At 35.4% G+C, this 54,348-nt stretch overlaps 9 protein-coding genes and 1 long non-coding RNA gene across 12 annotated transcripts; 4 read left to right on the top strand and 6 right to left on the bottom strand.

The window, feature by feature from the left end:
- Window positions 1-1,689: 1,689 nt before the first annotated feature.
- Window positions 1,690-6,109, bottom strand: LOC119079950 (lysosomal Pro-X carboxypeptidase-like). Its single transcript, XM_037188060.1, has 8 exons — window positions 5,959-6,109; window positions 3,235-3,641; window positions 2,981-3,168; window positions 2,652-2,922; window positions 2,375-2,591; window positions 2,210-2,310; window positions 1,979-2,148; window positions 1,690-1,891 (listed from the first exon to the last, which is right to left on the bottom strand). The coding sequence occupies exons 2-8, from the start codon at window positions 3,630-3,632 to the stop codon at window positions 1,773-1,775; spliced, it is 1,464 nt and encodes a 487-aa protein (XP_037043955.1). The 5' UTR covers window positions 3,633-3,641; window positions 5,959-6,109; the 3' UTR covers window positions 1,690-1,772.
- A 366-nt stretch (window positions 6,110-6,475) lies between these two features.
- Window positions 6,476-8,385, bottom strand: LOC119079949. Its single transcript, XM_037188059.1, has 4 exons — window positions 8,010-8,385; window positions 7,423-7,563; window positions 7,189-7,319; window positions 6,476-6,697 (listed from the first exon to the last, which is right to left on the bottom strand). Exons 1-4 carry the CDS (start codon window positions 8,144-8,146, stop codon window positions 6,630-6,632), a joined length of 477 nt encoding a protein of 158 aa, XP_037043954.1. The 5' UTR covers window positions 8,147-8,385; the 3' UTR covers window positions 6,476-6,629.
- Window positions 8,386-9,932: 1,547 nt separating this feature from the next.
- LOC119079948 (cholinesterase 2-like) lies at window positions 9,933-12,150 on the top strand. The gene is made up of 5 exons (XM_037188058.1): window positions 9,933-10,179; window positions 10,235-10,504; window positions 10,563-10,743; window positions 10,821-11,604; window positions 11,693-12,150. The coding sequence occupies exons 1-5, from the start codon at window positions 9,979-9,981 to the stop codon at window positions 11,922-11,924; spliced, it is 1,668 nt and encodes a 555-aa protein (XP_037043953.1). The 5' UTR covers window positions 9,933-9,978; the 3' UTR covers window positions 11,925-12,150.
- A 792-nt stretch (window positions 12,151-12,942) lies between these two features.
- On the bottom strand, window positions 12,943-19,259 carry LOC119079945 (suppressor of cytokine signaling 2). Of its 2 annotated transcripts, XM_037188055.1 has the most exons (4): window positions 18,701-19,259; window positions 18,539-18,643; window positions 17,075-17,251; window positions 12,943-17,002 (listed from the first exon to the last, which is right to left on the bottom strand). In XM_037188055.1, exons 1-4 carry the CDS (start codon window positions 19,066-19,068, stop codon window positions 16,690-16,692), a joined length of 963 nt encoding a protein of 320 aa, XP_037043950.1. In that variant the 5' UTR covers window positions 19,069-19,259; the 3' UTR covers window positions 12,943-16,689. The 2 variants fall into 2 exon arrangements, with proteins under 2 accessions (XP_037043950.1, XP_037043949.1); XM_037188054.1 differs by having other exon boundaries at window positions 18,539-19,259.
- A 22-nt stretch (window positions 19,260-19,281) lies between these two features.
- LOC119079943 (ATP-dependent RNA helicase DDX24) lies at window positions 19,282-21,996 on the top strand. Its single transcript, XM_037188051.1, has 5 exons — window positions 19,282-19,686; window positions 19,752-19,958; window positions 20,022-20,659; window positions 20,725-21,467; window positions 21,536-21,996. The coding sequence occupies exons 1-5, from the start codon at window positions 19,507-19,509 to the stop codon at window positions 21,988-21,990; spliced, it is 2,223 nt and encodes a 740-aa protein (XP_037043946.1). The 5' UTR covers window positions 19,282-19,506; the 3' UTR covers window positions 21,991-21,996.
- A 138-nt stretch (window positions 21,997-22,134) lies between these two features.
- On the bottom strand, window positions 22,135-24,583 carry LOC119079944 (sister chromatid cohesion protein DCC1). Its single transcript, XM_037188052.1, has 5 exons — window positions 24,378-24,583; window positions 23,649-24,317; window positions 23,287-23,590; window positions 23,066-23,229; window positions 22,135-22,259 (listed from the first exon to the last, which is right to left on the bottom strand). Exons 1-5 carry the CDS (start codon window positions 24,395-24,397, stop codon window positions 22,157-22,159), a joined length of 1,260 nt encoding a protein of 419 aa, XP_037043947.1. The 5' UTR covers window positions 24,398-24,583; the 3' UTR covers window positions 22,135-22,156.
- Window positions 24,584-24,591: 8 nt separating this feature from the next.
- Window positions 24,592-25,048, top strand: LOC119079947 (immediate early response 3-interacting protein 1). The gene is made up of 3 exons (XM_037188057.1): window positions 24,592-24,717; window positions 24,777-24,878; window positions 24,941-25,048. Exons 1-3 carry the CDS (start codon window positions 24,630-24,632, stop codon window positions 24,994-24,996), a joined length of 246 nt encoding a protein of 81 aa, XP_037043952.1. The 5' UTR covers window positions 24,592-24,629; the 3' UTR covers window positions 24,997-25,048.
- LOC119079946 (biogenesis of lysosome-related organelles complex 1 subunit 2) lies at window positions 24,989-25,740 on the bottom strand. The gene is made up of 2 exons (XM_037188056.1): window positions 25,255-25,740; window positions 24,989-25,192 (listed from the first exon to the last, which is right to left on the bottom strand). Exons 1-2 carry the CDS (start codon window positions 25,561-25,563, stop codon window positions 25,064-25,066), a joined length of 438 nt encoding a protein of 145 aa, XP_037043951.1. The 5' UTR covers window positions 25,564-25,740; the 3' UTR covers window positions 24,989-25,063.
- Window positions 25,741-30,299: 4,559 nt separating this feature from the next.
- On the bottom strand, window positions 30,300-35,076 carry LOC119079942. 2 transcript variants are annotated; one of them, XR_005088259.1, is made up of 4 exons: window positions 35,051-35,076; window positions 30,914-30,967; window positions 30,758-30,858; window positions 30,300-30,697 (listed from the first exon to the last, which is right to left on the bottom strand). It is a non-coding gene; the product is annotated as an uncharacterized LOC119079942 (long non-coding RNA). The 2 variants fall into 2 exon arrangements; XR_005088260.1 differs by having other exon boundaries at window positions 30,300-30,683.
- A 1,044-nt stretch (window positions 35,077-36,120) lies between these two features.
- Window positions 36,121-49,600, top strand: LOC119081076 (zinc finger protein 26). The gene is made up of 12 exons (XM_037189819.1): window positions 36,121-36,436; window positions 40,233-40,926; window positions 41,105-41,275; window positions 41,330-41,927; window positions 46,297-46,548; window positions 46,609-46,843; window positions 46,901-47,190; window positions 48,355-48,487; window positions 48,712-48,825; window positions 48,895-49,058; window positions 49,137-49,298; window positions 49,364-49,600. The coding sequence occupies exons 2-12, from the start codon at window positions 40,247-40,249 to the stop codon at window positions 49,508-49,510; spliced, it is 2,946 nt and encodes a 981-aa protein (XP_037045714.1). The 5' UTR covers window positions 36,121-36,436; window positions 40,233-40,246; the 3' UTR covers window positions 49,511-49,600.
- The last annotated feature ends 4,748 nt before the right edge of the window (window positions 49,601-54,348 follow it).

The raw sequence follows: 54,348 nt of genomic DNA, 5'->3' as shown, positions 1-54,348 counted from the left end.
GTCTTAATGGCAGATCCTTTTTTAGTTCAACAATTCTGAGTCATTTCTATCATTGATGCTATTAATATTTAATTGCTTCCTCATCGTACTTAACGAAAATATTAAGAGGCATCGATGCTTAAAATTGTAGCACAAATTTGGGCGTTTCGCATTTTAATTTCTATGAGACTTTTTTACCGGAATCCTTTTTAAACAATGTAAATCAAAAATAACTACCACAAATGTGATTACGACAAAGAATGAGAAAAGTCAACAGTTTATGCAAATTTAGGTAAACTGCTGACCGTTCTCAGGACTGGACTGGTCAAATTGCCACAAAGAAATCTATTTTTATGGAAAGCTAACACATTGGTGGTCGTTATTGATGTTTTACATTTTTCAAAAAGGATTCTGATGAAACGATATCAGCGAAATACGAAATGCACAAATAGAGGTTTAAATTTGAGCTTAGCATCAATGCCTCTTAAGTAAAGTTGAAAGAATTTAATAGGCCATATGCTTTAGAGAAAGTTCTCCATCGCTAAATCAGCTACAAAATAGATTTTTTTTATTCGAGTGTGTGGAGTTCTGAGAAGCGAGAGGATCTCATATATGCAATTTTAAGGACTTTGTAGCACATTGATTTTATTTAATTTTATAATTTTTCGTTAAAAAAAACATTTCATGAAAGAACCTGACCGTTGTTATCTTTTCTCGAGTTTATTGGAAGACACTTTCACAGCGATTTCATTGAAACAGAGCTGAGGTTTGCTTCAAAATCAGTTAGGACTCACAAGTACCTCTGCTCCAAATCTGTGCAACTATTTAAGACCTACTATTAATCCGTAGAAATAATGTTTCTCCTTAACCGAGAAAACAAAATGTCATGGAGGAGAGCACAAGGTTTAAAATCGAGAAATTTCTTTTTTGATGGCCAAGAGAAAATATTCATTTTAGTCTAATTAAGGGAATATTAGGAGACTATTGCAGTAATTTTAAAAACTTTTCAAATTCAATTATTCGTCAATAAATGGAAAAGTGGAGCCAAACTTTATTATATTTTAACTTCGTCCTAAAATAGTTTCTTTAGCACCGCGAAATATTAATTTTTTCGTCAACACTACTTTTCACAATTAAAACACTTCACAAAAGAAACTTTTCTATTTTTTTACCTTGTCCAAATAGTTACTGGCAATGATCTGATCACTTTTCGATGAAATGAGACTATTTATAATAGTGGAACATTTGACCAGATAACAGCGTTTTAGTTGCGTCTTTAGTTTAACGAAAAATAGATAAATTCATAACACACATACATTGGACGAGTCGACGAAATTATGTTTCTATTGTTTTTTCCAAGAAAGGGGGAGGAGTTCACGGCGTTAGATTACACCTTTACATGTAAAATAGTGATGGACTGGACATGTGGAATTTTCTGAGATGATGTTGGAGTGATTTCTTTACTTCTATAGACATGTAGTTTAAAGATATGACAGGAAACAATTGTTTTATACAATTAAATTGTGTGATATCGTTAAACCTTATCGAACAGCTAGAATTTATCAAGTAATCGTGAACAATAATGAACCAATTAGCCAGATTTACAAAACAGATGTCCGAATTGTTAATCAATTTTGAAATCTAGGAAGACTCTCCGCTTCGGACAAATCATTTCCGTATACGATGTCATCAATAAAATTAAATTCCAAATTTCGTTACGTAAAAATTTTCTATTTAAAAACCAAACGTTTCTACTTTCCGTTCCACATCCACTCTAAATGTAACATATAAAATTAGTTTGGAGTGTGACCAAGCCATTGATGGATGAGCGCTTCAACACGATCCTTAGCTTCTACCAACTCTGGAGGATTATCGCGATGACGTGGTCCCAATTCATTGCTCATTGTGGCACCTTAAATAACATTGAGTGTGTTTTATGAGCCAAGGCGCGTTCCTAATTAAATCCACAGAATCGAAAGAAGAAAGAAAACAGACTTACGTGGAATGACAATGGCAACAGCATCGTCACTTAAATCAGTTCGTCGTCCGATTACCGACCATGGATCGTGTTGACCGTAAACGAAAACTGCATTGGTGACTTCTGGTTCCAAACCACCGTACAAAATGTTAAATCGTTCAGAATTACGATGAAGTCGCTCTTCAGTGAATCTGGAAATCGATTTTTCGGAAATTAGACTTTTCAGAATGGATGCGGTTGTTCTACACTTACGATTCACCAAAGACGGCTTGGCAACCGGCATGATAGAGTTCAACTGGGAATCGGTCACCGAATGGCTGGTCAGGTGATCCACTCGTGTGGAACCAACCGATCTGTGGGCCAAATATTGTGGATATAACGAAATTCAATAAACATTAGTTCGATTCGGTGTATTACCTGCGAGCACAATTGGTAGGTCCATTGTCTGTAGCCAACTGCAACAGCAGGTGCGTCCCATTCAACTTGACGTTCCTGGTCAATGATGTAATCATAATCGATTTCGAGACATTGTCCTCCATCAATGTCGATAAAATTGTTCAGCAGATAGGCAATGCTTTCAATTGAGCTTTGGCCATCAATGATGTGATCGCAGGTGGCTTGAATGAATTCTTCGCTGTAATACGAAACAAAGGATGAGTTCAATGTAAACGAATTCATTTTTGAAATGGCTTACAATTCAAATTGAGGCAAAACTGAGTAGAGTTCAGCCATCAAACTGAAGAAATGAGGAGCATCCTCTTCTTCGAGCGGATCGCAAATGAAGAATGCTTCGGTTAATTCTTCAAAGTCACCGTTGTCCCAGAGCTCGTGCATTCTATCGAAACCGAGCTCAAGAGCATCGTAGCATACGTCTCCTCCTACGCTGCGGTAAGCAGCGCCGGTAGCTTCCTTGAATCCATCGAAATCGACAACGGATGGAAGTGGTGGACTCGATGCCCATACACCTAAAATAATGTCGATGTAGTCAGTATTCACATATGAATTCGTCTGACGCTAATTTACCTGTTGATAAATGTGGATACCGTTGACGGAACCAAACAGCTAAACTTGCAGAATAATGGCCACCAACAAGGATTACTTCAGAGTTAGCTGCTCCTGGTAAAAGTGTGCGAATGTGATTGATGAAATGGGCTGTATCAGCAAGAGCTTGCTCTGGAGTCAAGAATCTTAAGTTCTCGTCCGTTACATTTCTGAGGGAATGTGAAGTTGGAATCATGTATCTCTTGTTGTAATCCTATATATTGCACATTACTTACGGTACAGGTCGACTTCCTCCGTAGTAACGATGTTCCAAGTAGAAAATAGCAGCGTTCAATTCATCGGACATGTCGTACATCAAACTGTTAGTCAAACGGTATTCAGTGATAGCCCATTCACCACCCAAAAACACGAAGAATGGTCCTCCTGGTTGATAGAATTCATCGTTCATGAAGAATCGTTGGCCCCAAATGTCTGTGTTCGACGGATCAAAGTTGTCGAGTCGTTGCACAATATCTTGTAGTGTTACGTTGGTTGGAGCTTTGTAGTCGAAGGGTGTGGTTGGGAATGGTTCGCGCGGTTTGAGAAGCTCAAAGTATGGTACCCGGATTTTTGGAACAGGAACAGAGTAACTGATTGCCAATATGGCAGCGGCAATTATTAAGAATTTAACCATTTTGGAATTCTGTTGGTAAGAAAATTTTGTTCGAAAATATATCATTTTGCCATTATAAGTGGAACGAATAATCAAAGTAAATGCTAGGAACAAGACTCATGACTCATTCTTGTATTAGTGGAAAAAAACATAGTTCATCAACCATCATGATATTTTAAGAAACATACGGAAGGCGATGAGATAGAGAAGTGTGATGGTGATGCGGGATGAAAGAGCAAAGACAATATTGGGTTTGGTATAAGTATTGATCTATCACTCTTCCATTCATCAGATATGTATAAAAAGAGTCTCGATAATTTGCGCGATAATATTTTCGTCTCTAACTTGCGTCACATGGTCATTCTCATTGAATTGATAGCTAATCAAACCGAACCTGCCCAGCTATATTATCTTTCTGATAAATTTGTATTTTCATTCATTATAACGTACCTGATGTTATAAGTACATTTACATAATACTTGCAACTGAAAGAGTTAAGTTTGGAAAAAAAAATCATTTTTGATTAAAAATAACGAAAAGATACAATTTAATCTGGACAAATGGGTCAATCTAGATTATTAGTAAATAATAGTTTTAAAAATTGATAAACCTTTTGATTGACTTTTTCAATGGTAGATGAACGGGATTAGCTACACATTTACCGTATCATGAAGACACAGATTGGAAGTGATTCATTTCCATAGATCCGCACTTGAGCTAAATGTTTATGTGATAGCGCATATTTCTATCGCATACTGCACGTAACGTATATCCCAACGAAAAATTAAATTTTTACGATGGGGGCCTAACTTTACCTTTGAGAATTTTAATTGTCACTGGGGTTCATAATGCGGAAGCATCGTGCAAACAGGAAATGCTGCCAAATTTACACGCCTCTCAATATAGCACATTGACAACGCTGTTTTTTCGGAAGCGAAAGTTAAATCCACTTTGTGCACAATGGCAAAATTATTATCCAATCTACTACTTCTTTTGATGAAACAATTGATGCGAAATCGTATAAATGACCCATTTTTTAAAACCTCCGTTTTGCAATATAATCTCAGTTTCGATAGAGCTGCTTGTAATCTGTATCTAGCTCATCCCTTTTTTGTAAACAATGTAAATAAACTCAATTTTAGAATAGCCGTCCGTAAATTACAGTAAATTTATAAATACATTTTCATACCGCGACTTCCATTCTTCTATAATCTCTAAGTGCTTTAAGCTGAGCATATCATCCGTCGCTTTGTTAGATATCATCTGGGTTGGCTATATATCATATGTTATCAGCGACGAGGACAAAAATAAATTACGAGCTCCACCTAATGCCGTTTTTTACAGCAATCAGCGCGTTAAATTAAGTGAAAAATTTGATTTGAATCAGTTAAGGAAAATACTTAGATCAAGTAACAGATTCGATATTACAATATTGCCACCACTGTAAAGAACTGATTATACTAGTCTGATATCAATTGAGTCTTTATCGAGCCTCTAAACATCGAGCTCACAGGCTTCATCATCACGTACGAAGATTGGTGTAATAATCTTATATTTTGTAGGGTGAAAAACGTTTCTTCAGCGATTTTGGTTGTGGAGCCCTAGATGGCATTCTTCATTGTGCGTCAATACTTTCATTTTAACAACAAATTGGGTCTTCTTTGAGATGTGTCATCTAAAATGTGCATAGGGCTTCCCTCCTTGGGCCCTCATTTAGCACTGTACAAAAGTAGTATAACAAATGCTTTTCCTCCTGCAAAAACTAACAATCTTACAGAAAATTTCCCTTCGCGACCCGATGGTGACGATGAATCCTTTGGTTCTGGGCCTATATTGACTTTATTGAATTTTTTAATTTTCATTTGAAAGTGGAAAGCAACAATATTTGAAATTAATAAAAGAAAGAATTTTTTCAGCCACCTCATCAGGAATTGATTTATTTCCTAAATGGAAATTAGTTCACAGAAAAAATTTTCTTCTCAAGTTCTGTTTGGACAAGTGGAACAAATGGAACAATTATATTTTAAATTAGAGATCCAAATTGTGGAAGAATGGTCGCAATGGTCACAATCTAAATATAACGCAACTTTTTACCACGCAAAATATCTTAAAAACTTCAATCACTCATCAATTTATTAAGGCTTCTTAACCATTCGTTTATAATTTAACAGCCTTTTTGAGCTGATTTAAATTAAAGTTCCTATAACCGACTTCTGAATTATTCAACACTTAATTGAATTCTTTCTTTCATTCATCACGTTTTTCGGATACCTCGCGATATTCACATCATCAATGGTTAAAATGGCAAAAACTCTTAAAATAAAATCTTAATTTTAAATTCACTTACCCTTTCCAGTCAGTAACTAGAAACGATCTGGTAATGATTCCGTGAAATGTGTCCATTTTAATAGCCAATTATTCAAATCGATAACACATTCGTTCAAAGAAAGTGTAGATAATTTTTTTTCGCACTGATAGTGCAATGATGGCTGCAGTGATGGCATCGAATGAACGCGATTTAGTACATCGTCCGATTTTTTTGCGACATTTTGTACATTGTCGATAACGGCTTTTTTATTTCTTATCTTTCTTCAACACGTGCCTGAGAAGGAGTCGAATTTGGGTAATATTCGGGGAAATACCTGTGGGCTTTTAACCTTTTATAAACAATAAGTGTACCACAGCAAGATCATTGAATCGGATACTTCATTTGTTTAAAGTAAATGCGCAAAGAATAGTATTTGAATGAAAGAATTTATCATATTTTTATCACTAGAACACTTAACTCACCCTTCAATCTTCTTCTTGGTCTCGTTCTTGGCATTGTTGTTGATGGATGCGACAGACTTGATATGCGGATATGAAAAAAACAGCTCGATGCTTAGTCTTTCCGGTAACATTTATTAGTTTAAATTGACTGTGTTCACATAAACAGTATAAATATTTTATCACTCAAATCAATTTTGTAACGAAAAATCAATAAAACTATTTCAGTAACACGCCAAGCCCATGTATCAACTATGTCTCCGAAGAGCTTTCAAAAACTGTTTGTTCAATGTAAGCTTCAATGTGCCATATCCTTCGACCTGTAATGTTAGAAAAGCTTTGAGCTAAAAATTCACTCAATCGGTCGATAGACCAAACTATAATGCTGCATGACCTAATGTTAGGTAATAATTTTGTACACTAAACAAAATGGGCAGATTAAAAAATGTCGAAGAGCTTTAAAGCTCCTTCTCAGCTGCATGAGATATGAAGTATGTATTTACTGACGACTTGAAATTTTTTCAAAATTTAATACCGAACGTGGAGGAAGTTCAAAAAGCGATTAGTATTTTATGTACAGTTGAGGTCAACCAAATTTAAATCGAAATTTATTTGAGCTGATCCATTCATCCAAACATACTGCTTAAATACATGTTTATACTGACACACACGCACGTCCATTAGTTTATAAAAAATTTTATAAACAGATAAGCTGTATGTTTGAATAAGTGTCGAGTGTGCCAGCTGTTCAACAAATTTCAATACAAATTTGGGTGACTTTTACTGTATAACATTAATTCTCAAAAGTTACCTGACTGTTTCTTCTCCTTTTGCACTTTGTTTTCTTTGCAGTCATCCTTTTCCCATTGCTCAAACAATTTTCTCATATCTTCGACATCATCGCCGGCATTTATTTTAGGCAGCTTTCTGGGAATTATTGTCCTACACAAAATACGAAATGAATTTGCGAAAAATTCGGATGGCAACTAACTGTATATCATGTTGAACTCGTATTTCTTTCAATTTCCTTGTGGAAATTTGTTACCTGTTTGCGTCATCTTCCATAGCATGGCTGATGCTAAATGATGTGAACACTCTCTTTCGCAGCACGGGAGTTTTCTCATGAGGAATAGCATGTGACGGAAGTAATCGATGATTTTTTCCGAAGAAAACTTTGTGAGGTGGTCTGTAAGTTTGGTGATATTTTAAAAATCCATACAGACTGACTGAACTTTGGAATGAGTTTTTGTAGTAAAATAAACTTTAATCTTTCACAGTCGTCAAGCATATTCATAGTAAAAATATTTAAAAATCTATTTCTCATTTTAATTTAATATTCTAATTCCAATGAAGTGGTTGGAGTGTATATAAATGAGTTGAGCATGGTTTGTCACTTCTCCCGGTCCATTAACATTCGCTACTAAAAGTAGAAGATTCTGTATTTGACTGATATTACCCTAAGTCCTCAAATAACTGTTAAAAATACTTATGTTCAAAGATGTGACAGACTGGATTAGATATAATATTTTACCGGTGTGATGATATGCTTACCGTCTGTGAAAGGTTAAAATGAAACGCTTACAAACAACACCAATGCCAAAGTACACTGAATATAGACAACACCGTCCTTACCCTCGCATGGACAAGTGATTGTTGTTTCGTTTCAAGCCGGCTCTATTTTCGCCACTACTCCCAAAAATCCAAATGTTTTGTTTCTGTCCTGGACGAATTCTAGCTTGGTTAGCACTTAAAATAGCTTTAGATTCCATTTTTATGTGGGCGTGTGTGTTCACTTGATCAAATCTTTTATGTAGCAGATTAGGTGATTTTTAATCAATTTGTATAATGCAACAAAATCAATACAGGTACTGTTGTTCTTAAACCGAAACTTTTAAACGTAGGCCACAATAAAATAAATATTTTCGCAACAAGTTGCAACTATGATTGTTTTTCCAATTTTCTATTACGATCACTGACGAGCATTTAATATTTCTTATGCTGAATTTGTAATTCGCTATTTGTAGTGCAGGAAATTCGGTAAGTTTAACAACTGATTCAGGATACATCTATGCAAAATTTGATGAAAAATATCTTTGATACTGACTTAAAGTGCGTTTTCATTCGTCTAAATTTGTGTAGAAATAAAGCCAAAAACAATCAATTTGCTAAGGATTCGCAGCCTTGAGAGTTCAACTTAGATTTTTGATCCTACATTCGATGATGTTATTAGAACTTAAGATTTTCCTGTACTAATTCGATGTTTCTTTGATCGGAAAACGCGACTGCTGCTGCTGCGTAGTAAGTTATACACAAGTGTGTAGTTGGTTTATTTTTAGTAATTTTCTCTTTTTGCATATTTTCACACTGTGAAACACAGAGACTGGCTGTACAATGTGTGTATACATAATGAATTTTTCGTTTCCACCGTATCAAGATTTGTTTGATAATATCAAGAGTAGACAGGCAAGGGTAAGTAGGAAGTTGAGGACCAAAACGTTTACAACTCTAGAATTCGCGTTTTCGTGATTGAATGTTGTAAAGGGCCAAAAAATAAGAGATCCTGGAAGGGGAGTCAAAAATTTCCTACGCTCCCCGCGACCTGGGCGCCCTTTGAAGGTCATTTGCAGAGTCTTTTTGTATGAATTATGGAGGATAGAAAATCCGATCAAAATATGTCGATATGGTACTCAAATGAAAGGTAAAGGACTGAACTTTATTTTAGTGAAAAAAAAAATTAATTTTCCTTCTACCACGAGTTTTTCACAGTTTTCCATAATTTTATATAAGAAAACGTTAAAATTTAAATAACTTTGCCAACTTAATTTTTAGAGAAAAATTTTGTTCGTGGGGTTTGTTGCTTATTCCTTTATACACATTTCCTACCATTTTGTTGATTTTTTTTTGTTGCCAGAGGGTCGGTTTTGGTACAATTTCCCTACACCTGTCAAAATGTCAGAAAAAAATATTCTGACGCATACAGTGCAGATAGAGAGTTGGTTCCAAAGGATAAGTTGTGGTTAACAATATTGCAGTCATATCATGAGAGTGATTTTTTTTTAAAGTGGACGAGGCTCCTTGGGAGTGTTTTTTGAGCGACGCTTTGTTTACATGTCCAACCAGATAGCCGTTTCCCCTAATATTTAAAAAAAGGGTACGTCCATTCAGTTTTAATTTTTTTTTCTTGGTTCTCTTTTGCCCTATCAAAGCAATAGTTATTTACGAATCTCTTGTGGACGGTCTCACTTCGTTTGGGCCACAACTCGTGAAATTGCCTATAATCAACCAAGGCATGAAAACGAGTTTTACATTTTCTTTATAAACAATCCCTATTATTTCAACCGGAAAAAAGACGATTATTATAAATAAAACGAAGATTAAAATGCGGACGTGATTGAACATTTCTCTTTCTTTACATTTAAAGACATTGAATTTTACGTCTTACGACGATAACAATTTATATCGCTTTCAGTTCAATATTATACCTATTTGATACAGCACCGAAAAAACGATCTGTCTCGTTTTTAAATTAATTTTTGAAACTAAGTGACGTCCCTACATAAAAGTCTCAACCAATAAATAATTCCTACAATAAGTTGGAAAAATGATCGAAACATTCGTTTTCATTGCATTCGTTGTAATCGAAATAGTGATTGACTTTCGTATCACTTCAGATTGTCTTGTTATTTTGACCGATGATGTGCTCGCCGAAGGAACGAAACGAGCAACATTGAATGGATACAGATATTGTGCTTACACAGGAATTCCGTATGCTACGCCACCAGTTGGAAGTAATAGATTTGAGGTATGTGTTAGAGCCAAGATTCTGGATCTATGTTAACTATTTCAAATGGATTTAGTTGCCGAAGAAAATCCCATTTTGGAGAGGTAGGAAGCGATTCATCGAAGACGCTAATATCTGTGTTCAGATGTCGTATGAAACGTTTCAAGTGATTGGTAATGAAGACTGCCTTTATCTCAACATTTTCACACTAAAAAGCAGACAAACAGAAAAGAACAATGAAAATACTGACAATCTTATGCCAGTTCTGTTTTTCATCCACGGTGGCAGCTTTAATATAGGATCAAGTAATAGCAATCTGAATATGCCCGATTATATTCTTGAAAAGGTAATCAGTGCAAGAATGTCAGCTCCGAATTTTCTATTTAAAGACAAAACTAACTCAGGAAATTGTGATCGTTACCATCAACTATCGTCTAGGGCCATTCGGATTTTTATCCTTTGACAATGTAACACGGAACGTTGGTTTGCATGACCAAAGAATGGCCCTGGAATGGATCTATGAAAATATTTTGTATTTTGGTGGTAATAAGAACGGCATAACGCTATCAGGATGGAGCTCTGGTGGTATGTTCTTTCAAATGAAACGTCCACAAAACCAATTTTTAATTTGCACGTCTTTATTTTCTGCATTAATTTTTAAGCTGCTTCCGTTTCGTATCATATGTACGCAAACAAATCCAAGGATCTGTTTGATAAAGCTATTTTGATGAGTGGAAATATGTTAAATCCATGGGCATTCGAGAGTGATGTAGATAAATGCAGCTGTGAACTTTTGAGCAAATTGAATATAAAAAATTCCCCATTTGCAATCGACGAATTGAAGGCTTTTGACGCATACGATTTGATACCTCCAATATTTACCGACGAATTAAAAATCGATTTTTTCGGATCCGAACAATTTTGCTTTGTTCCGACATTAGATAATGATTTTGTACCGCAACCGCCTCACGTAAATATTCGTCACCAAAATCCGTCCAACGTGCCACTATTGATTGGCACGACTTCCTTGGAATCTGATTGGGTAATGTCATTTGAATTTACCAACGATAAGTATCCTAACAAGAACCCCAACATATCCAGTGATCTGAACAAAGTTATGGCTCGGTACTTTGATAAGCATTATGATAGTATAGAAATGGATCGTTTTATTCGAAATTTTCAACACGCTAGTGATATGAGTTATGGAATCTATCAATTCATTCAACAGTATGTCGATTCTACTAAACAAGGAAATATTTTCGTCTATCGATTTGCGTTCGATGGACAATTTAGCGATTTAAAGGATTACGCTGGAGCAGTTCATGGCGATGAACTGGAATTTCTGTTTAAAAAGAATTCTGTTGAAGTTAACCGAAACAACATTAATATGGAACAAATATTGGAGCAGAGGATGATTAGCATGTGGTCCAATTTTATTCAATTCGGGTGAGTACAATGTTATGAGTACGGTAGACTATAAAGGTGATACTTGATATGTAGAATGCAATGCAGAAATAAGTCTTATTCTAAATAGAAATCCAACGCCAAACGATCGTGCTGATGATTTCTTGTTTCATATAACCTGGCCTCCATTTAGCATTGACAAACGGCTGTTGTTAAATATTGATTACGATATGACGGTAGAGCGGCTAAGCGATAACGATGGGGCATTCAAATTTTGGGATTGCATTTATCAATGCATGTACTATTTTGAGTGTGATGAACTCAATGAATATTTACTTTACAGTAAAACAATTGAATTTTGAAATTTAAAATTTACTTTTTACGAGAACTGTCGATAAAACATATATCTCTTATAACACGTAGCGATGTTTGATGAAAATATTTATGGAATTTTTGAATTCGTGTAGTGATCAGAGGCGCCGACTTTGAATTCGTTCATGGGGGGCTCATGGGGGGCAAAGAGCACAAAATGATAAAAAAATTGTGAAAAACCCTAGGAATTTAAAGAAGTTTTGCATTGTCATGGGGGCAATCCCCCCCTCGCCCCCTATACTCGGCGCCACTGGTAGTGATGGAAGAGTGATGGACTTAGTTTCAAACGGAAGGAAGATTACTTTACAGAAATGAAGTAACAGATTTTGTACGATTCACAAACAACAATTATGTTGGATCTATTACTACATTTGATCAAAGTATTTTCAAAAGATTAATGTCAAATCTTTTACTTCAATTTTTTTTGAACTGGTTTTTTTGTTGTTAAAGACGAATAGAAACCTTTTTGTACATTTTTCATAAACTAACATTTATTTTCCAATTATAACAATACAAAGACATATGCGCCTTACATTTGATACTTAAATTACAGATAAATTTTACTAAAAATTTATTTTAATTTAATCTAAACCTAGGCTAGAGAAATTATTAACCGTTTAGATAACAATAAATTAAGAATTTTGCTATCATAGGAAAAGAACTTTTTTTCACTGCGTACCAACGTAATACGGGATGAGGACTACTCTTAAGATCTTCTGCGAATTTTGTTGAACTTTTTTTTGAAAAAAATATTTGTGGGGTAAACAGTTTTCCGAAATCTGGATTTTGAAAGAACAGAATAGGAAATAGGATACTCACAAAGACGTCTGGCCACAAAAATTGTTCAGAACTTCGTACCATTGTCTTTGTGAAAACTCACAACTGTCCTAACCTGTTATTTGAGAGCCCAGTTCATAACCAAGTGAAAGTGATTTTCAGACTTTATGAGGAAATAAGTGATTTTGATCTTGCAGTGATTTTCCACTGCGAAACGTTGTGACTGAATAAAAAAAGCTCAATAAAATTGGAGAAACTCAAAGTAGACGTGCCCTCTCTTTATTACGAAAGTCTTTTCCTCTCAACAAAATTTAATTGAATTTAGTCTTTGAATTCTACTAACGGTTTTCTAACTATCGCCCATTCTATTGCATTCGATTTTAAATTGCACGATTTTTAAATTTATAACAATTTTTTCATTTATCCTTAACGCTACAAATAAAAAGGTAAAAACATTGTTGTCCTCATTTACGCAATGGAACTAGCCGAATTGAATCAGTCGTATGCTTGGTCGTATGGTGGTTGATTCTTTAATTCATTTTTGTTTATTATAAATAATTTAATAAAATTATCATAAGTCGATTTGTAAATAAATAATTAAAAGTTAAAAAAAATTGTAATAGATAGGCTGAAAGTTCATTGTTATACCGAGGTGGATCGTAAAATTTAAAATTTGAAAATTAGTCTGATATTTTGACACGATTAAAATCAAAAAACAAGCCGAAATGTCGTCCGGTATAATTTCTTAGCAGCATAGATCTTAAATGAACCGAATACCTGTTGATTACTATTTTTGTTGGAACGTGAATCCAAGTTTGCCATTGTAAAACGAATGAATCGAGTTCTCCAAGAAAAATTGTAAGAGAAGAAACATTCATTCGACAATAAAATACGCAAGTTAAAGGGTGACAAGCCCGAATCAAAGAGTTTAATATCAATCGCCCCAAAGTCCACAAATCGAAAACTAGCTGGTAGCTAGTTAGTGTTGAAGATACAACATTTGGCGCCCCCGGGTGGACGATTTTTGGAGCGTTGGATAATAATGATACGTGGATGTTACAAAGTCGATCATCATGGAAAAGTTGAAGAAGGCACGCACTCCGATTCGTGGTCTAATTACCAAAACGATAAATGAAGTTACAGCGGAATTGGCCAAGGATGAAAAGGATGTCATAATGTTAAAAGCGAAATTCGAAAGATTGAACGACCTTCAAGCACGAATTCAGGAAGTCGATGCGTCAATTTTCAATGAGATGTTGAGCGATCCAGAGGTGGCTGAGGAAGACCTACTGAAGGAATCAATCACTTGTGAGGATATTTTGACCTCGATGGTAACGGCGAAATTGAAACTGGATTGTGCAATAATCAAGAGAGAGAGTGTGTCAAAGGACGTTAAGGAAGATGGATTATCATCAATTGCATCAACGTCGAATCGAAAGCGGCAATTTAAGTTGCCGAAGATTGAATTAAAGAAGTTCAGCGGAAAAATTGTGGATTGGTTAAGCTGGTGGGCACAGTTCAGTAAAATAGACGGAGATGAAGAGCTGCATGTCACCGATAAATTCCAGTATTTGATCCAATCGATGGAACCGAATTCAAAAGGAGCTGATATTGTTAACGGTTTCCCAGCAACGGAAGCCAACTATCCGAAAGTCATTCATGTACTACAAGAACGTTTCGGAAGGAAGAAGTTGCTAATACAAGTTTATATACGAGAACTGTTTAAAATGAGTTTGGAAAGCATGAACAGAAAAGCTAGCCTCGCTTCAATGTACGACAAATTAGTGTGTCATATCCGAGCGTTGGATTCATTGAAGGTCACTGTCGAACAAGCGTCGCTGTTTCTGTATCCAATGGTGGAGGCTAGTCTACCGGAAGATGTGTTGGTAGCGTGGCAGAGATCTGCAAAGTACGAAACGGATGGATCTACCGAGAATCCACCAAAAAGTGAGTTGGATTATTTGTTGGAGTTCTTACAACAAGAGGTGGAGAGAGAAGAACAACGAGCTATAGCAAGTTGTTATGCCAACAACGATAACGACAAAACACGGTTGAAGCAGTACGAATTGTCTATGCCAACGGCGGCAATTTTGCATGTTGGAGGAGCAAGATTCGAATGCATTTTCTGTGGGGAACAACATGCATCACAGGGTTGCGAGTCAGCAAAAGAATGGCCTTTAGAACGAAAGTGGAAGGCAGTCAATGACATGAAAGCTTGCTCCAAATGTCTTCAGCAAGGACATTATGGTAAAAATTGTAAAGCAGAAATAATATGTTCAAAGTGTTCAAGGCCACATTATCATTAGTGTTGAAGATACAACAATTTTAAATATAAAATTTAAATAAAAAACTTTGAGCCACTCGAAAAGGTGTGTATCTGAATAAATCGTTGGGGTCGAAGAAAAGGCCTATTTTCGACAAATAATTTTCCTCAAATTTGTAGAAATTCAATCTAATATTATTTGAGATACAGTCGGCGACTTTGAAATAAATATTTCGTTTCAGCTGTTTTTTAGCTGATCCACTCATACAAACAAATGTGGTTTTACGTTTTTAAACGGTTTTACCATTACCACGCGAATGCGTGTACATTTTTTACCCGTATAAACAAGCACTAGCACATTTTTTCGTACAAGTGGATCAGCTGAAAAACAGCTGAAACAAAATGCATCACTTATTTGAAAGTCGTCGAATGTACTTCAGTACATTCCGAAAAAAACATTTTCCAAAAATAGGCTTTGGTTGAGATCAACACACAAATTGTAAAGGAATTTGTTGTTGACACAAAATGCTTATAAAATATTACAAATTTCTACATAAGTCATAACGATCGTCCTGTTAAATGTTCGGTCTGTTAATTACTGATACAAATTTTTGATATAACGACATCTAATCCGTCCATCGGAAAATTGTTCTAACTGAACTGCAGGGGCTTCATGTTGAGAAAATATTTTTTGTTTTGTTTGGTTCAATTATCGTGACGTTAGTCTAAACATTTTCGTAACTGAATCGTAGGAAAAGTCAAGACAATCAAATAGTTCACGCATATTCAAGGAGCAATAGAACGATAAGATGTGTTCCATCAACTGATCAAGAATGAATTTAAAAAAAAAAGAATGTCGATGGCAGCTCAATGGTAGAGCATGCTGAACAAAGGTTGTGAGTTCATGTCACACTCGCGTCTCATTAAAACCACAAGCTTCATTCAATTTTGTAATTAATTTTCTGTCATACATAGTTATTCAGTTCGTAAAACTAAAACATTCCTTAGTGTAGTCACTGCTACATTAGCATTAAACCTTAGAACTTGAAACGGATTTTTTGCGAACCTAGCCTCTTTATAGACTAGACATAAGCAAGGAATTTTCCCAAACTACGGAAATAGAATTTGCAATCTTATAAAAGCAGAATATTGCAGCTAATAGCCCCTGCTGTGTTATACGTATACAGACTGATAATGGGCAGCAAAGTCTGTGGAATGGAATAAAAAATAATGAAAAGACCTGAAGGCGTAGAAATGGCCAACCTAGTGCTAAGCACTATCCACAAACCGACAAATTATTTAACCTAACGATGAACAATAATAAATAAATCGAAATCATGATTACGAGAGATGATTATGGATGATGTAATACCTCGATGCAACAACACCTGTGTGATGATGACTGAAACAATTCCTAATTGTAAACATACACAGAAATAATCCGATAAAAACTTTAAATATTGCCACTAATCACTTCGATATATCTCTCTCTGTTATTGCCACACACAGATTTCTGTTCATTTGTCACTGTTTATCGTCACTAAAATGTTTCAGCAAATTATCTTCAAGAACGAAAACTGAATGATTTATAGTAAGGCCACAATAACTATCCATCGCACAACAAACACACACGCGGACACTACAAACGCTCATCAACGAATCAAAACTTTTTTTTTCTCTCTCTCTCTCTTTTGTTTACTGTTTCTCCTCCTGTTTTACGAAATATCTTCAAAGAAGCCGTAATGAATGTTCAAATATTTATTCTGTTTCACGTACTCTTGCAGCTTCTTCGGCAGTGTATCCAAACTGAGCGGCACACGACTCGTCCGAATATAGTACCGACAAATGTGCTGCAATTTAGGAACCTCGTCAAATTTGCTGATCGGATTGGTGAGTCGAACGGGAAACGGGGGCTGTAAAATGTTCTGTGTTCCTGGTTTTACGTAGCAAAATATCTGATTTTTCGATTTTCTCATAGCGTCTTCGATCATTTCCACAACGGAAATGTATTTACTGCTCTCAATGGACCTGATAGCAGAATGTTAAACGAATATCAATAATTTTGAACTTGACTTCGAATGAACAGTGAATTCAACTCACCAAAAACCATTCTCGTACTGTATGCGGTAGTGAAGTGTAATGCCAGCACTGCGAAAACTTAATGTGAAATGAGTGCCACTAGTCTGTGAATTTCGCAACAGGAACGAACCGTCGGGCTGCCCTTGCAGCTTCTTTTGAGCATTCGTTCGGGATATACCGCCACGGTACCATCCATGACTGTAAATATTCGGAAGTTTCAATTACATATCGTCGGAGGATTTGAAGTGTTAGTTTAGATGCATGTCCGAACCCCCTTTCTAAATGTTCGGGTCAGGCGACAGCTTGCCGAAAAAGATCATTTCAATTTAGTCATTGTCATGATTCACGAATTCACGGGAAAAGGTGTATTAAGAAGGTTTTAAGAGATTCGGAAGAATGTGGAGACTCAACCCAACAATTCATAAAACAACGAAATCTACCAAAAATGTTGGTAAAGGCTGATTGAATTTGGTAATAAAATGGAATTTTTGGTATTGAGTGGAAATTTACGGAAACTATGGTATTGAGTTGGAATTGCTAGATTTTTTGAAAAAAATGGGATTTTTGGGAGAAATGGAATTTGTGGAATTGATGGAATGATTGGAATTTTTAGTGGAATCTTAGGAAATAAGTGACATTTCTCGAATTGAGTGGAATTGTGGGAATTGTTTATGGATTTGGTATTTGTGGTACACAATTTTAGACAGTGATTAATACCTCGAAGAATTCTCAAACTCGGCTGACTCATTGATTCAAATTGAAACAAGTGATGGTGCACCGTAAGTATTAAAAACAACAGTTAGACCGCACGTTGTGTATGATTATTTACTTGCATTAGTGGGTGAGAGCAATGATCAATTCAGTCAATCCCCAATTTCATGCATTTCTCCATCATTTCCAATTTTTCCACGAAATTTGAAATATTAAGGAGCGTAATCGAAAGACACAGGACGTAATAAACCAGAGATCAATTCTATTAAGCGACTGCAACAGACCAATAATTATTGCCAGTCTGTTCTAGGTCAACAACCTTGACCTTCGTTGTATTCTCGTTTTTATTGTTCTGACCTTACTCTATCGGACAATATCTTTTAATTGAAAAATTCGAAAAAAAAAGATTAAATTCCTGAAGCATAATGTTTAACGATAGAGACGCACAATAAATCGGTTGACTTGTTGTGGTAATAAATTCATTTTATGATACACAAGTGTTGACTTTGGGTGATAACTGTGCACACATATCACTCAAAGACTGAAAAACAATAAGAACATTGCTACGCGATTGAATCATTTTTTTTTTTCTTTCCATCTTTTCTACGAATTGATCTGCGCAGTATCAAATGGGATTAGTAAAGTGGCTAAAAATACAATCGCGTCGATCAATCAATTCGTAGAGGTATACGCTGCTGATATTTTCTCTGCCTTTTGTCAAACAGATGTAACAATAATCGGAAAGGCAATAATGAAATACGAGATTTGACTTACTTATTCATCAGAACTTGTGCGTTGAGCATTATCAAATGTTCCATATTTGGTGATGATTCCTGTATTAGCCACGGCGATTCGATTTGATTAGTCATTGCATTCACCCTGGACATAACAAAATTGTGTTGCTGCTGTGGTGTTAGTATGTGCGAGTATATGTACATCTGATCGGGTGGTATATCCAGATTTGGTAAACCGAGCACATAATCATTGGCCACGGCACGACGTTCTAAATTCATGAGTCGGTTGTCAGATGCTGTAATTAAATCCGCATCGAAATCTCTACGACGTTGCAGTGCTCGTTTGCGAAACATTGTGACCCAGCTCAGAACGTTGGTTGACTTTGTGCTACTTGTTTGACTATTACTATTTGTGGCTGATTGACGATTTAATGCAGATTCCGTTGACTCTGACGGTATTGCCGAAACACTTGTGTCAATGTTTACACTTTGATTATTCTCTTTATTTGACGACTTTTTGCGTCTAGTTAACGATTTGAACCAATTGCTTTTGCGATCGTTTGGATCCATTGCGATAATTGCTTTTTTAACATACAACTAACGATTCGAGTCACTCGCTTACGATTTTTGTCCAATGAATTCAGTTATTGCACAAGCGATGTGATGAAATTTATTTGTTTTTTACGCGTTTAGCTATGGTGTGTAGTGTGGCTAATGAAAGTTGATGAAAATCTTGAATGTTTGGTAATTGTCACTTTTGTCGCACAATTTGGCATTTAAGCCGAAGGAGCTGAAAGACACAAAATGAATTATTTTTTTCGGTTGGGATGTTGGTGTTGCAAGTGGTTCTGCGGCTTCTGCGGCCGGCTCGTTTGACATTACCTTTCATAGGTTATGTACACATTTGACGTACAAAACAAAGTCGCATGGCAATATAATAACACGGACACGGAATTTTTTAGTTAACGTAGACTCTGTGACATTGAAACTGTTCAATCAAAAAACAGAATGAAAAACAAATCGAAGCTAAAATCAAAAGCGACCAACAAGCGTCCGCAAATCGAAGGTTCCTGGTCGAAGGTGAAAATCGCCGGCAATCTTATAACGAATGACGGTGGAGGTTTGGAGGGACTCGTTGGACTGGAAGTGTTAGAGAATTACGACAAGAACATCATTGCGAAAGTGAAGGTGACTATTGATGAATTGTTAATGGTTGAAGTTGTTGTACGACTCGGCATGGTATTATTTTCCAGAAATCTAAGAAACGTCAAAGGGAAGACGATGAAGATGAGCTGCAAGATAAGCCGAAAGTAAAGCAAAATAAGAAGCAAAAAATTAATCACGCGGTACCATCAAAGCCGGGCAGATACGTTTTAATCAATCCTCAACAGGATGATGAGTCCGACGACGAAGCAGAGAAGGAGACCGACACTGATGTAATCGAAGCAACAGATTTACTGGTAAGTCCATTCGATCACGATTGAAGCGGAAAGTGAAGTTTCTGATTGTTTCCCCTGTTTCAGCAATGGAAGACAATCGGAGTCCCTGACGTGATACTTAAAGCTTTGGCCGAAAAGAAATTCACTGAACCCACACAAATCCAGTCGCTCACAATACCAGCGGCAATAATGGGCCGGAAAGATATTCTGGGAGCAGCTGAAACGGGTAGCGGAAAAACATTGGCATTTGGCATTCCAATCTTGAATGGAATCATTGAGCTGAAAAAGAACGGTGACTTCATGCAAAGCCGTACGTTGAAGACTAAAGCCGCTAAAGCACCTGTCGCTGAAAAGGAACCGAAATCGGGCCGGAAAAACCGAGCTGAACGAGAAAATTTGACACCGCCACCGGATGAAATCAACAATTTCCCATCCGACGATGAAAATGGCGATCCAAACGATCATCAACAAAGCGACGCAAAGCCATTGTATGCTTTAGTATTGACACCCACCCGAGAACTGGCTGTACAGGTTAAGGATCATTTGGTTGCTGTTGCCAAATACACGGGAATCAAAGTGGCTGCAGTATTCGGTGGAATGGCGCAAGTGAAGCAGGAACGTGTGTTGAGTAAATGTCCTGAAATTGTTGTGGCCACACCTGGTCGTCTTTGGGAGCTTCTTTCGTTGGGGAATGAACATTTGAACAAAATGGAAAACATAAGGTTCGTTTGAGGGTTCTCAGCTCGCTCCACCGTTCATCACTAATATTCCTCTCTTTCACTTGCAGCTTTTTGGTGATTGACGAAACGGATCGTATGATCGAAAAGGGACATTTCGAAGAGTTGACGCTACTACTCGGTCGCTTGAATGCAGATCCAGTAAAGAAAGCTCGCCGGCAAAATTTCATATTTTCGGCGACATTGACAATGGTCCATGAATTGCCCAGTTACATCAAATCGAAAAATGTTGGCAGGAAATCGAAAGCTCAAAAGCAAACTTCTGAGCAAAAAATACAAATGCTCATTGATCATCTGGGCATTTCGCAGCCAAAGATTGTCGATGTAACTAAGAAGAGCGGCACAGCAGATAAACTGACAGAATGTCGAATAATTTGCGATTTGGAACAGAAGGATTTGTATCTCTATTACTTCCTCCAACGGCATCCAGGCCGGACGATTGTCTTTTGTAATTCCATCGATTGTGTTAAACGATTGGGCCAACTATTCAATTTATTAAACTGTCAACCGCGACCGCTACATGCGCAAATGAACCAACGTCAACGGTTAAAGAATTTGGAAAAATTCACTGCTAGTCCAACTGGATTATTGATCGCGACTGATGTGGCCGCAAGAGGATTGGATATACCGAATGTTCAACATGTCATACACTATCAGGTACCTAGAACAACTGAGAATTACGTTCACAGGTCAGGTAGAACCGCTCGGGCCAATAATGAAGGGATTACTGTGCTGATTATGGAGCCAGGAGAAGTAAAGAACTACGTGAAATTGTGTCGCACATTACAGAGAGGTAAGTCGGTTGTCAGAGTGGGTGTTTCGTTTTGAGCAAAAATTTAATTTCAAAAATTCCTTTAACAGCCGAAGATCTTCCATTGTTCCCCGTATCAGAGCAACATTTGAAAGCAGTCCGAGCTAGAGTAGAACTGGCCCGTGAAGTAGATGTTCTAGATTTGAAAACCCGTCGCACACAAAGCGAGATAGGTTGGTTGAAAAAATCAGCCAAAGAAATGGACATCATTGTGGACGACATGAGCGATTTCAGCGAAAATGAATTGTACGATTCGGATGATGGTGGCGATCGATTCAAAGTGAAGAGAGAATTGAAACAAAAGCGCGACAATCTAAACAAATTGCTGGCAAAGCCACTGTTCACCAAAGGTTTCAGTTACAAATATCCGTTGAGTACTGGTCAACTCAACATTCCGTCAATGGATATTGAAGATGACAAACAGAATGCCGTTAATGTGATGAAAGAGGCCATTGAAGATTATAAAGCCGCAAAGAAACGACACAATAAAAAGAACGTTTACTGAAGCGAACTCAATTTTTTTCGATTTGAAGACAGCCAAATGGGTATGCATATGAGATAATTGCGGCCCTTGTGAGAGTTGTTAACCAGGCCGATAAATTTATGATGATGACTCGGCGTACAATGGTATTAAGTTAAGACACTTAAATTTACAAATCTTTTCCGTTTATTTAGCCATGCTTTCCAACATAGAACCGAATGCCGTTATCTGTAATTGCTCGCGCATATTTAGACATTAATGTCGATACCGACAATTGAGGCGTTGCAAAGTATCTGCAAAGAAGAAGAAAAGTAAGAGAATCATTAGGATGGCGTGAAGTCGATAGAAAATTTGGTGGTGGTGTATCGTCAAGTTCTTAACGGTAGGTACGCTAATGAAACTATTTTATGGACCTGATTTGGACCCATAATTTTAAGAAAAGTCAAAGAACAATGAAAAATCATTTTGCTTTTTGTAGAGCCGAATCTAAACTTCTCAATGTTAGCCTTGAAGGTTCATATGGCGAAAAAATAGCAATGATGATTAGGGTCACTAAAATTAGAAGTTTGAAATGCCTAGCCACTCATAGAAGAGTCTTATCCGCATAGCAAAGTTCGTATTCGAATACTGAGAACCAGCCTTTTGAAGTAGTTGCAAAAGTTGTTGCAAAAAACAATTTCCTTTTACGAATTTTGCGAATTCTTTTGCAACTACTTCAGGTGGCTGCTGAGAACCCCTTAGTGTTCCCAAAATTCCTTAAGAATTTTTTAACTCAGGGCAACGCTACACGTAAAAAAACAGGCTCTGATCGTCCTTAAAAAGTCTGTAGAATAAGCTACGCTAAAAAGCCGTCACTTTTCATTGGCAATGGGATTGGTTTATAATAAGTTGACAGTCTATATGTGTATGAATTCGTACACTAGTTAGAGACTTCCTATAAGGTACGTATTTAAGCTAGCATTTAACATTATCAGTTGGAAAAAAAGATTTGGGCGTCTCAATGGACACATTTTGTAGCTCAATGGACTTAAAAAGACAACGTTTACGTCCCAACAGTTTTTTGTATGTCAAATTTAATCAAAAATGAAGAAACACTTACTCAATGTAGGGTTCAATTTCCTCTAATGTCCAACGTTCTTTTGCCTTGAACAACACTTTCAAGCGATCCATCAACTTGGTCGACAGATTTATTTCGCTCAGTGCACGTACACACGGCTGATTCGAGCCTTTATCAATTATGCCAATGCCTCGCAGATATTTTTCCTGTAACACAAAGCGAAAGAATTAATTCACAGCCGACAATCATACACGAAATCATACATTCGCAATCATCCCTTCCGGTAAGGCTTCCTGCCACGACGTCATAAAGTCTCCAACATGGAATTTGGATCCCTGTTGAAGGATGTATTGCGCTATAATGTGACAGACCATGTCCTCTTGGTACTGATATTTGTCCGGATTTTCTGACGCTTTTGTTGCATACGAATCAAATAGTCCTTCGATTATACAATCCGGTGCAATGCCGTTCAATGCGCTAACCGTTTCGTCGCGATCGATTTCATCTAGTTTCCACGAGTTTTCCGAAATCAACGCCAGCATCAGAGACAATATTCGATATTCGTACCTGCAACAAACGTTCATCGCTTGTTATTAAACTGATGAACAACCGGAAATTATCTTACTCATAATCCAAAATTCTCATTCGTCCATCCACTTCGATGACCCTGTACTCTTTCAATCCGTTCGCGAATTCCGCACGACTACATTGAATGGTATCGAGCAACTGTTGGTAGGTAAATAACAAGCTCTTATCGATGCAGTATTCGTTTTCTGGTCCGAAATATCTCGTCAATTGCAGCAGATCGTTCATCTTCCGGAATCTCGGTTTAATCTCACGACACTCAAAGTATTCATGGAAAATTTTCAGCACCGGACGTCGCTCCAACACTCTAGTGTTACCCGATCCAATGTCTTCCTCTTCCACGCTACTGTCCAACGATTTATTGCTCATATTATTCCTCGGGCTTTTTAGCGGTGAAGTGGAAGTTTGCTGTGCCATCTTCAGATTCGGTATCAGCAGCAGGCTGTTAGATATTTCAGCTTCCTTAACGTCATACGTTCGGTTGTCGGTGCACAAAACTATCTTCTCCGATAAACCTCCTTTGAACGAAAGTGTTTGCCCCTGTTGAATTTGTGTTAAAACCTCCTCGTTAAGCTCCAGCAGTTTATAATCACCCATGTTTATGTCACTATCCGGATAGTAAAGGGTTTGTGTGATCGGCGTTAACTTTGGAGCTTCCAATTTCGCATAAGTCAACATTGAGGCTACATCTTCCGGTGTCCTCTCGTATCTGTCATAAATGGTTGCATGGTATTAATTCAGTCGTAAGGTTCGTCGAAGAATTACTCACTTTGATCTGGGTGCATCCATGGTAAATTATGACTATCTGTTGATGCCTTCGCTTTTATCTGATGTTTTGACACAATCAAAGTATTGTTTTCGCGGTCTTTTCACCATTCACTTCGCTGTTTCTATCGTATTTCGTCTGGGACTAAACAGCTGTGCTGACGGGTGACATTACCGTGTTGTGATTTGTTTAGTGATGTGTTGAAACCTTCCACGAATCTTGAATTTAAATAACTTCGTTTTTATAGTCAATAAAATGTTTACTCTTTGGTCACTAATTGAGGCGTCATTGCTGTGCTTGAATGCCGTTTGTATTTTGCACGAAGAACGATTCTTAAATAAAGGTTTGCGCACATGAAAATTGCTCGAAATGAGTCAGTCAAAATAAACTAAACATTTTTAGTTGGATGGGGTGCAACGGCCCAGGTACAAGGATTCGGCGAACCGCCCAGCACAAAGTCGCAAATGTTAAATTTGATCCGAAGCATTAGAACTGTGGCCAAAAGTAAGGATTTTCATTTTAAAATTCATTTGTTTTGTAATGTGACCATTTCGTTCTCTCTGCAGTTCCTCTGATATTCCTGAACATTGTGGCAATAATATTCAAACTACTGCTAGGATGAACAACGTTTGTTTATTTACAAAATTTCTATAAAATAAAAAACCATCAAACAATCGGGACTTTTTCGTTTACTTTTTCTTCATCAATTCATTAAATTTACTCTCCAGTCGTAAGCTATAAGCGTCCAATTTAAATGCGGCTGCTTCTAAATCATTCACAGTTTTCTCGATTTCATCGATTTCGGCCAAGTAGGGCATCTAGAATTGATTTTGTGTAAGACATACTGTCACGATTGTATTTCACTTCCCAATCGTCTTACCAATTCTTCAAATTTCTGTTTCAATTCAGCGGATGAGGTGACCAAATTTTCGGCTATTTGATTCATGTCCGAATACTTTGATATGGTCAGCTTTTGCATGTTTTCAAGCAGCTTATAGTCTTCGAGCGACGTATTCAATTCGTGCGACACATAGCTGTGGGTCTTTTGGAACATTTTCGTGGCTAATCTACTCAGGCTCGGATCGTGCGGATCTAAAGGCTCAAAACTACTGCTCGTACTCGTACTCAGCGTACTAAGGGTGGGTCCTTTCTTCGGTGAATCGGTTACTCCTTCAGATTTTTCTTCCATTTTGATGTGAAACACAATTTGTTTAAATTTAGTACAATCGAGTATCTACACTGTATGTCAATGCAACCATCTGACTGTGGATCACTTAATTTTATTTTGCTCCGATTTATGGTTTTCTGTCTAGATTTTCCTCTATAATATTTATCTACCTATCAAACATTCTATTATTTTTGTAAATGAAAATAATTTTGAGTTCAATGCAACAAACCCAGCTGTTAAAAGTTGCATTAGACGTCACATTTTTTACAGTGTGTGTTACGCGGGTGAAACATTTGTTAAGTACAATAAAAGGACAATAATGTCTTATGAGCACTGGCAACGCACTTCAAGCAAAAGTGATCATAGACTTTTATGATCGGAGCGAGAAGACCGAAGACTAGTTAATTATAACTTGCCTTGGGGTACTTGTCAAAGTATTTGCTTCTCTTTCATCATGTTATGATGCGAGCGAGAGGACATAGGACCAGTTTATTACAACTTGCCTTGGGGTACTTGTCGTACTTGTCAAAATATTTCTTTCTCTTGCATCATAACAATCTATAGTAGTCGACTACAGTTGCCAAATAGAGTACTATTTTGTATTAAAAATTTATTCCATATTTTTTACAGTGTCAAAATCTGTTTGACACACTGTCCCGTTTCAGAACTCTATTTAGAGTACCACTTTTGCTTGAAGTGAATTGGCACTGGCTATCAGTATCCTTTTATCAGAGCAAATCGTGATGAAGTTGACATTCACTAGACTAGTTAAATAATGGAAGTAACATGTGTTCCGCCAACGCACTTCAAGCATGAGTGGCCCTCTAAATAGTAATGAGACTGGACAGTGTATCAAACAAATTTTGGCACTGAAAAAATGTTGAATAAATTTTCATACGAAATAGTACTCAGCTGCCACAAAGATCACTCATGCTTGCAGTGCGTTGGTTCGATACCACTGTAGAACGATAAATATAGAATAATTCCCGAAATATTCTTAAATTCCTCTCTAAAATTTAAAAATATTTTCCAAAATTTGTCAAGATAGGTCACAGCAACGCACTTCAAGCAAAAGTGGTACTCTAAATAGGGTACTGAAACTTGACAGTGCTCCATATAAAATTTTACACTGTAAAAAGAGTGGGGATAAAATTTCATACAAAATAGTACTCTATTTGGCAGCTGTCATTCATAGCACTTTTGCTTGAAGTTGGTCACAGACAATCGATTCGATTAATAATCATATCATCTGTTATCGGCTGCGACAAAAAAAATAAGCGTTGCACTGTCTGTTGCAGTCATTTATAGTAAAATGTGTTTTGAAGCCTTTAAAGATTTGGTTTAAATCTGTCGCATAATTTCTACAGAAGAAGTATCAGATTCGATAATAACTCTGATGATATGCTTGCGTCATAAGATTTGACCGAGGTATATCTACCTTGGATTTGACGTGTTTTGATGTACCTAGACTGGATTCAAAGATTTACCAGACATTTTCCTATACTCAAAACGTTTGAAAGCAAATGAAAGAGTGTAGAAACAGAAGAAACATTTTCTACGTCAAATAAATTCCAAATTCATGTACTCAACTCAGTCATATGCATAAATTAATATGCACTTACATACATTTATTTTCGCTAGGTGGCTGTGGCTGTACGATTTATTTATGTTAATTTTTCCTGAAAGACAATTCTGCTAGTCTACCACAGTGTGTAACTACGTACATATTTACGAATTGAAAATTTCCAGATAAACAAAATTAAACAGGTGATACCAATCTATGCCAGATAGGCAACCATTTTCTAAAAAAATCATACCGAGAATGACGACAAAGCATTTTTTTCTTGTTCGAACGAAAATTCAAACAGAAATCTCTCGTTTTTAGGCACATTTATTTTTAAATTGTTTTTAATGTAAATATTATGTTATAACCACTAAACAACATCGTGATGTTAAGTGTTATTGATGGGATAACGTGAATATAAAAATTTATTATTTATATCTGCTCGGGCAATAAATTTAAATTTGACCATTCGGGAGCAGATTTTATCGGTTTCTTTCAATTTATTGAAATGAACGGTGAGTTTGAACCCAATTGATTCTCTTACTGGGCGGACACTGCTTATATGTTATGGTCCATATTTCAATAAACATTCTTATTGACGAACATTTTCAGTTGAATGCTTCGACACATCAGTATTTAGTAGATTTATCTGTGATGTGTCAGTATAGTATGCTTCAGTCATAATAGTAGCTAGATCATACATATCAAAAAATGAGATAAATGATGGAATTAATACTTATCGTGTGAATTTTGTTGATCCATGCCGAAGACGAGGTCTGTAAGCACCAGTAGGTACATTTCATTTGAGACTAATTGAGAGGTGTCCGAGGTGTCCTTGCTTTTCGACGTATATGAAGCAGTAGCGTCATGTTTACCTTTTATTTTCATTGATATTTTCTGGGAGATTTCGATTTTCACTTTTAATTGACGTAAAACTTGAAAATTACAGGTTGTCTCTCCATATACTTTGTGTAGAGAAGTTAAAATTTCACGTCTTGTCTCAACTTAAAATTATAAGTTAAATTTGCAATATCACTATTAGGGTGCCCTGAATTGTCGAACATTTAAAATAAACTTAAAACTTTCGGAACTTTGTGTCTCATACTTTGGGCAAATTTCTGATCTTGCTTCATATTGATATTGACAATACATCAAAAACGCCTAAATTACCACTCGGAACTCGCTTTTCATCCAATGCAATTATGGTTTACCGTCATTCGTCATATAAGTTATGAACCTACGATCGCTAAGTCCTCTTTTTATGTCTTCGGTCGCACACGTACGAGTGATTGTAACCAGTCTTTCTATGTTTCTCCTGCTGATTAGCATTTATGAAAACAGTCAGTTGGCATGAGCAGCCCAATGAAGTTTCTCATAGTAATGCAAATTTCTATAATTCTGTAATCGGGAATAACCACTCTTAACAATTTGACGAGCACGACAATAACATTTTCTTTTGAAATCCGTTAAGAAATTTCCTTAGCAACGTCAGTGTTCTTTACCATTGACTCATTGAAATTTTTGTAATTTTCCAACAAAAGTCTAAATTTAACCGTCACGAGTCTACTGACTATGTAGTTTCGTATCTTGCGGTATAGGCAAACTATAGTTAATTTACATCATATAGTGATATGCGAAAATGCACATTAAACTGTTTATTGTCTATGAGTCGATAAAGTTTTCAGAAAAGAAAACCACAACAGTTTTCATTGTTAGAACCGTTGATCAATCGAGTCGAGTAAAACAAAGCTGAAGGAAAAATATTTTTCTAAATTTACTACAGTTTCAAAAGTTTCAAAAGTCGATGAATTGACAGAGCTATGCAGTGTGGAGTATACACATTTTCCAAAACTATAATTTTTCAAAGGTGATGGACCTGCAGTAAACGGATATATATATAAAGGAAATTTATTTTAAGATTTAGTAAACATTCGATTTTCATTTTAATGTGTTCGAAAACTCTGTATAGCATTTTATATATATGGAATAAGAGCATTTTATGCCTTCATACAAACATTTTAAAATACACAAAAAGGTATAAAGAGCGCACTTGTTTAGAGATTCTAACACCTTAACGAACGTTTGAGAAATATATAACCGTTCTTTTTATCTGGTTTATTTTTTCTCGCACCATATAAATGATCTAAATTCAGTTTAGTGTTTGGATAAACGTTTTCGGAGTCTGCCTTTTCAGCGATGTGTGTGCAATGAAAATTCAAAATGAAATCCAAAAACTTTTTACAATCACAAGTTTGTCGATGATTTCTCTATCGAAAACAAACCAGAAATCAATTCAACCACCGCCACGGTTTCGTGAATCAACTATGGGGGAAATATATATCATCATGTTAATAACCCTTTCAAGTCATTAAAAGATTTAGTTTCAACATTAATCTAATACACATATCCTCACGTATATATAATTTAACATTGCTCTTTGGTGCGATTCTAATTTAAGAAACCGTTCTGCATATACATTATAAAAGAAAAACATAATTTTTCATCAACAACATCGGTGCAGTTGCATTTGTATGAATGACAAAGAGAGTTATATTCGAACGCGTGCCACAGTCTGCTATTATATGCAGTTGGAACCGTATTACGTTTCGGCTTTGCATTTATTAAATTATTTTCTGTGCAAGCAGTTTTCACCGTAGTGTAATGCATCTTGAAATTATATTAGCCTCTAGTACACAAAACAATCTCCAACAGACTTTCAAAACACTTACTATTGACAAAATATTACGACCATGCCATGTCAAATGGATGATTATTTATAAGTTGCAACCAGCTATACATAAAATCTGCAAATGTCTTTCTCTTCTTCATGCCATTATTTTAGCGTTTCATTTGTGCCAAGCAGGGGCAGATGTTGTACATTTTTAAATTATTTATTGGACGGTTGTGTGTTGTTTCAAATGATAATTTAGCCCATAACCACAACATGCAAATCAAAACGTAAAAATAATACGCACTGGGTCAAACCAGGCAATAAATTCACTTCAATCGTCCCTAAAATGACATAAAAGTTGGAGCAACATTATTTGTTCTAAATTTATGTTAAATTTCTTATTTACGAAGAGAAAGAAAGCTTTTTTGTATATATCGGACCTTCGTTATCGTAGAAGAACGACTTCCTAGGATCTCTTTTACGAGATCTCTTATAACGTGACTCTAAATGTTGTCTGTGTCACAATCATTCATTCAATCTGCTACATCTTTTGCTTTAGATTTCGCAGAGCGTTAGATTCAAAATCTCTTACTTCATAAAAATGAAATGATTTTTTGCTTTATCACTCGTATGTTGGTATATTATCACACACGAAGCTTGCCAATCCGAGGCAAAGCCGACATCTAGTGCGATAATATACCTCCATACGATTCTTGTTACATAAATAACTATTATGTACATCAGTGTCTAAATTGATTTTATCATAAATGAGCACTAGTGCGTGAAGAAGATGTTTGTAAAAATGAAGATCTCAGCCCTGAACAAACCAACCTTGTGCATAAACCGGAATTTTGTGCATATATGATGCACTCGGCTTCACCTCGGGCTGACAACTTTCATTCACATCTATTGCACAAAATCTTCATGTAAGCACATGTTATGAAAATAACTATTTAGAGAAATCAAAATCGAAATGTTACCTTCCTGTTAGGCTGCGTGTACATGTAGAAAAAACTGAAAATATTTTGTTTCACAGAAAATCAAATCGGAAAACGTCCCACGGAATCCAAACTCGAACCATCTAAGTATAAAAAGTCATTACCATATACTCTACGCGGTACTAGTAAATAATTAACTTCAAATTTATTTATGCCACAGATAAAATTTTATTACACCGAAGACCGTATCGCCTGAAAAGAAAGATATATTCTATATATAAAACGGTGTTGTATCGAAGGGGTCTTTATTTTTAAAACATTGCAAGATTTTGTTCAAAGGAAATCAACGAATAAAAAAAACGTTTAAAAAAATGTGTAATTTTACGTTGATCGTTAACAGGGTGTACGTAAGTAGTACATACCATTGCACCGAGCGCAGTATTGGTTTTTATCGATAGTGACTAGCTTCGCATACTCTCACTGTTATTGATGTAAAAATAAGCTATAACCACTGGCCCTAATTAACCAAATGACTCGTAAAAATTAGCTGAGGAAAAGATCTACAAAGATTTAACCCTAAAGAAATCGATCTGATATGATCGGTATATATCCGACCTGTGAAACAATGAGAATAATATTCTCTAAAATTTTACTACTCAAAATTGTATTAATGTCCCGAGTGAGCAATAAACAGTATACATCTTAGAAGAATCATCTGATCACAATTGCATTTATATTCATAAAACATGCTGAAGCAGCATGTGTGATGTATTGAAATAAAAATTCATCGGCAAGCACTTTTTACCATCACCATACACACTGACACCACCTAGAGAATCCTCCCTTGCAACGAATTTTAACGCATCACACAAACGATACACACAACGTAAATGCTAATAATAAGATAAGTGTAATAGCACCACTCTATGAGCAATAGTTGGATATTACAGAATTGCTTTCGATATTTAGGAAGAATATATGCAAACACATGTGGATTTCATTCTTGAATTTTTTTTCTTGTATTTCGTTAGATGAATAAATTGTTTAGTCGCATAAACATTCCAACACCGAAATAATAATGATTTTATTTACATTTCTTTCAAGTGAGTAGATTGGCTAAAATGAACAAAAAAATCTTCTCTGAGTCACGGGGAAAGCATTTTTATCAGAATTTATTTATTTTATTTTTTGGATTGTCGTGCGTGCCAAAATTAATCGTCGAATGTAAATTGAGAATACTTTTTTACTGTGATTCAATTTTCAACTGAAGTGCACATTTTTTACTATAATAGATGCACCACTGCACTGTGCATAACTTATCACATGCAATCACTTAAAAAGAGTTTCAATGTGAGTGTTATTCCGATTGCTGGTGTGGAATTTAGGAGTACTTGGGAAATTTAATCAATAAAAAGGTTTTGTTAGTCCTTGGGCCGCACGGTGGGGTTGAACAAAACGTAAATAGAGTCGCGACACCACCTCTGATTGTTCTTCGTGTTCTTCATGGCCATGTGGGACCGACGAGTCAATTTGAATACAGATTGTTATCGCAACAGGAAAGAGGGACTAAGCTAATTCGTGTTGAAATGGCTTTCCTCGACAACCTGTCCACGTAGCTACGGCCAGCTAAAGTCGAAAATTCGACATTTTTAAATGGTGATATGTCCAAGATGAAGAGAGTTTGAAACTCTTTGAATGGCGATATTGGTAGAAGATTCCATGCTCTATTAAACGCCGAGAATGGATTTTACAAAATTTGCCTGAATTTTACAATATTTGAAAAAGTTTGTTGTCATCATACTCGGCGAAACTTGATCTCCTCTGTAATACAAAGGTAGACCCTTCTTGCAACAAAACAATAATGCCTGAACAGCCTGCAGTCTACGCTTTACAACGATACCAAACTTGCCATACCAGCCTCACAACAAATATCTGTTACGACATTTTGTTTGCAGCAAGTGAGCAAGGTCACTCTACGACAAAATTTTCAATTTATTATCTATCTTCAAGTGTTCGTTCCTTTAGGATGAGTGGAACTGTTATCCATAAAGTGGTTTAAGTTATTTGAAGCATTTCTTACAATAATTACGTAACTGACTCCAGATATATGTAATTGTTGTAAGAAATGCTTCAAATAACTTCCTCTCTTGCGGTAAATAAACAGAATATTCTGACCCGGTTATGTTAGTTCACATATTACTATTTAAACAGGACTTGATGAAAACCGTAGCCATCGAACAAAAAAAAGTTTGAGAAAAAACTTTTTATTCTCAGAGTAAAAAGACGATTCATTTGAGTGAAAGACCATTAGGATCGAATATGAATTAAATATCCATTTCATATAAATTGTTCGAAGTTTTTTGCAAATTCACTCTTACGAGTAAGTTGTTAGTTACTTGACTCCGCGTAGACGAGTGGTTTTTCTTGTAGATATTTAGAAATGTTAAAACAAATTCGTTAACTATACAGCACGACCGAAAAAGTAACGCTGCTGTGAAATGCTCCAAAGAGTATAGTATTAACTTGGATCGAGATTAAATTAAATCAAATATTTATTTAGTGGATAAAAATGAAAAATTAAGACAGAATTGTCAACAAATCGTCAACCCACTTTACTAAGCATTTAATTTCTTGACCCCTTCCTTGGCACACTCAAGTTGCCTATCGAAAAGAGAATCCAACGCAGACGTACAACTTTTATAAATCAAGTTAATCCTTTCGTTTTGAAAGTCATCGTTGAAACACGGCCAAGTCCAGAACTATATTCATGAAATTTATTCAGTGTCAGCGGAAGAAGAAAAGAAATCGATGTTGTTTTTTTACAGTTCAATCAAATTTATATCGATATTTGATTCAGCTGATGGTCCACTCATACAAACACAGTACATGTTTAATGTTTATTATATCGGTTCAATAATTACATACAGTGAACGACATCTCAAATGTCTCACTGTCATTTTTTTCAGAGAATGTCATTGTGAATTTGCAATGACACAATAAAATTCTCAGAAAAATTTGACAGTGAGACATTTGAGATGTCGTTCACTGTATCAGACTAATCAGTTCAGAAAACAGCTGAAGCAAATTTCGATATGAATTCAGATGACTTTACCTGTAGTTCTCTTGATATTCTGTTATTTTCAGAGAAATATTTTAAGTGTTTGCCAAGCTCCTTCACGTATTAACCTTTTATTACGCGTGGTCATCTGTTATCGACAACGATCACAAACATAAACAATTAGCTCTGCAATTAGCTCTACACAGTGTTTTCTCATATAGCAAAGAGTAAAGTTCAACTAAAGAAGTAAGAGATTTGTTGTGAAACATGGAGTGATATTCGAAACAAAAGAAGTATCAGACTTAATCGTGTGGCGTTAGAATAAACATATAGTACATCAACAGAGACTATCGCCTTGAACCATTTCCATACAAATTACATCGTACTAACAGATGGTGCTTAAGCACACAAGTTCGTCGAACCTCAGTCTGCAGTCCGAAAGGAAGTGATGATAGTAATAAGTTTTCTTTTTGTTTATATATTTTACATTTTTTCAATGCGAACCGAACTGCTAAAATAACAAAACGCTCACAATATTCTGACCTGAATTTTTCGGATCATTAAGTGGAATAGAGTCGAAATGATCGTATGAATAGATTAGATTAGATTAGATTAGATTAGATGGGAGGGTGTAAGCCCAGCACCTAAGCCTCAGATGGGCCTGTTGTGCTATTGTACAAGTCTCTTGATCATATGGACTGTGATTTTACATCATATCTCTCCCGACTTAGATTGTTCACAAATCGACCGTGTGTTAACGTCCCATACGTTGTGAATTCTCCAAGCCGTGGGTGGTATGCGAATACCACAACCATCACTAATTGACCTGTACATTTTCCCAAAGATGGCGCTATCAACATTGTCATGTTGTAGCTCTTTCTACTATTGACATTATGTCGATATGGTTTCTTTTATGGAGAAAGCGAATGTTGGGTTTTTTGATATTTCCGACTTTGTTACGGTCACGGCTATTAGTTTTAGGTAATAGCAAGTGTCTAATCACCATAGGCCATGAGTTGCCTCTTCGTATAAATCGCCATGCCACCATGTGACTGAACTCGTTCTGGCGTTGCAGGTTGTAGCGTTTGAATGATTCGTATTTCGTCATATCCCTTGACATCCATACAACGTATCAATCAATAGATCTGTTAAACCTCGCGGTCATTTTGGAGTACAAGATAGTTTCTGTATCTTGGGATTGTACCACAGCAAATTTGTAAAAATTTGCTATGTGGTTTTGGGGTGTCAAATGAGAACCCGAGGCGTTTGTACCTTACCTGCACTAAAATTGACTGCCAGATGCCATACGGCAATGTGTCATTTTCGTACATTAATCGAGCACGTAATTTAGCATTAGCTTCTGGTAGAGTCGATTGTTAATCCGTACACCGACGCCACGAAGCACATGTTAAATAACAAAGGAAATAACACAATTGTTGATATCGCACAATGAGGCGAGAACAACTTTATTGATCAAAGAGAAAATGACCTACGAGAACAACACTTTGACTTCGTTAATAAAACCTTTAAAATAATTTCACCATTTAACCATTACAGCAAAATAAAAACACCAAAGCCGTAAAAGTTGGCACAGAAATTAGACAAAATCGAAAATGAATTCACACACAGCCACACAAAAGAAACACTTTTAGAGAGCAACGCATAAACACGTCCGTTCTCTGTGACTGTGACTGTGCTACAGAATATATGAATATATGAATCGTATGAATAAATGAGTAAATACACACATGAAAACAAAGAAAAACGTTTCTTTCCGACAACCTTACTCTCATGTGTGTCAACAACAAAAGAATGTTGATTCTCTGACGAAAGCCGGAAAAAATAAATTTTCATTTCGTTCAAAATTTTGACGAGAAAAATGAAAATGCCGCAATATTTTACTTCTGTGCAAACAAAGCTAAGCCAAAAAATATTAAACTAATTAATTGGCCACTTTTCCTTAGTCTAAACACAATAAGGTATAAAAGACGAGATACATACACTCTGTTCAAGAAGGAATTAAGAAAAAAAACACCAGAGAGATCAGAAAATAAGAAAAACCCAACGTGTTGCTTGCTGCACATATTCATAGTTCTATTAAAAAAAAAGTCGAAAATCTTTGTACCAACAACCAACCAACCACATAGATGTTATTTATAAATAACGCGCGCGTTCAACATTATAAAATCGACGAAAAAAATATTAACGACGACGCGAATGTCTTATGGTTTAATCTTAGTGGTGGTTAAAAATATACCAGGGCTGTAAAATAATTACATGTGCTGATGGTACACTCTTGTGTGGCTGGCTCAAAGTTGAATATGCGCAAGAGGATTTGAATTTATTTTTGTAAATCAGTTTCAAACAATCTCTGCATGAGGACAGATGAATTAGAATTTTCAAAATTATTTGAATTGAATTTTTTTTGTATTTTCCTCTTTTTTAAAAAGAAGAAAATTTTATCACTTTTTCGTCTAAGTGATTCGGATACACGAGTGAGTTACCAGTAAGCAAACGGTAAATTTTTAGAATGGATATATAAAAAGAAAATCTCAATCGGAAAGGGAAAGACTTAAAAAAATAATAATATGTGAAGTGTGTCTACTATAAGCAAACCATTGGAGGAGGATATACATCAGAAACCGTGAATTCAAGACTTTGAGGTAAATATCATGACGGTGGAGCTTTCCGATAAATTTTTAGTTTTTTCTTATTTCACGACATAGTTACGGTACAAGTCTATATTGAAAATAAAAATGCACCAAGCATTGTGTAAAAAACACCTTGACATCTTTTTAACTTTGACAACACAAGCAAATTCATCAATTTCAATAGTATTTAACTGCCCGATGAATTTTGATATACTTGGTCTAAGTAATATATACTCGAATTTAGAGAATGCGAGAGCGTGAAATTTTCCGTTTATCGCTTCTGATAAAACAAATAAAATTTCGTTAAAAACACCACCTTACTCATGATCATTCGCTGATGGTCAATAATAGGCGAGTCGTTATTTGCGTCGGAGAAGATAAGACGTGAACGATGAATGTACTTAGTTTATAAGCCGGTATTTATCAGTTGAAAGTTACTTTTTCTTTAACATTAGCCAATATTTCGCAGGTTTGATTTTTTTAGGTTATCATGAATAACTCATTTATTGAAATAGAATAGAATGACAATGTCTGTCCGAAACCATTTCGTCAGCAACATGACTAAAGGGCGTATCTCCGATATCTCAGGAACTATTGAACCGATTTTGAAAAACTTTTTTTTTCGTGAAAGGTTGTATGAATTTTGAGCATACAAAAAATTTCAGTGAAATCAGCACTTTTCGTCGTATTCTCTAGAGACTTTTCAGTTTTTCCACAATAACTTCTGAGCCGTATGGCCGATTGACTTTATGTCGAGCTCAAAATTCATTACTTTTTACTACCTTTCAGGGAAAAATAAAATTTTATCAAAATCGGCTCAAATGGCTTACAGATTTTGTTTTTTGTTTTTCAATTTTTCTACAATATCTTCCGAACCATATGGCCGATTGACTTTATGTCGGGCTAAAATTCATAACTTCTCACTGCCCTTTAAGTAAAAAAAAAAATGTTTATCAAAATCGGTTCAGTAGTTTCTGAGATATCGGAGATACGCTTTAGTTATGCTGCCGACGATTTGTGATTAGCCCTTTTTCTTGTGGAGTGTCTTTTTGTCTTCCCTGCACAATAGAATTTTTCATAGACGGTTTCTGTTGTTTCTTTTAAGTATTTTCTTCTGCACGAACTTTTATCGTACATTTTGCTATGTCACACTGATAAGTTATCGACGATAACATTTTATCTTTCCTACTCCACTATTAATTAACAATTTTGTTAGTTCTTTAGCTGATACCACAAAAATGTTTTTAAAGCTGTGAGACTACGAGTCTATAACTTTTGAACTTTTAATAGAAAGAACTTTTGTTAATGTACTGTAAGATACTTTTACTGTATTTAAGATTTTTTTTTAAATTGGAGTTGATTTTGGACAAAATTCTAACTTTCAATAACTTTTGTTCGAATCAGTCAAGGTTTTACTTATTTAATGTAATCCCTACAGAACTTTCTTTTCTAAATAATTCTTAACCTTCACATTTCCTAGACGGCAAGCATTTTATTAGGATATTATCGAATCTATTACTTCATCAAATCAAGTATTTTATACTGAGAAATAAGATCTTCTTTCCTCATTTTATTCAATTTTACGGATTTATCTATTTGTTAAAAAAAAAGTTCAAGGATCATTTCTACTTCATTAAATATCCACAGAGGGCAGGCATGTCATTAATTTTTTGAATATTTTACTAACTTTAATGTCGTTAACCCATGGAATAGGCGATTGAACTAGGTGGAATCTAAATTAAAATGCAATTCCAAAAGAACCATATTACTGCCGGTAAACCTTAAGAATTAACAAACAATCTTCTAACAGAATTGTTCACGAACGGAAGTCCATTTATACAAGAAGCCAACACACAACAAACATGAATTTTTAATGTTACTTATAATCAAAATAAACATTTTTCTTTTTTTTTATTAAAGTCAGTTCCCCAATTTTGTTTACAGAAAAATCTGGGAAACAGTATGCTTACAGCTTACAGGTTGTTTCTTTAAAGAACATAAAATCATTAACCGATGAATATTTTTTTGAATCTTATTTATCATATGGTAGTTATGTGTATAATGGTACATCTGTATAATAACGCAGCACATCCCATTGAAAAAAAGGAGAGAACAAAAACAAAACCGAATTCAAGTGATATGTATGTACGTACTTAGTTGAAACATGTGGTTTTTTAAGTCGGATATTTTTATTTTTATGTAAATAAATTTAGTTTTTCGTAATAAAATCAATCTCAGGTATTGATAGAAGACAGAATGATTTCTGAATTTTCTTTTCGTGTTGCTTCAATACAGCAGGTAGTAGTTTATTTACATCAATAAATTGTAAGTAAGTACTAACTAGCGAGTGCTTGGCGTCTCCTTGAATTTTTTTTTAACACACAAACACCTATACTTATACACTTGCATTTATTTATTTGTGTTCATTAGCGGACACTATCCCATTGATGCCTTTGTGCACATCTTTTCCATTATCTAAAATCACATTCGTTCACAATACCATCAATGGTACCGACACTGGTGATATATTAAATGACAATACTACTCTAAATACAGTACTGAAACTGGACAGTGTGTCATACAAACTTTTTTACTGAAAAAAAAGTTGCGAAACATTTTTCATAGTGTCACTTTGATTACTCATGCTTGCAGGGAAAACTGCATTTCCTGTCAGAATATCAGTAAAAACTTTCAATTTCATACCTTACACCACTGAATTGCAAAAAAATACTGTCAGCAGCACGCTTTTCGCTCACTTCGACAAACACTTTCTTGATTATCAGGCATATCAAAACCTTTTGTTGTATAAGTTTCAACGTTGGGAAGACCATGTTTATCACTGAAATTTCATGTATTCATCTACAGATTTTGTTCGTGTTCGAACTTAGGCCTTTTCGAGAATCTCTTAGAGAAATGAATGCTATTTGAGTATCTGTTTCGTAGGATTGATTTTACGTTATTTTGAAGAGGTTGAAAAAACTAAAAAGCTTCAGAAAAACTATCGTTTCGGCCCCGAAACATGGTGTTGGGTTAGTATTTAACATTCTTTCACAAGCGGTAGGTGCATAGGAGAGTTATACTTGATTTAATATTACTGTAATCGACAGACTAAAATAAAGTATTTTACTTAAGATGTTTTTAATCTGGCACCTATATATAAGACAACATTAGCTTGATCTCAAGCCTGATTTCAAGCCCACAGTTAACTTAGCCTTTCACCTTATCAAATACTTCAAAAACGTTTAAATTCTGAAATCGTTTCTGACAAATTCAATTAATTAGGTTGAACCGTCGACAGATCGTTTAGTTAGTATTTAATGGAAAGAGATTAATGCGAAAACATGAACAGCTAACAACTCGTGCGTAAATCGCCCAATATTTTCGCTACATTTTCATCAATATTTCCGAAACACACTCCTTCCAAATATTAATGCAAAATATAATACGTCTCAAACAATAATCTCTAGATATCACAACGACGTTCATGTGTATACATCATACACTGTACATTGGCCAATTGAACGTTGAAATGAAGAGGACGTTGATTCATAAAAGTCGAACCTACACACACTAACATTAACATGAAAATTTTCATAAATAAATAACAAGAAAATATTTTGGCCATTTTCCAAAAACGTTCGCGATGACGCATATTTTTTGCGTTCGAGCAGGTTGTTTCACCTTTGCTATATACCGTTCGTCTATATTACATTCCAATTGGAAGAACATGGCATTAAGTAGGGAGATTGAGATGGTTTTGAAATTGAAAAGAAAATTAATTTTTTTCAATTCATTTTGTCCTGAATAGGTGGAACTGTGAAAATGGTACAAGAAATGGATCACACTGTGCCAGAAGAACTGTACAATTTAACACAATTGGCAGATGTGACATTGGCCGCTGGAAAACTGAGTACAACGAATCTAGAGCACGTTCAGGAGTTCATACCCGATGAGAAAGTTTTTGACTACAGTCGTAAATATCCGGTCGCAGACGAGCCAGTTGCCACGCAAAGCCAAGCGATCGATTACCAACCCATTTTTACAGCAGCATTAAAACCGCAAATTGAACCATTCAACGATAAAATACATTCCGTAATTAGAGCTAATCCACCAGACCGCAATGAACCAATTCAGAAGACAGCTGGCAATTTAGTAGCGGACAAGCTGGCCAACTTTTCATCATCAGAAGACGATTCGTCTACATTTAATTATTCACATAAAATTTTTGATAAAAGAAAATCGAGAAAACTGTCTTATCAATCCGATGATTCGGAGTATGATGCACGGCGATTCAATCAAGATCGTTTCAGTTTGTTTGTAGAGAAAAGTGTTCCAGAAGTTGACGATAGCTTGATGTCTAGTGAAACTGAAAGTCATGACTGTATGGAAATCAGTAAAATAGGAGATTCGGCTTCGGGTGGTGAAGATGTACATGTGTGTCCGGAATGTGGGAAAAAGTATTCAACATCATCGAATTTGGCAAGACATCGTCAAACGCATAGGTAAGTTCTAAAATCTTGACAACAGATCTTTTGTGACATTCGAACTTGTACAATCAATCTTAAGCGTAAAGCTTGTATGTCTAACAACAAAAGAGTCCGATTATAACCTTCAAATCTACTAACACCGCACGCAACTAACCGCCTTCAACAATGACTAAGTATTTTCTCAATTGTACAGATCATTGATGGATAAAAAAGCACGACGATGTCCACACTGCGACAAGGTATACGTGTCAATGCCTGCATTTTCAATGCACGTCCGAACACATAATCAAGGATGCGAGTGTCCACATTGCGGCAAACGATTTTCTCGTCCATGGTTGCTCCAGGGACATATACGAACGCATACGTACGTTTCATAGCCTCGATATTTTTCCATTTAAATTTACGATCTTCATTTCAGAGGAGAGAAACCGTTCCCATGCAACATTTGTGCGAAGGCATTTGCTGATAAATCAAATCTACGGGCACATGTTCAAACCCATTCAAATACGAAACCGCACACCTGCAGTCGATGTGGTAAGGCATTCGCTTTAAAATCGTATTTGTACAAGCACGAGGAATCGTCGTGTATGAGAAGCATTAAGCCAGCGGAAAAGTCACGACCGAAACCGTATCGACCAGATGCCACAAAAGCGACAGTCAATATAGTAACGAAATTTCTGAAAAAATCGAAACATCAACAATCGGATGTCCCCAAGAAATTCAAAGATAAAATCAAAGACAAATTGAAAAGTACAAGTGATCCAACTGAGCCGGAAAGCATTGTGACTGATTTGAGTTCACAGAAATGCTACTACGATTTGACAAAGCCTTTAGTGAGTAATGAAAATGCGGAAAATTGTTCGAGAATCAGTGTCATTCGAACAACTGTTTCGAGTCAAATCACCTATGACGAGTCGAAGGCATTGTACTATCAGGAAAAACCAATGGATTTTTCACCGAAAAACAAGTACTTAAGCAATAGCGGCAATTTTGAAATTAGAAATTATGCTATGGTGGTTTAACCGGCTGAAAACGGCAAACCATATCGCCATCCAGTATAACTATCAAATCTGTTACTTCTTTTGCTCTGAGTACATTCAACAGATTGATCGTGAATATTTTACTTTATTAGATGCCGTTATGCGGTTTGATGCATAGGGGCACATTATCTAGATCGTATCATCGCCGCTGAAAAGCAGCAGGTAGTTCTGAATGCTTTTCTTTGATGAAAAATTAGAACGCCAGTTTATCGCTCACATTTGTTGCACAAAATTCAAAAGAAAAAACTTCTGTAAAAATTTTGTAGAGCTTTCTCAATCGATGAAAGCTGCGAGTTAAAGTGATCGATCTTTGATGAATCACAGAAAATTGCCGAATTCGTTTGCGACTGCGAATATTCGGTGTAATAAATGACTTAAATTTGATAATCGATAATCATTCTAGATTGTTTTTAGATTCCATAACTAAAGTAGCAACCACATTCATTCAACTTTTTTTTATTTTATTATAAAACTTAAGTTTAGGTCTCTGTGTTTTTTTTTGTTATATCTACTGTTAAGAGGTTAAGGCAACTGTGTAGTGTAGATGTAGTAATAGTAGTACAACGGATGTGTTTAGCGTAGATTGATAATATTAGTAAAAACTGTAATTACATTAAATGCAATTGCTTTTAAATGGACGAGTGTCTAGTCGTTTTTAGTTGTTAATAGAAAAAAAATTGATTCAATTCATTTATACTTTCAATTAAAAATAATTTAATTTTTTTTTTATTTATCCAATAAGTTCAATAAGAAGCTGGCCGGATGGTGCAATTTTTAGATTTTAATTTTTCATTTTCAGTATACATTAACGCTGATAATTAGATTTTGCGTTTAGTTATTATTTTATGTGTGAAAAATAGCTGCAACTCAAAACGTTTAAGAAATTTTTTCTTTAGATGTTCTTGAAGTTAAGGAAGTGTGTTCCGTTGAATTGAAAAAAGTGGCATGGTCTGAGTTTCCGGCGAATTCACGTAATTGCCGAGTTTCGTAAAATGGTTCTTTTCAGCAAATTTGTTGAAATTTCACCTAGGTGGTGCTACACATACTACACGTACAATCAGTAGCATTGAGGGAAGAAATAACTGTTTATAACTGCAGTAACACCACTTGATACCTTGGAAAAACTCATGTGAAGTAAATAGTATTTGTGCAGTATGTGGTCAGTGTTACTTTGTATCCTGAAAGCTTATTTGATTTTTTTTAGTAACTCCTCAAATCAAGCAGCCGCCCCGCAGCTACAAAATTCTTTCTGGAAATTTTCTATTCTCTTAGTGAAAATACTCAATAAGCTTTTCTCATTTTAATCCTACTGGCTTTGCCGCATCCAGTATATTCAGCGCCCGGACCATTCAGTTCTCCAGCGCCTCTTTTTCTTGAAAAGCATAATTAGGCAAGTTTTTATTTTGTAAGAATTGTCTTTTTCCTTTACACTCCATCCATCATATTCCAGCGCCCAGAAGCATGGTCCAATTGGTCTTTGTGAAAGCGCGGCACTGTCTATTGGGGTTTCATTGTATTGGTAGATACTTTACGCAATTGACGTTTTCATGTGTCGGGGCCGAAAATGAGTGAGTTTGGAGATTTTTCTCGGGTTTTCGCATGTAGCCCTCACTTCGTTCGGGCTACAACTCGCGAAATTGCCTAAAAACAATCGTCCAAAACAGATACACAAATAACTATTTAAAGCTTTTAAGCATCCACAACACAGCCTTGTAATAGAAGTAAACTGTTCTATAGTTCAGATGGGTACAGTAAGGTGTGAAGTCACTAAAAATGCAAGCCATTCAAATTTGGAACTATGTAGATCTTTTTTCCAATTTTTTGTAACTTAAAGACATCAGAAGTACAATTTCTTAAAAAAAAATTGCTAGATGAACACGGCAAAAGATTTAAAATGATTTAATAAATTATTAAGAGTCTTGAAAATGAATGCTGTATGTCGTCACGATCATTTTTAGCTATTTATATCAGTTAGTATTATATTTTCGCAATCAAAAAGCATAAATTTTTAAGTATTTGATAAATACAAAACAGATAAATTGCAGCTTAAATGACTATTATTGTCATACTTTTACGCCAAAAAAAGCAATCATTATCGTATTAGGATTCGAACAAATAGATATGAAAATAAATTTTTAATTTTATGATAAATATACGTAGATACACAGTGTGAAGTGTCTCTCATCATCAATGTTTTAGTTATTTAGATTTAGGTTTTTTTTTTGTATTACACACAATTTAATGTTAATTTGCACATTTCTATTTGTAATCATTTTATACCAAGTAAATAATATGTTTTTCATAGCAGAAATAGCAATTGAATTTCATTCACCATAGAGTTGTCCAACCCCACGACGACAATAGTTATTTGCTAATCATGAGTAGAAAATAGGAAATTTCACCAAGAGCGAAAGGTTGCGTCCAGAGCGAAGCGAAGGCCGTTATTAGCGAATATAGGTGGAATTTCCTATTTTCTCCACGAAGTGAACACAACGTTTCTCATGCCTGCGTTTTGTGAATATTTTTGTATACTTTGAAGAAAATTCAATGGCCATTTTAGGTGAGAAAATAATAATTTTGTATCACAATGTGGCTGTAGGGAAACGATTAATTTCTCACCTAAAAATTCACAAACGCTTTATAGTGGACAAAATAAGGATTTTCACTTCGTTCGGGCTACAACTCGCGAAATTACCTAAAATATACCGTCCACAACACATAGTACAAAGGTAGATTACGTCCATGTTCAGATAATTTTATTTTGACGAAAAAGCAGTTTCGGGCTGGAAAACAAGGGATGTGATCATATTTGCTATTTACGTAAGTATTTTATAGATATATTCATCTTCGTCTTGGCCGGAGACTTTAGGCTTTTTCGCGTGCCTAGAAACCAAGACATTATTATTTTTAAGAGGTTTTTAAGGGGTTGAGAAAATTGCAAGAAAAAACTCCCGAAACATGAAAAATCATATACATGGAAAGCGGTCGTGTTTTGTCATAATACTCTTCGCTACCTCTTTTCGTATTAGATGTGTTTATAAAGTGAGGCTGACAAAAAGAAAAGGTTTTCCTCTTGGTACTAAAGTGACTAAAGTCAAAAGTTTCGTGATAACCATAACTTACGTAAAAGACTTCGTTTCGATACATGTTACAACACCAGTGTAAATATTCGACAATAATTGACATTAAAAGGCAAACATTTTTTGTTATCAGTACTACTCTTACACTACACAAGGATAAACTAATACTAAAACAAAATTTACTTCTCCTTCTAAACCTATTTGAAAAAACAAAAACAAAAAAAAAATCGCATTTGCATCATTGTTCTTCTAATAGCTGGTGATGATTTTCCACAAGATGTAATTCTACGAGAAGTAATCAATTGAATTAGCCTTTCACAGACGACAGGGCATATCATTAGCATACTAACCAAAATGCTCTCTCGCCATCTGTTTGACTACAGTCACAGTTAGCTTCGGTGCTAGATGGAGCATTGATACTACTCATCGAATCTAGTACTTTATAAAATCTTTTACTTCGTTTGTTCGTTCAACTAAATTTTACAAAAACAACTTCCTATTTTACCTGAAATATTTTTATCAGTCCAGTTGGTCCGGCATAAAATATTGAAATTTATAAGGAGAAATTCTAACAAGCACACTTACACACTAATTTCTCGTAGAATGAACCTTTTATCACTATTTTGCTAATATGCGTCAGCAATAGCGCTCATTGTTTGTTTTTATTGTAGTCGATACCATCTCAATATTTACCAAAGTTCTGAAAGAACAGGTTAAGATAAGTTCTTTCAGAAAACCTTGATATTTATGACCTTGCTCCGGGATATAACAGTAGCAATACCCTCTCTAGCAACCAAACTAGCAAAATTAAGGTACAGTGAATCTTGCCATAAAAAATTTTACACTTTCAAAAATAAATTAAATGAAGTATGAGCAGCTATATCCTTTTTGTGTTGAAAATATTGCGTCTACTGTTACCCATTTCGGTGTTAGAAAATGAATAATTTGTGATAGTGACGAAAAACGCGGCACGGCAACTCTATTACAAAAAAAGTCAGTGTCACATCTGTCAAAATAAGGTGGTATTTTGACTGCGTCAAAACGAAGTTTGGTTGCTAGAGAAAGTATTTGACAGTAGTCATTATTTGGCTGAAAACAACGTCAGCTGTGTATTATGACACTTTTGACAGCGATATTTGAGTGTTTTGATATTGCTCTTGTTTTCATTTTCCTATCAATTAAAGTATCATTTAATTCAATCTGATCTAAAAAAAAGTGTTACAAACATGAGTGTGGCTGTTACACTTCCGATATCATCGATACAGCACCGCAAAGCCTTCCATTTGGCGAATAAAGAATCAAATGAAACTGTTGACGAATGGTATCACCGTTTACAAGACTTGGCACTGTCATGCGATTACGGATGTTATTTGGAAATGTTATTGTTGGATAAGCTAGTCGTTGGGTTGGATGAGTTGATCCTCGATCGTTTGTGTAAGGAGCAAAAAGACTTGTCTTTGAAAAATGTCATTGAGTTCTCCCGGAATTACGAGGTGGACAGCGATCACATGGACATTGTAAGTAGGCAGACTAAAATATGGTGTTCGTAGGATTTATTGGTTTTTCTCTTTGTGCAGAAACCAGAAATGGTTATAGTGAAACAAGAATTGGAACTATCAGATATTGAGGAAGATGAGGAGAGTCAATCAAACTGTGATATAAATTACACTGAGGACGACAGTTACCGAGATGGTCAGGTCAATGCAGATGTTCCATTGCCCTTCAATGCAATCGTCAATACACCTACACTGGTTTACGATAGACCAAAAGTTTTTGAATGCTACTTGTGTCACAAATGGTGGCCGACAGTTGGTAAGCCATTTTTAAATCATACCCTGCCATAGTAACCTGTACACTCTCATATTGTAGGTCACTTAACATATCATTTCGGTCGTCATCATACCGTGGGTACGATTTCAAAATGCCATTTATGCGGTAAATGGTTAAAAACTCCGAGCAGCCTGGTTCGACATGTGAATATGCATCTGAGTGATAGACCATACCACTGTGATCTATGCGACTTTTCCTTTGCTAGTGCAATATCATTGAAACGCCACATGATACAACACAACAAATCCGAGTCAAATGCGTTCAAGTGCTCGCAGTGTCAGAAGGAGTTCATTTCGCAGCGACACTTACGACTTCATAGGAAAACTCATGTAAGTTGGATTCGATTATTTATGCGACGCTAACATGACAAACGACACGAAAATTTAGTCGATGTGGGTCGTACGATCTCGTAATTGCTGCAGTCGATACAACGATTTGTAATTCTGTAATCCACCTACTTTGTACTCTATTGTTCTCCTTTACTATCTGTTTTTTGCTTCAGTAAATTGTGAAGACAAATCTTAGTGGGTGTCTGTTCATAGCATATCCGAAACACGACCTAAATTCACTGAACTCATTTTCCAATTCCTAAATTTGTCAGAATTTCCAAATGTCGATAAATTCTATCGTCCATTTATTTCTGCAACTTTCTTTCTTTCAAGGTAAGTCATGAAAGCGATGACACGACGACAAACACCAACTCGAACACCATTCAGTCGATTGATTATAAATATTATGTTCCTGACACTTCATTCATTCCGAAAGAATTTCGCGAAATTGGCGAATCGAATTTTAATTCGTCCTTCGATGTCTCACTTCAAACCTATTCCAATGAACAAGCCGAAGCGAAAAGACGTCCGAAAATCAAACGAACGTGGACATTTGAGAGAAAATTTTCGTCTCATTCTGACGCTATCAACTTTGTCACCACTGAGAACATTTGGTCTATATCGACAACCAACAACATTACACAGGGCAAAAAAGTTCTGTATCGTTGCAGAAAAGCGAAACAGAAGGGGCAACAGTGTGAGGCCGGAGTATCGCTTTTGTTTTGCTGTGACAATGACGAAGTAATATTACACAGAGCGGAAAATCCACACACTTGCCAGATTAATTGCTCACCACGTAACCCAATGACCATCGAACTGACGCATACAATTACTCGTATATTTAGGGATGGTCGTAGAAAACGGAAAGAGATCGAAGCACAGTTAATTGCAGAGGGCATCGACATACCACCGCACACTCAATTCAATAATTTAATTCGAAACCTGCGTTGCGAGTACATTAAAAAGAAGTAGAGGCTCTGTAGAACAAGCTTCGATGAGAATAAAATATTTTTTTTTAGAAATCGACTTTCTTGTTGCTTTTTTTGTTATCGACCACCAAATTGATCAGCGCCTGACCCTGGACCATACTATCACAATATCACACCTTCAATCAGTAGTTCCATTAAAGCTCACCTGCAAGTAAATTTCTCGTTTAAATTACAGAACGTTCCTTCGGTCAGTTTAAGCGAAAAATTGGATGAAGCGGTTAAAATTCGTGAATCAATGAAGTCTACAGGCATTAAAGCGGATACAATGTTTACGTGTGAAATTTGCTCGATAACTTTTGACAACGAAAGTAAGTATCACGATTGCAAATTACGTTTTCTTAGCAATATCCAAATCCTATATTGATCCTACTGAAGAACTGACTTTGAAATGATTCCATTTCTCCCGTGTTACTATCCAAAATCACTTGTCCTTTAGCGTTAGGTCACGTATATCAAAATTGTAAAGTTGATTTTAAATATGTGTTCAGTCCAGTGGCTAAATATTTCGTTTAATTCTCCGCGTCTCATTCAGATGTCTACGATGACCACATGAAAGCTCACTGTGAAAACGAATGGCTCTGCCATCTTTGTGGGAGAAAGCTTAAAACTAAACGGAACTTAATCAACCATTACTTTGTTCATACGGGTAAGTGGTAGAAGCTTTTTAGCTTAAGTTAATGAGACGAATTAATTGATAGCCGAAATCGGAATACAGGTGAGAAGCCGTTTGCTTGTGACGATTGCGGCAAAGTATTTACATGCAAGGATAAACTAAAGCTCCACTCGAAAATCCATAAAGGAATTCGACCTCACGTTTGCCTAATTTGTAATAAAGCTTTCATACAAAAGGGCCACCTAGCATCGCATTCCAAGTCTCATGTAAGTTTGTGTTATAGTTACAAAAACATTGTCGAATTCACGGTTGAATTCATTTTTTTTTTCAATTTGTTCCAAAAGATTGTAAAGAGCTTCGACTTCAAATGCGAACAGTGTCCCCAACAATTTACCAACCGAACCAGATACGAACTTCACTTGAGAAGTCATACCGGATTCGAGTGCGAGATTTGTGGCAAGACGTTTAGAAAGAAATATCATCGAACCGATCACATGAGAACGCATGTATGTAAGAACAGTTTGTCCCTCATCGCGATGTAGTGCTAAATCGATTTTTGTTTGTTTGTCAGACTGGTGAACGTCCGTACCAATGCAATTTATGCGAAAAAAAATTTACGCAACGTAGTGCACTTTCAGGCCACTTGAAATGGCATACAAAATTGAAACCGCCACGACGACGTATTGACAGTGTAAAATTGGATGAGATACACGAATAGATTTTTCTTCGAAAGATTATAAATAAATTTTGAAAAAATGGAATATGCCGACCACACTGTTTGTTTTCATTCAACGCCAATAATTTTCCGATTTTCGGCAGGAAGATTTATTAAAATAAATTTTGAAAAGTTTTAATGGTGTTTTCTTATGTATGTCAAGAAAAAGACAACTCGCGGGATTCAGGTCAGGTTCAGGTAATTTATAAACCTGACCTAAACTTGATCTGACCCTGATATGAAAATTAACTGACTAGACCAAAACTGAGTTAAATTTCAATTTGTTTCTAGAGTAAAATGGAACTCTTTCGGAAAAGGTCAGGTAACTTCAGAACCTGTCAGATCAGCTCAGGTCAAATTGACCTAACCTGTTCCGAACTTTAAAAGATCAAACTATAAAAATCAGTTTAAACAGCAAAACTTGCAGTAAAATTAACAGATTCAATAAATATATGGCGATAAATTTACCGTTAGTGAAAAGTTTAAAACATTTGTTATTTGTTACTCGTTACTTGTTACTTCGACTATGAGCAAAATGTATAAAAATAGATATTTTTCGAAAAGAGACCCTCGCGGAATCGATCGGTTATGGGCTAGAATTGTCCCCCAGACACGTTAATAATATCGGAGATAGCTTATTTAAAAATTCGGCTGACGAATTGGCGAATTGACTCTTAAACGGACATTTGAATGGCAATGACAAAAAATGAGGTAAATTTCATAACATTTACAAAAACAAAATCTTAACACAAAATGATTTATGGTCGCATGGTTCATTGCGTATCATTCACCATTACTTGATATATTGTAAAAAGTAATGTTTAAGTGAAGATCCGAGTAATTACTGATGGATATGCTGACTCAATTTTAAATTGGACCTTGGTTGGGAAATCATTTTAGGTGTGAGAAATGTCCTGCATTGTTTTAATGCCTTGTTAGATTTGATGTTTCAGATAGCAAAAAATGTATTTCTACTAGAGGTCATGAGTTATCTTCATTTATGTGTAGACTTGTGTTTTTACTTTACAGTATGTCGTTCAGAATGTTTAATTAGATGTAGATGGACATTATATAAAACTTCAATCAACTAGAGAAGTATGTAATAGATAGGTACTTCAACATATAACTTTATTGGAGATGCCATTGAAACATTGTTTAATAAAAATTTCCATTTAATTCTATCTAACGATAAAATTATTTTATTAGTTTTTTGCGATTGATTTTATTAATGCAAATTATACAGAATAGCGTTCCTTGCTGTATAGAACGTGTACAAATGGGTGACTAAGTCAGTTATCTTCAATTATGAAAATTGAATTTTATTTTAGTGGTGGCTACATCAGATTTTAACTTTAGTGACTTTAGTTTAAAAAAAATGATATTGAGGGCTGAAACACTGGTCGCATGGATGGGCATATCACATCACTATCACTGTATATCTTAATCGAACAACTATTTAAAGTAAAATTATGTACTCAATGGCGTAATGGTTAACACGACTACTTAACACTACGATATTGAGTTTCTAGTGGTATGTTTTCGAACCTCAACCGTAGACATATAAAAAACCTACTGTCAGATTCGTATAAACCAAGGGCCCTCTCAATAGAACAAACTCTATGGTATAAACTAAACAAAGCTGATTAGATTTTATGTAGAGTTTTCGCACGGTTTACTGGAAAAAGCATTGTTAGGAGAACCGGTTTTCCTTTCCTACTAGTTTCGCTGGTAGTACATAGATGTCACTATGGCCTCCTTCGTGGGTTTTTAAGTCAGACTATTACTATTTGTAATAGGAGACTCACGAAGAGATGTTTTAACTTTAAAGCCTTACAAACAGCAAATCAGCTGTTATCACCAACAATGAAAAATAAGCAAAGACCTCAGGATAGTTTGGCTTTATAGTGGAATGTGCTAAAACAAATGAAGTAAAAAATAAAAAACTAGAAGAGCAAAAAGATAAGAACTCATTTGATTATTTGACGGTCGGTAAATTTTACATCTTGATGAGGTGGCGAAAGCTTAGCCTCATGTCAAAAAATACGGTTATCAAGATAAATCTACCTATGATTTTCTACCTTGACTTTCATGGTTATTTGGTAAAAAAAAGATTTTAAGTGACTCTAAAAAATTGTTGTAATCAAATCAAACAAATCGACTTCACACAAAAAATAAAAATAATTTGAGTCACAAAGAAACTTTAAGATATTCTTACACCAATCATAGGCCAATTTAACTGATACAATGTTAATTCCATGTACATAAATAAAGTATTATTTAGGTTCCACTTAGTATATTTCACTATGATTTCACTCCGTATACGAATCAATTTAGCTAAATGAATACGCGCATTATTCGACAATATGACCAATTAGAATTCAGCGCGATTTGGTTTCAATTTGAATTAAACATTGATCTAGTTAAAAAAAAACGAAAACGAATGTTACATTTAGAATAAAATTACGCCAATTTATGCGTTAAAAGTTTGGCATTGAAACATAATATTTTGGGTATCAAATTCAGTTCAGGATAATTTGAATAATCTGATGTAATTGCTTGGACTAAATCGATACGTAAATATAAATACGGCGGAGTGGTAGTTCTCAATCGTGTTACGAACATCATTTGTTATCGAAAACGACTTCAGGAATAAATGAGAAGCTTTGTCCAATGTTGTCCTACACATCAAAAACATGTTCCTTTGAAAATACTTCAGCAGTAAATGACAGACTTTGACTAACTAATGTTGCCTTATACCAACGCACTTCAAGCAAAAGTGGTACTCTAAATAGGGTACTGAAACTTGACAGTGCTCCATACAAAATTTTACAAAAAGAGTGGGGATAAAATTTCATACAAAATAGAACTCTATTTGGCAGCTGTCATTAATAGCACTTTTGTTTGAAGTGCGTTGCTTAACAGTAAAAAAAATGTTCCCAAAATTAAATAAAAGATTTGAAATCAATTTCTTGAAAATATGTTTATCAAAGGAAGTAACAGATCCGATACTAACACTATGACATCTATGCCGTCTATGAAGCGAAAGACTCTAATAAATCTTGTCATTTTTGCACCGCCTATACATGTAGAACTATAATAGGATTTATAGATTTCACCTAAACCTCACTAATCCGACAGAACGATGTACATGGTTATTTGCCTTTGTTTATATAATGATAAATGTTTTGCCTTAGTAATTCATCGAAATCGATCGAATAAAAAGCCAATAAACTCTTCACCGTAAGCATGATAATTGAATGCATCGCCTTAGAGGCTGTCAGTTATGCAACTAATTGTAATTGACATATGCATTCTCCTGAAGTAATTAAAATGTGAATTGAACAACAACGAAAAGACCAGACCGACAATATACAAATCCAAACAAAAAACTCATCACTTTTATTTCCTTGTATGATCCCTTCGTTTCTTCCCTGTATGCAATTCGACCAATTCCAATTTATGGTGCTCACGATCATGTATCCAATTTCAAGTACATTAAAGTGATGACAGCATTAATGAATATATCAGATGCTGGTTATAGTAATGATTGAATAATTGAAAGATATAATTTTGAGTTAAATAATTGAAATTGAAATACTTAACAGAGGAACTGTGTAGAGCAAAGTGATTGTGATGTTGAACATACGAAAAAAAAAAATTATTTGAAAACATTAAAACATATTAAACACAAAACGATCTTGGTATAATTTTCAAGAGCTAAGATGAGTGTATCATAACACACATAACATCTTCCAACTTATAACGAACATTTAACTGTGTATGCTAATATTAATATATCAGAACAATCAATCTAAGTGCAGTTTTTGTTGCATTACTTAATGGGTCAAATAAAAACAAAACCTCTAACTTTATCTATACATAACAATCACTGTTATTGTTTCATTAAATTTTGCATTTTATTTTACTTGTTATTAATAGACGATTTTTTTGTCCTCCTGAATTCAGTTTCGTTTTCATTCAAGAGATAAACTAATTTCGAACTGGTCATGTACACAGAGTTGTAGCCAGATGTGTGGCAATGCTGCATCGAGACAATTTTACGTTTTGCCCTTTGGTAGTAAATTTTGAAAGATTGACTGAGAACTTAAAAATCAATTCTCATTTTTTTTAATTCCAAAGAAGACAGACTTGTTTCGTGTGATTGGGCTTGAAACATTAGAATTATTTTTCTAAAATTTCATATACCTTCATACTGTAAAGTTTACAGTCACCAATATCCTCTCTAGCAAACAAACTTCGATTTGACGCTGTCAAAATACCACCCTATTCCTTTGTTTGTAGAATCATACATTATTGACTAATTTTACATGTAAATTGCAAAGGCCAACTTGTATTTTTACCACCTTAATAAATGTAGTTAGGTTACTAGAGAAGGTATTGCAGACACCCTTAAAGCAATACAAGACGGGCCCTTTATTGGATTTTACTTCTTTTTCTTGTTCCACTTGCCTACCTTTCTTACAGCTCTTCAGAGAGGATACGGCTCTGTACGCAACCACATTACAGTGTAGTCACATGTTACGATCGTACTTAAATTTCAATTGATACTGACAATGATGGTGCAATGAAGTATTAACCCTGATACGTACAGCAGTGTGTACCATAATGAATGCAAACTAATTAACATTTGAGAACTAGATCTACAATCTGATCGGGATTATAAGAACATGGTGGTGCATAATGTTTAACGGAAATGCACTAATGTTGGAATTAAAACTGAAAATGGATTATACGTCCTAGGTGCATAAGAATATGGTCATTCAACTTGTTCTGCCGTAACGATCCTCCAGCGATTTTAACTCATTTTTAAATTAGGAAAT

The sequence above is a fragment of the Bradysia coprophila genome, unplaced genomic scaffold (genome assembly GCF_014529535.1).
Source record: "Bradysia coprophila strain Holo2 unplaced genomic scaffold, BU_Bcop_v1 contig_350, whole genome shotgun sequence".
In the NCBI taxonomy this organism is placed as follows: Eukaryota; Metazoa; Arthropoda; class Insecta; order Diptera; family Sciaridae; genus Bradysia; species Bradysia coprophila.
Note: the sequence above shows the minus strand (reverse complement) of the source record. Positions and strands in the feature narration are given on the sequence as shown.

What these genes read in the sequence shown, in the direction of transcription:
- LOC119079949 (XM_037188059.1), bottom strand. Translation starts at nt 8,146, where the DNA reads ATGGAATCTAAAGCTATTTTAAGTGCTAACCAAGCTAGAATTCGTCCA. An exon ending in AATCACTTGTCCATGCGAGG is followed by an intron (nt 7,564 to 8,009) that starts GTAAGGACGGTG and finishes CCAAACTTACAG; the next exon opens with ACCACCTCACAAAGTTTTCT. An exon ending in ATGGAAGATGACGCAAACAG is followed by an intron (nt 7,320 to 7,422) that starts GTAACAAATTTC and finishes TATTTTGTGTAG; the next exon opens with GACAATAATTCCCAGAAAGC.
- LOC119079943 (XM_037188051.1), top strand. Translation starts at nt 19,507, where the DNA reads ATGAAAAACAAATCGAAGCTAAAATCAAAAGCGACCAACAAGCGTCCG. An exon ending in TCGAAGCAACAGATTTACTG is followed by an intron (nt 19,959 to 20,021) that starts GTAAGTCCATTC and finishes CCCCTGTTTCAG; the next exon opens with CAATGGAAGACAATCGGAGT. An exon ending in GTGTCGCACATTACAGAGAG is followed by an intron (nt 21,468 to 21,535) that starts GTAAGTCGGTTG and finishes TTCCTTTAACAG; the next exon opens with CCGAAGATCTTCCATTGTTC.
- LOC119079944 (XM_037188052.1), bottom strand. Translation starts at nt 24,397, where the DNA reads ATGGATGCACCCAGATCAAA. An exon ending in CGGAAGGGATGATTGCGAAT is followed by an intron (nt 23,230 to 23,286) that starts GTATGATTTCGT and finishes TTTGTGTTACAG; the next exon opens with GAAAAATATCTGCGAGGCAT. An exon ending in GAAATTGAACCCTACATTGA is followed by an intron (nt 22,260 to 23,065) that starts GTAAGTGTTTCT and finishes TCTTCTTTGCAG; the next exon opens with ATACTTTGCAACGCCTCAAT.
- LOC119079947 (XM_037188057.1), top strand. Translation starts at nt 24,630, where the DNA reads ATGTTTACTCTTTGGTCACTAATTGAGGCGTCATTGCTGTGCTTGAAT. An exon ending in AGAACGATTCTTAAATAAAG is followed by an intron (nt 24,718 to 24,776) that starts GTTTGCGCACAT and finishes AAACATTTTTAG; the next exon opens with TTGGATGGGGTGCAACGGCC. An exon ending in CATTAGAACTGTGGCCAAAA is followed by an intron (nt 24,879 to 24,940) that starts GTAAGGATTTTC and finishes TTCTCTCTGCAG; the next exon opens with TTCCTCTGATATTCCTGAAC.
- LOC119081076 (XM_037189819.1), top strand. Translation starts at nt 40,247, where the DNA reads ATGGTACAAGAAATGGATCACACTGTGCCAGAAGAACTGTACAATTTA. An exon ending in GGACATATACGAACGCATAC is followed by an intron (nt 41,276 to 41,329) that starts GTACGTTTCATA and finishes TCTTCATTTCAG; the next exon opens with AGGAGAGAAACCGTTCCCAT. An exon ending in CAAATGGTGGCCGACAGTTG is followed by an intron (nt 46,844 to 46,900) that starts GTAAGCCATTTT and finishes CTCATATTGTAG; the next exon opens with GTCACTTAACATATCATTTC.
- LOC119079945 (XM_037188054.1), bottom strand. Translation starts at nt 19,068, where the DNA reads ATGGATCCAAACGATCGCAAAAGCAATTGGTTCAAATCGTTAACTAGA. An exon ending in GCACAAGTTCTGATGAATAA is followed by an intron (nt 17,252 to 18,538) that starts GTAAGTCAAATC and finishes GAATATTTACAG; the next exon opens with TCATGGATGGTACCGTGGCG. An exon ending in CAGTACGAGAATGGTTTTTG is followed by an intron (nt 17,003 to 17,074) that starts GTGAGTTGAATT and finishes TTCTGCTATCAG; the next exon opens with GTCCATTGAGAGCAGTAAAT.
- LOC119079946 (XM_037188056.1), bottom strand. Translation starts at nt 25,563, where the DNA reads ATGGAAGAAAAATCTGAAGGAGTAACCGATTCACCGAAGAAAGGACCC. An exon ending in AACAGAAATTTGAAGAATTG is followed by an intron (nt 25,193 to 25,254) that starts GTAAGACGATTG and finishes AATCAATTCTAG; the next exon opens with ATGCCCTACTTGGCCGAAAT.
- LOC119079948 (XM_037188058.1), top strand. Translation starts at nt 9,979, where the DNA reads ATGATCGAAACATTCGTTTTCATTGCATTCGTTGTAATCGAAATAGTG. An exon ending in CCGATTATATTCTTGAAAAG is followed by an intron (nt 10,505 to 10,562) that starts GTAATCAGTGCA and finishes AAACTAACTCAG; the next exon opens with GAAATTGTGATCGTTACCAT. An exon ending in TCCAATTTTATTCAATTCGG is followed by an intron (nt 11,605 to 11,692) that starts GTGAGTACAATG and finishes TATTCTAAATAG; the next exon opens with AAATCCAACGCCAAACGATC.
- LOC119079950 (XM_037188060.1), bottom strand. Translation starts at nt 3,632, where the DNA reads ATGGTTAAATTCTTAATAATTGCCGCTGCCATATTGGCAATCAGTTAC. An exon ending in GTATCCACATTTATCAACAG is followed by an intron (nt 2,923 to 2,980) that starts GTAAATTAGCGT and finishes ACATTATTTTAG; the next exon opens with GTGTATGGGCATCGAGTCCA. An exon ending in CCTACCAATTGTGCTCGCAG is followed by an intron (nt 2,311 to 2,374) that starts GTAATACACCGA and finishes TTTGGCCCACAG; the next exon opens with ATCGGTTGGTTCCACACGAG.